The sequence below is a fragment of the Nycticebus coucang genome, chromosome 18, assembly GCF_027406575.1.
Source record: "Nycticebus coucang isolate mNycCou1 chromosome 18, mNycCou1.pri, whole genome shotgun sequence".
NCBI classification, from domain to species: domain Eukaryota; kingdom Metazoa; phylum Chordata; class Mammalia; order Primates; family Lorisidae; genus Nycticebus; species Nycticebus coucang.
The window spans coordinates 38955028-39026112 of NC_069797.1; the positions used below are offsets into that span (position 1 = coordinate 38955028).

At 47.8% G+C, this 71085-nt stretch overlaps 1 protein-coding gene across 11 annotated transcripts; it reads left to right on the plus strand.

Moving 5' to 3' along the window:
• Positions 1–1530: 1530 nt before the first annotated feature.
• HNF1B (HNF1 homeobox B) lies at positions 1531–57515 on the plus strand. Of its 11 annotated transcripts, none has more exons than XM_053568387.1 (9): positions 1531–1948; positions 6421–6620; positions 11842–12106; positions 13780–14015; positions 34337–34497; positions 38884–39019; positions 43282–43476; positions 47116–47234; positions 56560–57515. In XM_053568387.1, the coding sequence occupies exons 1-9, from the start codon at positions 1605–1607 to the stop codon at positions 56578–56580; spliced, it is 1677 nt and encodes a 558-aa protein (XP_053424362.1). In that variant the 5' UTR covers positions 1531–1604; the 3' UTR covers positions 56581–57515. The 11 variants fall into 11 exon arrangements, with proteins under 11 accessions (XP_053424362.1, XP_053424363.1, XP_053424364.1 ...); XM_053568388.1 differs by having other exon boundaries at positions 38887–39019; XM_053568389.1 differs by having other exon boundaries at positions 11920–12106.
• Positions 57516–71085: the final 13570 nt, after the last annotated feature.

A 71085-nucleotide genomic window follows, 5' to 3' on the forward strand; every position in this document is an offset into this window, starting at 1 on the left:
TCCCGAAAGAATGACAGTATTACCAAACCAAGAGGTTGCAGGTGGTCTCCAACTTAATGTGCACAACGCCCACCCCACCCCCCGCACTGTAGCTATCAGTCGCATCCCTGTTTTACAGGCGAGGAAACCGAGGTGCAGAGCGGGGAAGGAGTGTCCTCTGCCCCAGTAGCGATGTTGGTCAGAGATGAATCCTAAGAACTCTTTCTTGGTAGTTCAGGGCTCAGCCCATGGGTTTGCGTGTGGCTCCTTCCTTTCGTGCCCAGGGGAGATGGGAGTGAATCTCCAACAGTGCTGAAATGCCCATGGCTTTCTTCAAGATCCAGGCCAGAAGAGAAAAAAACTTCCTTCCATCATTGGCTTTGTCAGCACTTTCTCTGCTTAGAAATTGAGATTCCACCACTGCTGCCCCAACCGTATGCGGTGACCTGGCCCTGGCCCTTGGGACCGCGGATGTATTGGAACTGCGAATAAACCAGAAACGGGTGAGCCCGAGGGTCATGCACCTCCAACTGTCCATTCAGCCACAGACCGAGCTTTACTTTCACTGCTGGAAAGGAGGCCCTGCAAACCTTTCGCCCTCAACGCATAGGCACTTTGATATTCCGGTGTACACCGGGGCGAGTGGGTGGCTCAGGAGTCCAGCTCCCCCAGCGGCTCGGCCCGGCTGCGCGCTAGTGCAGCCCGGCTGGGGGAGCTCTACTTTGGCTACTCCCTCTAGCCATAAATTAGTCGGTACCTACTTGCAAAGGTCCTCCCGGCCTCCTTCACCCTTGCCTACGGTATCAGGGACTGCAGTCCTGCGAATCCAAACCGCCAAACCGGCCAGAGAGGGCCTGGAACCTGAAGAGTGGTAACTGAAGTAGAAATAAACTGGGCCTCTCCGACACACGCTCACTCCGCCTAACCCACCCCACTTTCCCCAGGCGACCCTTCCAGGTGGTCGCCTTCGCCTCCTCCCCGCTGGCTCTCCTGGCCCACCACCTGCGACTGTTGGGATGCATCGGAGGGTCTCTGCTCTTCACTTCCTTCTTTATCCCTTTCTTCCAAGAGCACCCCAACTTCCTCCAGCTCTCACCTGAACCCTGAAGCGTAGTGTCTTCTCTCGGGACTACAGCAAAAATCGTAACCGGTTGGAAAGGCCCCCGCGCCTAGGCTGCAAGCTACTTGCTTAATAAGTCCAAAGGTCGGTTAAAGTTTGGCCGATAAATAGAACCAGTGAGAAGGTCTTCAGCCCCCCAGCGTGAGTACGATGAACCCTGGCAAGCCCAGCTCCGGGACCGAGCCTCCTGCGCTCCACTTCTGCCCCTCAGGCTCTCCCTCTCTCGGTTTTCCCCCCTCCCCACCATCATTTGCATCCTGCCGAAAGCTGAGTCCTTCCCACTAATTTGCATATCTTATATGGCCTAATGGTGGCGATCATGGCAAGTTAGAAGTTCTCTGACTCCTCTCGGAGGAGACTCCGGGACCCCGGGGAGTAACAGGTGTCTGGAGGCTGAAGGGTGGAGGGGTTCCTGGATTTGGGGGTTGCTCGTGAAACTCCCCTCCACCCTCTCTGGCACCCACCCACCCACCCCCTTACCTCCTTCTTTTTCCGTCCTTGGAAAATGGTGTCCAAGCTCACGTCGCTCCAGCAAGAACTCCTGAGCGCCCTGCTGAGCTCTGGGGTCACCAAGGAGGTGCTGGTCCAGGCCTTGGAGGAGTTGTTGCCATCCCCGAACTTCGGGGTGAAGCTGGAGACGCTGCCTCTGTCCCCCGGGAGCGGGGCCGAGCCCGACACCAAGCCGGTCTTCCACACTCTCACCAACGGCCACGCCAAGGGCCGCTTGTCCGGGGACGAGGGCTCGGAGGACGGCGACGACTATGACACCCCTCCCATCCTCAAGGAGCTGCAGGCGCTCAACACCGAGGAGGCGGCGGAGCAGCGGGCGGAGGTGGACCGGATGCTCAGGTAGGCGCGGAGCTGGGTGGCGAGTACGCGCCGAGCCCCTGGAGCCCAGGGCCCCGCGCCTGCGTGACAGTGCGCCTGGCCCCTCTCGCCAAGCTTGTCTCCCACCAGAGAAGTCCCCGGGGGGTGCTCCGCACCTCTCCCAATACCTGGACCCTTCCCAAAGCCTCAGCCGGGCGGCCCTGGGGCCTGGGGCCCCGAGGCTCATCTCCCCGGCCCAGGCCAGGGTCGAGGACCTAAGGGCCTTCCCAGCGGGGCTGGGGCTCGGCCAGGGAGAACCAGAGCTTCGGAGCCCTTTGCCAGGAGGTTTGCCCGCACAGCTGAAGGTGCAAGTGGGTGCAGTGAAACAGCTACAGTTTTCCGGGAGCAGAGGGTTCGCAGCCCCGCAAGCCCCAGCCCACACGTTTCTCCTCCTTGCCGCCTCGGGTCGGGGAAGCCGCAGGTCGGCCTCGGGCACAGCGACCTGCCCTTCTTTGCCTGGGGACCGGCAGCACCCGAGCCGGGATGTGGGACGCGAGTTCTTTGGTGGCTGCTTTCATTAGCAGAGCCCATGGAGGGCCTGGGATCATCTTGAACCCCCCAAAGCTGGTGTAGATTTGCAAAAATGAATGTTTGCACTTAGGGCCTGGGTAGACCCGCGCAGGGCAAAACCAATCCTGAATTCTAAGCACGCGGGGGTGTTGTGGGGGCAAGTGCGACCAAGACCTCGGTTCGCAAAGGTTTTGGCTTCAGTCTGAGAAAAGAGGGCCTTTCTGGATCTCGCCACCTCCACCCCTGGGAATTCAGGCAGACCGGCCATCTACCCCAGGGCCAGGATCCTTCCGACAGGCCTAGGCTTTGACAGCTGGTTACTAATTATCCAAGGAGCTAAGCGGTTCCCTAAGACCTCACTTTGCTCCGGGGCCACTTGGCTTTAGGAAGGAAGGAGCCCCTCGCGTGGCCTCTTTCGCAAGCGCCACGGTTTCAAGGCTTTAGGGGCGAGGACTGAGCCTCCGCCCGCGATGGCAGTTTAAGGTGGGATATGACCTTGCATTTGATTTTGCGCTCCACAGATCTGGCGGTTTGCCCTCTAGCCAAGACAATCAGGGAGAATTCAGGACTTTTTTTTCCCCGAAAAAGTATTTTGCTGTAATCCTTAAGGTTCTTCCTTCGCCGTTTCCCCGCGTGGCTGCGATTTCTTCCCGGCTGGGGTTAGGACGCTGGCAGGGGGCTAAGAGGGGTCGAGATAGGAGCCCTTCCTTGCGGCTGGTGTGCCAGGGTGGCCGGGAAGTTGCCCAGGGTCTGGAGGACTGAGCCCGCTCCGGCCGCCGGCCGCCGGCCACCAGGGGCCCACAGGGCCTAGGCCCTTCCGCCCGGCTGCAGGAGCCCGCTTTCCAGAGAGGCGCTGGAAGGATCTGGGAAGCCCCGGGAGACCTGGGCGCCCCTCCGCACCCGGGCCCGCGCCGGGCGGGACGCAGCAGAGATGTAACATAAACTGCAGCACGTGGAGTTGGGGTGTTATTAATTTATTTCTATAAATCATCAACAGAAAGATACACAAAGAGCCGTGATTAGGTTGAAAAGAGAGGCGGGTTATTCATTGGTGAAGTTGTAAACTCAGCTTAGAGGGGGAAGGAAATCAAAACGTGGACGCGGGGCTACCGGCCGCTCCCAGCTCGCACACACCGCGCTGCGGGGCGCGTCCAGCCGGGCCCCCGCGCCGCCCTGGCGCCCAACCCGGGCTGCCCGCGGAGCCCTAGCAAGGGTCTCCAACACTCGCAGGCCCGGCCGACGGAGAGCCAAGCCCGGCCCGGTCCTCGAACCTCAGCCTTCTTCCTTCCAAGCCCCTGGGCTCCAGCCAGGCCGGGAGGTGGACGTGAGGGCCAGACACCCTTTCTGGAGTAGGGACGCGGGACAGACTTCAAGGCTTTCCTCCCTTTCCCAAGCGAATGCTGCCTTTACTCCCCCAGCCCTAGCAACATCGGACTTTACTAAAGTAATTTTTCAAAAAATTGCTTGTAGTTCCCGGGTCACTGCACAGTGGGCTCTTGAGGACAGGCTCATGAACTCCCTTTCTTTGCCCACCTTGCTCCCCTAAGGTAGAAAGAAAAGAGAAAGAAACGTTGTTCTCTGGTGTTCCAGGATGCCCTGTGTAGCTCCGAGAAAAGGCGAGAGAGGCAGGGCAGGGGACTGGGCGCTTCCCTGGTCGCCGGCGCCCGGCCGCAGCCCGCCCGGCAAGCGGCCTCGGGGCTGGCGCGGGGGGCGTTTGGAAAGCCGCCGCTTGAGGCTTCTTCGCCAAGCGACCGCGGACTGTGCTGGACTCCGGGGCTTCTGCTCGTGGGCAGCAAAGTCATAGTTGCAGAAGGAGCGTGCCGGTCGGTCCGGCGTTTGACACCTGTGCTCTGAACACAAGGGCCGCGCGCGCTTCTCGGGCTCCGTGTATTTATCGGGGTTAGGAACCCTGAACGTGAGCTGTATTTTCAAATAAAAAAAGTAACCAGCTCTCCTGGCTCTTCCTGGTGAATACACGTGAATTGGGGGGCCAGAGAGCTATCGAGGTATAACTGCGCCATTTTTCTCCCCACTCCGGTCTTTCAAATTCCGGGCTTAAATGTTTTGCCATAATTTATAAGGTTTTCATGAGCCTTTTTTTTTTTAACCTTCCCAATTATTAAGCTAATTCGCTCTTTCCACAGAACCACTCACACGGAGAGCATTACACTATTTCTCCAGGTTTCTTAGGCACACAAAATGAACACACTTAAGAAATTTAAACACAAGAAAAATGGCCAAAGAATGTTAAAGCAATATTAACTTTTAAAATGCAAATACTTTCCCCCTAACTTTTGAAGCTATTGTTCGTATCTGTTGAAAGTGGTTTCCCACCCTAAAAATACTTGTGGAAGTATTCGCCAGAAATAAGCTTTTAAATGATCTCTGATGTTTACAGAGGTATGTCTTAAATGTTTATTGCGTTATTTTTCTCTTACTCAATGTGAATTCTCCGCATTTGAAACTGCAACGAATTTTCTTACTTTTTGCTCTTGTTGCTTCCTTGTATTGTATTACTTGGAAATATAAATACTTCAAAAATGTGTTGACTGAAATATAATTAATCTGAAAAGTGTGCATTTCTCTAAATCTCTATCAAAGCTTGTGTTGTTACATATTGATAAAATAATCACAACTATCCAAATACTTACAAAATATCTGCTGGGTTACTGGATTTTTGTCCATTAAACAAAATTAATTTTATTTTATAGACATATGATAGGCACCACTTGAAAATAGTTCTTACATTGCCACACTGTATCTCTTTTGGCTTGTTTTTTAGGCTATTTTTTGCTTTCATCCGAAACTATGTTTTTCTTCATTTTTTACATGTTCTGTCCAGCTACATAAATATATTTACAGTGAGGGGATCTTGTTTTTGTAAGTTAATATGTAGCTGCATTCAATACATAGTATATATAGATATATTGCTTCTTTAATGCTTTTGTTCTGTACTGTGTATTATTTTCTTAATTTCTCACTTTAGATGACATCCCTCATTTGTAAGTACCTATTCAATACACAAGAAAAGATAAGGGCAAAGTTGAAAACGTTTTAGACACAATTCAAAGGCACAAATACTAACTTCTTGCACACCTGTGTTTATGAGAAGTGAAAAATGTAACCATGTTCCTATCCAAAGCTTGATATTTATCAGAAACATAAGAATACAGGAAAATAAGGCATTAGAGATTGTTAATAATTTCAAAAACTGAGATTATTTCTCCTTATTAAGTTTTGTTTGGGAGGCTGGGCTGTGGATAATTTTTTTTTTTTTTTTAGCATTACTTGCCTCACCTCACTGGTATGATTCTTCAGTCCCAGGAAGGACTGTCATTGGATTTTGGGAAACCTTTCTAAAACTCTGAAAACGGTTTGCTTTTTGGCTAGGAAGTTGTTGGTCCTTGCCTCTCAGGAAGTAGACATGTAGGTTTCATACCTATTTTAGAAGAAACTGAGACACTCACGCAGAAGAAAAATAATGTTGGAGGGGTTGAGGCTAAAATTAGGCAAATTTAGAAACTAATGCTACCCCTGTCATTATAGGACCAGTCAGCCCAGCCCCAAGTTAATGGCATCTTCACTTTCCAGGGGGTCTTTTGCTTTTTAAGTCTCTCACATTCCAGGAAAATGAAGGAAAGCAAAATAAAACAAGAGTTTTTCTTTTTTGCTTAAAGAGAGAGTAGTGGTAGTGCTTGTCCATTCCTGAAGATGGGGAGTCTTTCTCTGCTAGTTTCAGAAGCAAAGAGTAGTGTACCACACACCGGCCTTCACCCTCTCTTCTGTTTAGGTTCCATATGGGCCTCACATCTCTCCCAAAGTTGTAGCTCGGACAGGTGAAGAAATCAAAGTTTTGCATACAAGGTATAAAAACCCCTAGAAAGAGACCATTTCTCCCCAGACATCTCCCACTAGCGAGGCTAACAATCTGCTTATCTGTCTAGTGAGGACCCTTGGAGGGCTGCCAAAATGATCAAGGGTTACATGCAGCAACACAACATCCCCCAGAGGGAGGTGGTCGATGTCACCGGCCTGAACCAGTCGCACCTTTCCCAGCATCTCAACAAGGGCACTCCAATGAAGACCCAGAAACGCGCTGCCCTGTACACCTGGTATGTCAGAAAGCAACGGGAGATCCTTCGACGTAAGTGTTCTAATCCTGCCTCTGCCTCCACCTGAAGTAACCTTGCTCTAACTCTGATCCCTGGGGCCTGCCTCAGTTTCCCCTTCATCAAGAAGGCCTTCATGAGCACTTGGCAAATAGAAGGAAGCTGGCAGGTGGATTTGGCCTTCACAGTGGCAGGACACTGGCTGATACTGTTCTCTTCTCCCACAGTGCCTTGCTATGCAGCCCATTGCTTTGACAAACCCTTCAGTGTATGTGATATACCTGAACTTTTGGCCCTTCCTTCCAACATCCTTCTCTTTGCAACCAAGTAGGGAACAGAGTGGAATATCTCCCCCAAAGTAAGCCAACTATCTCCTCTTGCTACATGACCACCAGCCAGTTTCCAACAAAGACATTTCGTTGCAATCAGTCATATTGCTCACTATTACTGTTACGCCCTCCTCTCTGGAAAAAAAGTGTAAAAAAAGAGAGGGTGTTTGTATAAATAGTATATTTAGAACCTAAACTTGTTTGGGGAGGAGTAGGGGAGACAGAGTCCTGAAGCTATTTAAGGTTTACCGAAATTGGTACCGTTTGGGGGCCTCAACTGGTGACCTTGTCTAAAGAAGAAGCTGCCTCTGGCTAAGGCAGGGCATAGTAAAAGTGAACTCTGATCCGTCAACTCCTGTCATTCTGATTCCTACTCCCAAGTTTTCTTTCTGTCCCGAGATTCCTTCTACCCAATAACACTGAGAGATTTTCGTTTAGAAGCCTAGGGAACTTTGAACTGCTTTTGAAATACTAACAGTATGAATGATACACTTCTTTCATTTTAGGAAAGTATACTTTGACGTTACACTTTAATTATTTTGATCCAGCCATGTTCCCGGAAAAAAATTGTATCAGTTTTCACTCTCCCCACACACTATCCTCTCTGGGCCACAGGCTTGTCTGTCTTTGTCAAGCTGGTAGTTTCTGCCACTTTCTGGGTTGGGCTTTTTCTCTCTCAATGAACAGTCACTTTTAAAAATCACTCTTCTATATTGTTGTACACAGCTCCACGGTGATCGCTTTAGCCTTTATTGTCTCCATGTCTGTGGGCTGGTGAAAGGAGAGGTTTTAGGCATTCATCTTATATTGTGCTTGTCTGTGCTTTTGTTGGAAGACTTAAGTGGATAGATTAGAAGCAGAAGAGTGAGTTTGGTGCTGGGAAGGGGGGAGACTTTTAAAGCATGGCTTGACCTATCATCCTTGGTGACAAACTCTTTGAGAATTTGTGTTCCTAACATGAAGCAACTCTCTAGATTTCCTGGAAAGTCTTAAAAAGTTCTCAGAAGCCACACTCTCCAAATGCCCAAGAACCCCTGGTACCTGCCCAATCCAAGCTTTATGTGGCATCTTCAATTTGAGCTGCCTCACTGTGTTCAATGAGAGTTCCCTCAGGAAGGAGAGGGAGGCAGGAAAGGTTGACTGGAACCTTCTGAAAAGAAGTCCTAGAAAGTTTCTCAAGATGCCTGTGAAGGGACATTTTACAAAAATGCATGGCAGTCTCTGCAAGGGATTTTTTGTTGTCATTGTTACTGTTATTGTTTTAAAGTCAGATGAGAGGTAAAGCTTAAGAAACATTCCTTCGTTCTGTAGCTGTTGTACAAGCACCTATTATATGCCAAACACCATGCTAGGCTATGGAAATACACAAGGCATTTTCTCCAGGGATTTACAATCCAGTGAGGGAGGTGAGATGTTTGAGTAAATAATGACAGCCACCTTCTAAGAGCTATTATAAAGGTATACACAAGGGGCAGCCGAGGAACTGCTAAGTTGCCTGGAGTCATCATGGAGGGCTTCCTAGAAGAGGTGACGTTTGCGTTGAGTCTTGAAGGATGAATATAAGACACACAGCATAGGATAAAAATTAAGAAGCACGATGGATAAAAGAGGCACACAAGCGAATGAGGTGGGGAGAAGAAGAAAGAGAAGGGAAATAAAAAATGATACATAATTACACATTTTTTTGAAAAAATTAAAAACATTAAGTGGCAATATTCACAGGCTGATCTACACGTATAGAATCTCCTTGTCCAAGCCAGCCCCTGAGCCCTGTAAGGCTGCTAAAGCCAGATTCTCCAAGTTAAATTTTATGTGCAATAAACATTTTGTGCTCCCCACTCCTAATTAATCTGAAAGGAAGTGGAGGAGAGTTTGTGGTTACTGGTGGATAGGTGAGGTCTGATTCTTCAAAAATTGAGATAAGCTGGAGCTAAGACCCTGAGATCGGTGGAGCCTGGAGGTTCTGAGCACCTGCAGGCAAATCCGCTTGGCTAATTCGGGCCCACACGGGGCTCTGAACACTGTTCACGATGCTGTCGCCTTACAGAGCAGACGAGAGACTGAGGCGGACCCCGACACCAGGGAGCACCCATGAGTGTGTCTCACACCACAGACAGAGCTTCAGGAGTCAGTTTTGTTACCACCACATAAGTCAGATTTGAAGGCCTTGTGAGTATATAGTGTTTGGAGGGTCTGTACAGATGTTGTTTGGGTTTTGTTATTAGAGACAGGTGATTGTTCACAGGCCTTTGAACCATCAGGAGCCTTCACATCTATAGGCTGGGCTCCTGTCCCAGCTCTGCCCAAAGTCCACGTGACTTAACCAGTCTGAACCTCAGTTCCTCCATCCGTACAATAGAGATAACAATACTTCTCACATGAGAGGCTCTGCGAATTAGCTGCAAGGATACAGTTGGCGGACTTTGTGTAAAACCTCACCATAGGCAGGGGGTCAACAAATGTTAGCAGGTATTGCATCTGTTCACATCAAATGAACAATCTCAAATTGACCTCAGGTCCTTGGGATTATTCCAAGTAACTGGCTTTGGCTGTTACTCATGGTGACCGTGCAGGCCTCATGGGGAGGAGAACGGATGCTCAGTAGCCCCCACTGAGCAGGGAACTGCTTTCTCACACTTTGCTTCTCCCCCAAGTCACTGCACTCTGAACTGCACTGGGAGCTGCCATGATGACCAGACAATGTAAGAGGTGTGAAAACACATTTAAAAGTATGACCTCCAGAGGGATTGGGGTCAACATTGTCACTGTCCTGCCTGGGGTAGGTGTCCTAAAGGATGACTTTGCGCCTCTTCAGCTTTCAGCCAGTCCCATTCCACAGTGGGGGAGCAGAGCCACCAAGAAACCAAGCAGCTTGGCTGGGCCCCCACATTGTCCCCTGGAGGCAGTGACTTCCTGCTAGTAAGTTTGGCAGAGACTCAGGTCTCTAAAGGCCATGTTTGGCACCCGCGAGAATAGAGCCCTCAGGTGTCCTGAGAATCATCAAAGTGGATTAGACCCAAATCAAAGCCCCCAGTGACAAGTTCAGTACTCTTATTGGGAAGATAATATGTTCACTTAGCCAATCAGAGACTGGTTAAACAAAGCCTAGCACCGCCCATAGCTAGGATCCTAAGTTCCGACTGGCTGGGCACTTTAACATTTCTCGTGTTGACCAGAATGGACATGGAGCTTTAGAGAGGTAGTGAGTTCCCCATGCTGGAGGTGGATACACAAATGACCTCTCGGTAGGGTGCTGTAGAAGGGATCCAAACATTAAATAGGGATCTGACTTTTGAACCTTGAGGATGTTGGATCCAGCTATCCAAAGGAGCAAAAAGCCTTTACAAGTGATGGCACATCCAGACTCTTACCTCAGGGCTCATTTTGGCTGGAGGTTGTAGCCTTCGGCTCTCTAAAACCTGTGGTAGTGACTCTAGACACTAAGAAAGGAAAACGTCAAGGTCCAGGAGCTAGGAAATGAATTTGTTATGTGTCCTTGCTCAGCAGAGAGCTTGCTTCTATGTTTATTCATCTGTAAAATGGAATGAATCAACCCTGATGAAGCCTGCTTCACACAGATGTGAGGAAGAAGCCAGCAAAATGTTCTTCTTTAATAAAGTAAATACCAAATCTCATTGAAAACACATAGGCTCACCATTGGGCCAAGCTGCTGTCTTTCTGTCATTTATTCAATGAAAATGCATTGAGAGTTGAAAAATGCCTGGGCCCTGGGGATTGGACAGACAGGAGCATCATTCCATCTACATTTATCTACTCACTAAACCCCATGCCTAGAAAGGTCTATGTTTGCAGACCTGTCTACTTGCTGTCTTTCAGATGTGTGGAAAATCTGCAAGACTTTTTCCTCTTGGGCTGTCTCCCTCATAAATTGAGCCCTAGCCACAGACACATACACACACACATGCTCACACAAAACACTTCATTGCCTTCAAAATTACAGTAGAACCTCTGTAAGCTAATCATCTAAGGAACTATAGCAAACTAGTCAACATTCAGAGGTGGTCAACATAAGGAACTAGGCCTACTGTGCTGTTATGTACATGTGGTGCATGTCAGTCTATGTCCAATCTATGAAAATTAGGTCAACTTAAGGAGGTGGTCAACTATGGAGTTTCTACTGTATTTAAGATCTAAAGATCACCTTCTCTTTCCAATATTACAAAGCTCCACTTATAAAGAGTGGCCATAAAGTTCATGTGCAATTTAAATTAGTGACCTATTTAAAATTACACATGAACTTTATGGGTTCCCTATATTTATTTCAAAGCATTATTGAAAAGTTTTGGGTTGGGCGGCGCCTATGGCTCAGTGAGTAGGGCGCCAGCCCCATATGCCGAGGGTGGCGGGTTCAAACCCAGTCCCGGCCAAACTGCAACAAAAAAGAAAAAAAAGGAAAGTTTTGGGTTGTAGGTTTTTCTAGGAACCCAACATTGTAATATACATGCCCAGGATATATGAGGAGAGAAGAGGGGTAGGAGGAACCATTCGCAGCCTCTGAATATTTTATCTAGTATAAATTGTACCTTTGCACAATTTCTCCCTAGACCTGAGACCTGTTGAGCTCATCCAGTTGACATCCAAATATAAGAGTTCAGGGTGCAGAGTGTTGCTTCATGTCTGAGAGCCACTGAGCCAAAGGAAAAAAATTAATTTTCTTAAAACAATGGTTGGCTACATTTGAGCTCCTTCAAAGAAAGGAAAAGGGTGGCTGTGCTGGAACAACTAGGGTGGGCAGTAAGGGCCAGTGGTGAGGCCTCCCTGCCGTGGCCCCACATGCAGTAAGAGTAGATTACAAGGCTTACGGGAGAGGAAAAAAAGGTGTCTTTGTCCGTTGTCTGTCATCTGTCTGTCTGTCGGCTGAGTGAAGGCTACAGATCCTATCAAATCTACTCCTTTCTCTTTTCAGAATTCAACCAGACAGTCCAGAGTTCTGGGAATATGACAGACAAAAGCAGTCAGGATCAGCTGCTGTTTTTCTTTCCAGAGTTCAGTCAACAGAGCCAGGGGCCTGGGCAGTCCGATGATGCCTGCTCTGAGCCCACCAACAAGAAGATGCGCCGAAACCGGTTCAAATGGGGGCCCGCGTCCCAGCAAATCTTGTACCAGGCCTACGACCGGCAAAAGAACCCCAGCAAGGAAGAGAGAGAGGCCTTAGTGGAGGAATGCAACAGGTAACATCACTTGAAGATCAATCACGCAGGCAGGAAAGACCATGGACCCAAGATCGATCCCTCCCCGCCCCCCAGTCCTAGGATATTGAGTCACTGATTATCCAGATAAGTGTGGCTAAATCAGGGTTTCCCATAGAGTGTTCCATAGAACCCCAGTTTCAATTCACTAATAAATAAGTTTGAGAACCATCAGATAGATACTTCCTCTTAGAAAGTCATGACATAAGGCGGTACCTGTGGCTCAGTGAGTAGGGTGCCGGCCCCATATACCAAGGGTGGCGGCTTCAAACCCAGCCCCAGCCAAACTGCAACAAAAAAATAGCCGGGCGTTGTGGCAGGCGCCTGTAGTCCCAGCTACTCGGGAGGCTGAGGCATAAGAATCGCTTAAGCCCAAGAGCTAGAGGTTGCTGTGAGCTGTGATGCCATAACACTCTACTGAGAGCAACAGAGTGAGACTCTGTCTCTAAAAAAAGAAAAGAAAAGAAAAAGAAAGTCACAACATATATGTAATATTAATAGATTAAATGCTCTGAGAAGTCCTGCAGTCCAGAATCTCACTTAGCTTTGTTGAATTGGTTGTTAACCATGAAATCGTTCTTCGGTGGAATACTTACACTCCCATAAATCACTAATCTAGGGAAGACACTCTTTAGAATGTTGGCGTAAAATGTGCCAGTGAAGTAGAAATCATGTGTTTGACCTCCATACAGACCAGGACAAAACTATCCCTGAGTTTTACCCACAGGCTCTAGCTCTGGCCTCCACCAATTGTCATACACCAGGAAACTTGGCCAGAAAGTAAAAAATAGATCTGTTCAGTCCACTCTGCTCAACAGAGTGCTTTTTGTGTCTTAACAACTATGTACAATTTTTTAAAAAAAATTATTAGAAATCCTTGGGATGTCTTTTGGGTTCATTCCTGCCCTGTCCTCTCTGACTCCAATATCGATTTTCTAAAAATCTGGCTCTTTGCTCTGGCCGAGGCCTGTCTCTGGACTGGGCTGGCTTTGGCAGTGGCAGGATGCAGCCAGGGGAAGGTCAGACTGGGAGGCAGGGAGGCAGAATACTTGGCCACAGAGTCCTCGGGGCTGTGCTCTGTCTCCCTGCTAATGAGAAGCCCCACAGTACCCAGTGGTGTCTGAGAATCTCTGTCCTCCCTGGGCTTGGGGTTTAAACAGCACTGATAAAACGAGATACCAGCCATCTCTATGTCTTCCTTTATACTCCACCTACCCTGCCCGTTAGAGTGAATTCCTGAGGTGCGGATATGGAATCTGACTTTCTGACACCCTACCGGGGAGTCCCAACCCTGAAAGACCAGAAATCTCAGACTGCTTTAAACGGAGTCAGAGCCAGCAAAGGACTTTGCTTTTTGTGGCGGGGGAGGAATGCCCAAATAAGGAAATCTCAGGGGCCCCATCTGGACCTCCCTGAACTGCCTGCTCCGCTTTTAAGAGCTACATCAGAGGCCTAAGCCCCTGTGTTCCAGGGCAGCCAGCTTGCTGTGTCTGTGTGTTCAGGCCCACTCCAGCCATCTTCATCAGACAACTCCGCAGATTAGCCTTTTGTGGGGACAGGCTTCTCCCTAGACTTCCATTCTGCCCTCCGCTCCTCACACTCCTGACCAAGACCCGGCCACCCTCACTTGAAATCTCCCCTCCTTCCATCCCCAGGGCAGAATGTTTGCAACGAGGCGTGTCCCCCTCCAAAGCCCATGGCCTGGGCTCCAACTTGGTCACTGAGGTCCGTGTCTACAACTGGTTTGCAAACCGCAGGAAGGAGGAGGCATTCCGGCAGAAGCTGGCCATGGACGCCTATAGCTCCAACCAGACGCACAACCTGAACCCCCTGCTCTCCCACGGCTCCCCCCACCACCAGCCCAGTGCCTCTCCTCCAAACAAGCTGGCAGGTAAACCGGGGCTGGGCTGCACTGCCTCAGAAACCCAAACATCCTGGTTCTCCCAAGGGTCTCATCTGGTAGAAGAGTTTTCAGAGAAGCAAATGATTTGGAATGGTCTTAGAGCTGCTCTGCTCTCACTGCCAGAAACCATATTCTCTTGAAAATAGCCTGTGGCTCTGCTGAGGTTTCCTCCAGCTTCTCCTCAACTGGGGCTGTGTAAGGGATAGCTGGGCCTCGACCCTGTTTCCCTCCAGCTTCTTCTCCCTGTGTGGCTGCTGACTCAGCAGGTCAGTGAAGCCATCAGATCATATGCTGGGAAGGCTCCTTTCTTGGCATGTCAGATCCCACCTGCAGGCAGAGGGGTTGGGCTGGTGCACCATCCGTTGCTGGAATGAAGCTGGCTCTCTGGCCCCCTCATCCAGCCCTCCAGCTCTCTGTTCAGTTCCAGCAGAAGAAGCCCAGTGGCCTTTAGGGAAGAGCCGACTCTGTTGGCAGCCTCTGCTTGTTGACTTCTGTGCTCTGTCAGGGTTAGGGTGGGGTCAGTCACTTGAAATCTCTGTAGTGATGAGTTGGCCAAAATCGATTGAGTACCTACTTAATCATGCTGGATTGAGTGCTACTGTGTGCCAGGCCCTGGCCTGGATCAGAATGACTCTGCTGTAGGGTTTGACTTGGTCAGGGTGGAATCCTACATGCTTACTGGGGGAAAGCGTCCCTATGTGCCGAGCGCTGTGTCAGGCATAGGCTGAACTTGAGGGCTTCCTCTGGGCTTTGGTCCTTCCAAGAAAACTGGCTTTCCAGAATGAGTGTGCTTATTGGAGTCTGTTTGGTGCCTGTGTGGACAAAATATGGCACAGTCTCCTGCCAGCTCTGGGGAAGGGCTCGCAAAAGGAAAGCCAAGCACCATTTCTAATTTTGGGCTGGTTGCCCTTCTGATGGGAAAGGCCTGAGAGCTTGGAGCTAATCCAAATGTTGGGGGTGGGTGACCAAAACCACTAAGACAGGCTCAGAGCCACCAGCTGGGCAGTATACAAGGTTTGTCCCATGCCTGCCATGCCTTCCCATGGCACATCGTCTCCAAGAGTTTCTGGGAGCCTGACAGTGCCCAGCACAAAGCCTTGGTAAGGGCTAGGAGTTCACCAGGTCCTGCTCCATGGAAAAGAAGGGTTTAGCCACACTGGGAGAAAATTTGGGCTACTCTTGAGGGGCTGAGAAGCCCCCAGGCAAACTGTGGCCTGATGGCAGAGTAACTTAGCCCCTTTTCAGAAATTCAAAGCAGAGTTTAGAGGGCAGTGGCAAGTGGCATGTGGCTGGCACTGAGTGGGACCAGAACACTTGCCCATCACAGTGATCCACAGAGCTGGATCTGGGAGCCACAGGGGGCGTGGCTGGGGCAAGGGGCATTACTGAAAAGACAATGGCCATTGTGCTGGGACCTGTGATCTCCACACCAAAGTCAGGGAGCCTGCAAGCCAAACAAAGGCCCAGCAGCTTTCTGACAAGCTGGGGTTGTGCCGAGGTCACCATGGGGTCATTAGCTTAGGCTTTCTGTGTTCTGACAGGAGACACAGAGAGCTAGAGCTGGAGGGACGGGCAGCAGGTACTGGAACCTGGGCACAGTGGGCAGGAAACACAGCCCAGGGACGCCTCCGAGTGGAGTCTGAGGAAGGCATAATGCACTGGATGTGGTTCCCTGGAGTGCAGCAGAAGTCTGGACCTTTTTAAAAATCATAAAATGAGGGCGGCGCCTGTGGCTCAGTGAGTAGGGCGCCGGCCCCATATGCCGAGGGTGGCGGGTTCAAACCCAGCCCCAGCCAAACTGCAACAAAAAAGTAGTCGGGCCTTGTGGCGGGCGCCTGTAGTCCCAGGTGCTCGGGAGGCTGAGGCAAGAGAATCGCGTAAGCCCACAGCACTCTACCCGAGAGCGGTACAGTGAGACTCTGTCTCTACAAAAAAAAAAAAAAAAAAAAAAATCATAAAATGATAGAATTCAGAGTGACTCTGACAAAAGAAACAGAGGCCCAGAAAGAGGTGGTGTTTTACCAAGGTACACAGAGGGACAGTAGAAAACAAGGTCTAGAACTCAGATCTGCTGATTCCCGTGGCACAAATGTGCCTCCAGTGCTCACCAAGTCCTACCATTAGGCTAGTGGTGAATGAGACATGTCCCTGTCCTCCTGAAGTTTGTTGTCCAGCAGAGGATCAAGGTTGTCTTGGGGGCTCTGTGGGTCTTTCTAGGGAGGGAGAGAGCCTACCGTTCTCTGGAGCAGCTGTAACGGGCACTCGGTGTATGCTCAGGAGCTGCTTTCCCCTCTGCCTTAATTTTCACCCAGGGTTCCTCAAGTTGGTCCTTTCCCACGGATTGGCTTCTAACCAGCCAGGTTATACCTGGGCTAATTCATATAACTTCTCCGAGTCTGAGCTTCCTGTCTTTAAAATGGAGAAATAGTACCTACCCCACAGAGTAGACAGGAGGATTAGATGAGTGTGTGTAAACACCACCTTGCCCAATAACCCACACTATCATCATCATTGTTGCTCTTATTATTAAAGAGGGCTAAGCCAGTAGAAGTGGAAAGAATGGCAGGCAGCAGCAGAAGTCCATTCTCTTTTTTAGTGTCCCTCACTGGGACAGTAATCCTAAGAAGCAATGAGATGTGTCTTAGCTCTGGGCCGGAAGCAGAGGCTGCCACTATGCTGGTGTCCAGGGTGCAGGATACTGGGCTTGGAGCCTTGCGTGTGTATCTTGGGATCCCAGGAAGGTGCATGCGCCATGCTGGGGCCCCCAGGTAATGGGCCCAGGCAGACAGCAGGCTGAAGTCCAGCACAGAGAAAGCCACACAGAGCACTTCCCATCACTGCGCCAGCAGCCAAGGTGTGTTCTCTAACCAAACTGAAGATGTAACAGAAGGCAGCATGGACAACGAGCTCTGTGTTGCTGAAAAGAAACCAAAATCCAGAGTCAGCACTGCTGACTAAGGCCGAGCAGTGGGGGGAACAAGACCCGTCCCCAGCCTCTACCCGCTGCCCTCTCCACTCCCGGAGCTCCAGTGCCCGAGCCTGGAAGGCTGGCGGCACTTGCCCTCCAATCTCCCCCGAGAACCTTCCTCCTTGAGAGGCAGAGCCCATTTCTCCAACCAGCCCCTTCCCTCCCAGCCATGCTCACCACACTTTGGCCCACTTGCCCACGATGACCACAGTGTGACCCTGGTCCTGGAATGTCCGGCACAATAGGGGTGGCAGGAGGAGCACTTTGCCTCTGTCAGCGGCTGATTGGTTACAAGGTGCCCTACAAACACACTGTCAGCAGAATCAGCTGTTTTCTGCGTTGCCCCTCCTCGGCTTTACAATCACACACCAGCATGCAGCCAGGGGTTGTCATGGCTTTGTCCCCCTTATGCATGCTTAATTGACAATTAAGTTGGAGCTTTGAACCAGCCTGGCTGCGCTGATGGGCCTTCATCTTTGCAGTGAGTGTCACAGGGGCACCCTTTGTTTGCTCTTCTTGGGGGCCTGAAGTTACTGTAGCAGGCTGCAGGCAGCCATTTATCTTCAGCCTGGAAGGCCTTTATCTGCCCTCACCCCCCATTCCAGCTCCAGCCCACAGGAGCTGTCCCTTCTTATAGGCCCCATGACAGCCCATTCTAAGGCCATTGAGCAGGCCCGGAGTGATGGCCTGTACCTCCATTCTAGAGATGAATCAAGAGAAAGGCCCCCAAAAGGTCAGAGGGCAGGGCTGCAGCAAGGGAAAGGCCTGGTTGGAGGCTGGTGCCTATATTGATTGGCTGGGGGAGGAGGAGGAAGTGGCGTGGGATGGAAGCTAGGCTAGCCTTGGCCCAAGCGTGGTATCTGCTGATGATCTGCCGTGGCCTTGTTCCCTGTACCCTTTGCTCCAGTCTGGAGCAAACTCACCTGGCCACTGCTTGAGGAGGCAGAGGAGGGGCAAAAAGGTTTTCACTCTCCCACACACCATGTCCTCACTCTCGTATCACCTTTCGAGAAGGAAGTGGGGACTCATTTCTGGAAAGAAAGTGAGGCACAGAGAAGAGGCCTCTTCAGGAGGCCTTCGGGGATCCAGAACGCATCCTCTTCACCTAAGAGGACACGTTTATTTCTGCAGCTGCTACTCTTCCCTCCCTTTGAACTATGTTCCTTGCTGTCCAAGTCCAGCGGACTTGGCTTCCCTGATGGAGGTCAGAGCTTGAAAAACAGGATCCCACCTCCTGCCTTTTCTTCATCCCCTCCACACCTCAAGTTGTCTACAGGAACCTACCCTGGGCCTTAAACAAGCCCAACTCTGCGCCAGGATACCTGTGTGAATCTGCAGGAAGGAAATCTCAGAGGTCTCCAGAAGCAAGGTTGTGACTTCAGCAAGTGATGGTAACAGCTAGTGTTAATGGAGCACTCCCGGGTACCAGGCCCTCAGATGAGCACCTACATGCAACATGTTGCTTAATCTTCACAACAACCTTGCAGGCTAGAAGCCATCTGTATTGTTATCCTCCATTACAATCAAGGAAAGAGAGATATTTAGAACATAAGTCATTTGCCCAAGTTCATATAGCTAGTAAGCAATAGGGACAGCTTTTACTTGGGACATGTCTTTTTGCTTTATGTAGATGCTGAGAACTCCTCAGGCATGAAAACCAACACACAGAGTCCTGTCATAGTGTCTTCTTTTCCCATATTCCTGCTACTCCCCACTGAAGGACACAGAGGCTTTGGGAGACCATGGCCAAAGAGGTGTCAGTCTACCTAGTTTACTGCTTCCTCCTCGACCATTGCCCCTGACCAAGGTGGATTCTTTGCTCTGCCCAAGGAAGAAATCAAAGCCCCCTCTTTCAAGATCCCATCCCCATGTGTGTGGGGATTTGAACTGCCCTTGCAGTCGGCACTGTCTGGGGCACTAAATGCCTTAACAACTTAATGGGGCTTCTGAGACGGTGCAGGCACCTCAGCTCACCTCTGGGAGCTCCGCCCCTCCCTGGGCAGCAGACAAGGAGAGAGGGTTTATGAGGGCAGTCGTAAAAATATTCATCTCAGCAGCAAAGGTCCCCACAGTAAAGAAGCCCCATTGTCCCTAAGTAGCAGATTATTTCACTTCAGAAGAGAGACAAATCCTGCCTTGAAACATCTGCTGTTGTAGGAAGCACTTTCTTACTGACTTAGGGTTCAGTGGTGAGCATGGCTCCAGCGTTCTTTGAGTTAGAGACTTTATCAGACTGTCATTTTATCTCTTGAATTTGAAGGTCATTTTATCTTGGAAGTACCACCCATTGGCTGCCACTAGATTGGGGGAAGACAATCAGGATATTAATGAGATTAAGAGGCCCCACCTTCGAGGCTATTCTGTTGTGAGCCTCCCCCTGATAGGGGACCAACCCTGGTCTGCATACAAAGAATCTGGGCTGCTGGGCCAGTGGGGCTCCCAGACTCTGTACAAAGAGGCCTGGAGATACTGGAGTCCTATAATCTAAAGCAGCCCGCTGGTCATGCCTAATCCTCCTGAAGGATCCTTAGAGGATTCAAGGACTCCTTGCCGCCTCCAGTTAGCTCTGAGGAGGAAGGAAGCTGCTTGCAAGCACATAGCCCTGGCCTGCAGCTTATGGGAGAAGTGCTCTTGGAATCTGTTTGTTGAAGGTTTGATGGGAAGTGACAGGAACTTGGAGAGAATTAAGCACCAGAGGTGCAGAAAGAGGCAGCGATCTGCAAAAGGGCCTTTGAAGCTACCTGCTTAATGGAAAGGAACAAGATCTGGCCTTATGCCTTTACCTGCTTTTCAGGGGGGAAGTACAAACACAAATGAGGAAGAGAGAGAATATATAGCATATATGATATAAATATATATACTGTATATAAAAAGGAACATAGCTCGAAAATAAAGTCAAATGAAGCAGTTAATCATGGTTATCATCCCAGCTGTTCATAAATACTCTAGAACAGGGGTTGGTAAACTTTTTGTACAAAGAGCTGGATAGTAAGCGTTTTAAGTTTTTTGACACTTTGAGTTGCAGCTACTCAACTCTGCCTTTATAGCACAAAAGCAGCCAGAGACCATACAGAAATGAATGAACACACCTGCCTCCCAACAGAACTTTATTTATGGGGACTGAAGTATGAATTTCATATAATTTTCACATATCACAATATATCCTTTAAAAGTTTTTTTTCCAACTATTTAAAAATGTTAAACCGTTTTTAGCCTTGTGGGTCATATGAAAACAGGCTGCTTTGGCCAACAGACCACAGTTTGCTGACACCCCACCACCACCAGCACAATACTTCTTAAAGTTGGAGACACTTTAGAATCAGCTAGAGAGCTTCTAAAACTTCTGGAACCCAGGCTACACCCCAGAACTGTTAAGTCAGTCTCTGGGAACTGGGACCAAGCACCAGTGGTGGTTAAAACTTTCCAGATGATATCAATGTACAGCCAAGTTAGAGAATCAGCTCTAAGACAGAACGTCTCTAATGTTAAAGTGTGTGCTGATTACCTAGAGATACATCAGAATGCAGGTTCTGATTCTGTAGGTATGGGATGAGGCCTGAGTTTCTGTATTTTTAACAAGTTTCTAGGTGCTGTGGAAGAGGATAGTCCAGGGACCACAATAAGAGTAGTGGGGGTCTTGGAGCTAGTCGATGGAACAACTAATTCCCCTCGTCTCCCAACTTGCCTTGGCCTCACCATCACCAACCCTGACACTTAATGTGTTCTAAAGATACCCTGGGGAAATAACTCTCTTAAATCCAGTGGGCAGAGCAACGAAGTCATAAGCTATGGAGGCAGACCTGAATTCCAACCTCAGCGTGGTCACTTATTGCCATTATAAGTGACCGTTACTTATTGTGATCCTGAGCAAGTCTCGGCAATCTCTGAGCCTGGTTTTTTCAATGTGCGAGGACACCCATTCATGCAGATGCTGGGAGAATTAAATGAGGTAATACATATATGTAAAATACCTGGGATGTAACAGGCTCTCATAAATACTAGCTATTGTTGTAGCTTGCAGAGACTTGTTTTTTTTCCCCCTCTTTCCCTGTTTCTCTTGGAGGGTTCATTCAATCCTGATATTTAGAGAATTTGAGTATTTCCAACTAGATACTGACCTTGGTTTTTGCAGCAAACTCTGGCTGGCTTCTTGTAGCATATTGGGAAGAATTTCCCATTCTTCTTAGGACTGTTCTGTGACATCCGTAAGGTATATCAAGTGCCATAGGAAACAACGAGAAGAAGCTGGGACGTGTCATGGATTGGTAGTAGGGAGGTTCGTGACCATGTAGCCGGATGTCAGGTTCCTAAGATGACCATGAATTTCCTCCACTAATCGGGCATTTTCCTCCTTTAAAGAAAGGAGCTGTGAGTACCTGCTTGTGTGTATTGCTTGTTGGTAATTAGCCTTGGGGACCCGCCAGTTAGAGAGGGTGGGGAGGTGATCCTGATGGAGGCTGCATCTGAGAGTGTAATGGCCTTTGTTCTGAGAAGGGAAGGTCCCCTAAACTTCAGGCAAAAGAACAGTAAGAAGCATAGGGAAACCTCAGAAGCTCCTGAAGGACCTCCTGGAAGCCAGTTACCTCAACTCGTGAACCTATATCTGCTTAAGGTACTTTCGCATTAGCCTCTACTCTGCCTCCAGCATCCTCCACCATTGCACGCTTGTGTGAGTCGCCAGCAAGGGAGGGGCTCTATAATGTGAGCCAAGTTTCTCAAGACTTGTACTCTGCATGTTCTTCCCGTGGTCTTTAGCATTTGATGACTTTCCCAAGGGAAGTCTATAGACCCAAGGTAGAGATGGTAACAGACTCAGATGTCTGTGTCTGGATAACAAGGTGGAGTGCTCCATACCGGCTTGGTTTAAACTGGGGTTCTGGGGCCAGATGTGGTAGCTCACATCTGTAATCCTAGCACTCTGGGAGGCCAAGGCAGGTGGATTGCCTGAGTTCAGGAGTTTGAGACTGGCCTAAGCAAGAGTGAGATGCCATCTCTACTAAAACTAGAAAAAAACTAGCTAGGCATTGTAGCAGGAGCCTGTAGTCCCAGCTACTCCAGAGGCTGAGGCAAAAGGATTGCTTGAGTCCAGGAGTTTGAGGTTGCTGTGAGCTATGATGTCATGGCACTCTAGCCAGGGCAACAGAGTGAGACTCTATCTCAAACAAACAAACAAAAAAAATTGTGGTTCTGTCACTATCCACTGCGGCCTCAAACAAGTTATCAGCTTCTTTGTGCCTCAGTTTCTTCATCTATAAAGTACGGACTGCAATACTTATCTCCCAAGCAGCACAGTGCCTGATAAGGAAGGTTAGCTGCCATTGATTGCAGCGTTATCAGGTTGACTTGGAAACTTTCAGGGTATTGAGAGAGAGAAAGAGTTTTGGATCTCCCTTGGTTCTGACAAGGGTATGGCTTTGCAGTTTCACCTTGGAAGAATGTCCCTTTCCTTGAACCTTGCTGGCTATTTGAGACATCAGAAACAAAGAGCCCCAAGTATTGGCAAGAGATGTGATTCTCAAATAGCCCATTAAAAATAGACTTGTCTCTCCGTACCCTACCACCCTCACCTTTAGAATCAGGATTTCCAGAGTAGGGTGGGTGGAGGGAAGGGATCAGGGATGGGAAGTTTCAACAAAAGCCCGAAGAGATTTGGATTTAGAGCTCCTCCTCTATCTGGCCTAGACATCACTAGACCAGATAGAGCAGGTGAATTCTGAAGGGGTTGATGATAACCTCCCCTTTTTGTTTTGAGACAAAGTCTCACTCTGGCACCCTGGGTAGAGTGTCATGGCTTCATCCTAGCTCACAGCAACCTCAAACTCTTGGGCTCAAGTGATCCTCCTGCCTCAGCCTCCCAAGTAGCTGGGACTACAGGTGCCTATCACAACGCCCAGCTAGTTATTTTTCTATTTTTGGTAGAAATGGGGTCAATGAGACCACTCTTGCTCAGGCTGGTCTCCAACACCTGAGCTCAAGCAATCCACCTACCTCAGCCTCCCAGAGTGCTAGGATTACAGGCACGAGCCACAGTGCTCAGTAGTTGATAAACCCGATAGTCACTTGCTGAACCAGGAGAGGAGAGGCATCTGGGGTGAGGAGCCAGGCATGGGGATTCAAAAGACCAGAGCCACTAAGAAGCAAGGGTGACCTTGGGTAAATCATTTAACTTCTTGGGGATTCTGGCAGATGGAAGGTGTTGGATGAGGGCCTTTCAGCTCTGACACATTCGTGTTTAGAGATTGCGTGTTGTCTCCAGGCTCAGGGGCCAGGACTCTGCTGCATGAAGTGCAGAGGTAGGGTCTCCATTGTGATATTTTATTGTTAAGCTCATCATCTCTCTCTCTCCCTCTTTCTCTCCCTCAGTCCCTCGCTTCTTCCCCATTTCAGGAACTGTGTGCTGTTAGAAGCCTTCCGCCTTTATTAGGGATCATTAGAGCTTTATAGCACCAGCAGATTGGGTGGGGCCAGTCACAATAAACAGATTTATAATGGGTATAAACGAGACACCTATAACTGCTGGAGGTTAACACTTTCAGGGCCTTTGAATGGCATCCTGCATGCCCATGCCTTCTGACCCCGTCCACTGCAGAGGGCCTCTTCCTAATCAGCACCTGTTGGACTGGGCCGGCAATGAAGCCCAAGCGAGTTCAACCAGGGTGGAAAACCCCTAAACGACACGTCCTATTTGTATAGCATCAGTTTGCATGGTGAGCACACACTAAGTGCTTAATTTACCTTGTAAGTGTTTTACAAACAGAAACAGAAATGTTCTCCTTGTTATCTAGAACCCAGGTGAAATATCGAGTTCGAAATATCGAACCCAGCCTTACTCCCACTGGGAAGAAGGAGGTCCCTGAAGCCTTCGAACACCTGGCTCAGTGTGTATGTATCCTGAGTGCCAGAGTTTAGGCTAGACCGACATTGAGGAGTGAGCTGGATTTCTTCACCACTATGTCCCTGGCACATAGCCCTGAGATACTCCTTATATTTGTGAAATGAAGAGATCTATGACACAGGGCTTCTTGTCAAAGCGTAAGGCATAACTCCCCTGCTTTAGAAGTTTGATACCCAGTTTGGGAGTTAAACTGAACATGGAATTAGTACATAACATATATATATATACACATTATCATTTAAAGCATGTTTTCTCTTTCCTAGAAACAGTGCTATCCAGGTCGACTCCCATTCGTTAACTTGAGTTTAACTAGAGCATAATAAAAATAATGTCGGGGTGGTGCCTGTGCTCAAGGAATAGGGCGCTGGTCCCATATGCCAGAGGTGGCGAGTTCAAACCCAGCCCCGGCCAAAAACCACAAAAAATAATAATAATAATAATGATGTCGACGTGAAATGTTACCAGAAACTTTTCAAAGATGATGACTCTTCCTACTGTTCTACTAGTTTAGTTTCCTCTAGTTGACTGGTTTAGTCTGCTTATTTAGTTTAGTTCTACTATTTTGATGTTCTGCTGCTTTCATTGCTTTTATCAGCTCTTACCAATATCCCCAGGACAAGAACAGAGTGAGAACTCCTCCTGAGTTCCATTGAGCAAAGTGGCGTTTAGAAAAGGGATTGGACAGCTGAGCACAGTGGCTCATACCTGTAATCCTAGCACTCTGGGAGGCTGAGGTGGGCAGATCACCTGAGCTCACAGGTTCTAGACCAGCCTGAGCCAGAGAGAGACTTCACCTCTAAAATAGCCGGGCATTGTGGAGGGCACCTGTAGTCCCAGCTACTTGGGAGGCTGAGGCAAGAGAATCATTGAGCCCAGCAGTCTGAGATTGCTGTCAGCTGTGATGCCACAGCACTCAACTGGAGACGACAAAGTGAGACTCTGTCTCAAAAAAGAAAATTAAAAAAGAAAGAAAAGGGATTGGACTCACTGCAAATTGGAGTCTTGGAGAGACAGAAACAGGACTGCCCAGATCTGGGCAGCCATCAGTTCTCTGGGGATGCTCCCTGAGCATTTGACTGGTACTCTTGTTCTCCCAGCAGAATGGAAGCCAGTAATCATCCACCTTCCAAGGTCTCAGTCCCCAGCACCGGGTGGTCCTTGGGACCAGCATCCCTGGGCCTGCAGGGCGACTGTGGCCATCTGTCATGATGATGGTGATGGTGATGACGCTAATGATGCTGATGGAGAGGCCCTCAGCCACAGTGATGACGAGGTTGCCTAGCCAATCCCCCAAAATGAGGCAGCTCTGACACTTGCCAGGCCTCAAAGGACCTTCTTCTTGGGTTTCAGCTCCCAGTAGGGTCCTGCTTATGAATAGGCTGCAGTGGAAAACCTCTCTTCTCTAAGGCAATTTTATTAGCCCTTCAGTAACAATACAGATGTCTGTTTATAGGACCCTACTATTGTGTGCATGCCCAGTGGCTCAGTCTGCTGATGGCTTTACAGCCTTTCTCCCCATTGCCCAGACCCACTAGGAGTATCACCATTCTCCTTGTCAGCCAAGCCAAGGGGCCTTTCCTGCCGGCAAAGGCAGCCTCTCAGAAAAGACCAGACCCCAGGAGCCAGACTGCAGCCGGGCACTGTCTGTCCCCTCGGCCTTTAGCCCTAACCATGTCCACCATTAACCCTTCTTGGTTTTATCCTAGTTTCTTTGGAGAAAAGGGCATTTAAGTTACTTACGTTGCCACAGTAAATTCCCGTGAAACAACCCTTCTTCTCCTTATACCCAAATCAACGCAGTGGGCCCCAAACTGGGTTCTAACATTGGTGTGTCTGCATTTGGAGTTCTTACCTACTGCCTAAAACCTTTAGCAAAGGTCAGCCTGTGCCAATGGAAGTGCCTGCCCATCTCTCTTCAAAGCCCTAGGTAATGGGTATCGGATTTACACCTCAGGAAGGAGGGAATGGGTCATTCCCACGGCATCTCCTTGGCCATCTGTGCACAGACTGTCCCTGATCTTAGGATGGAGAGGAAGTCTTGTGGCTCCTCAGCGCACCCACCTTGCTTCATGCCTTTAAACCTGAAACTGGGGGGTGGGAGAGGAACGGTGGTTCACACTGTAATCCTAGCACTCTGGGAGGCAGTTGGATGGCTTGACCTCGGGAGTTCAAGACCAGCCAGTGCAAGAGTGAGACCCCTGTCTCTACTGAAAAGAGAAATACTAGCCAGGCATTGTGGCAGGCGCCTGTAGTCCCAGCTACTCCAGAGGCTGAAGCAAGAGGATTACTTGAGCCCAAGAATCTGAGGTTGCTGTGAGCTATGATGCCATGGCACTCTACCCAGGGCACAGAGTGAGATTCTGTCGCCAAAAAAACAACAACATGAAGTTGCCCAAATCTATCAATATTGTTTCTTCCATTTTGATTATATTTTAATATCTTTCCTTCTCTTTTACCATCCCGCTTCTGCCACCTTAAAAAGAATGCTTATCTTCCCCACCCCATAAAAAAAGAAGCAAGAGATTTAGGGCGGTGCCTGTGGCTCAAAGGAGTAGGGCACCAGCCCCATATGCCAGAGGTGGCGGGTTCAAACCCAGCCCTGGCCAAAAACTGCAAAAAAAAAAAAAAAAAACGATAAAATAATAAAAACTTTAAAAAGCAAAAGATTTAGAGAGTAGATTACATACCACCATTCACTTTCCCACCATTCAACTCAACAGACTAAAGGTGAAGTTAGAGTTGGAGCCCCCGGTCGGAGTTGGAGCGTAGCCACTTGTTCAGCTTTTACATCTTCAATTGATGTTTCCTGAGTGCCTAGCACCGGCTGGGCTCTGTGCAAGGGGCTGAGGAGATGATGGGGAAGACAAACTCAGTTCTGCCCCCATGGGGTTACATTCCACTGAGGGTTGCAGCACAGAAACACGTAAACAAACCATAAAATCATTTCAAACTATTAATGGGTCATGACGGGGAGGCTCAACATCCCTGGTGTAGACTTGGGGTTATGTAGAAAAGGGACAAGGATCTGCTGGGAGACTCCTAGGGAGAAGTAGTGAAAATGACCTCATCCTCTCTGAACCTCAGTTTTCCACTCTGTCGAATGGGCATCTGTGACACACTGAGAAGCAGATAGTACAAAATATATATATGTAAGGACTGCCCAGTCCTCAATGGCCAGGGTGGTTTCTTTTGCCTGCAGCAGCAGTCTTTAGGCTGAATAGTCTTTCACCTTTCAAACCACCTAATGTTTGCCCACAGAATCTAGCTCCCTGGTGAGGCCAGGCCGATGGGAGAGGCAGACTTTGTGGGGGAGAACACATGGATTCTGCTGCTCTTCTAGCCCCCACATGCCCGACTTTTTTTTTCAGATGCACTGTTCACATTAGCTTCTGTTCTCAGTCAAGTTGCTTTTGATGGAAGATTTCTTTTTTCTTTTCTTAGTTACATTTGCTTTGATTTTTATAAGAAAACCAGTTTGTGGGCTTCCCTGAAGTATCACTCAACTTTTACTCCTTGAGTCAAGAATGTTTACCATCCCTGCAGGCCTGTCTGTGTTTTTTTCCTCTTATGAATTGAGTTCCTAACTAAGCAACCTTAGGTAGAAAGGGCTCTGGAACTGAAACTAAATTGCTTTCATCTTGTATCAGATTTTCCTCCCAGACTTTCATATTTTTCAATCTCCTAAACTCTCCGCCAACAGGAATGTGTTTCCTTAGAGAGGAGGAACTATGAATAAGAACTCGCAAAAGTCTCGTCTTAGAAATGAGGAAACTGAGGCTGCAAGACTAACTCATTGGAAAGCTTTCATTTCTGAAATTTCCAGTTTCATGCTCGTTTGGAATAAAATTGTTCACACTCTTTTATTCCAAACGAGCATCTCAGAAGTTCACCAGACTGAAATAAGGAACTTGTATTCACGGGCAAGGTGGAGCTCTTAGGACACAGTACTGAGCCCATCAAGACTGGCCTAATCCCTTCCAGCCCTTTCCCCAACACACAGTTTTGGCGGCACAGGAAAGACAGCTCCATCTCCCCATAATGTATGGGCACAGTTATTTCCTTTTGGAAGAACTTTCTCCTTTGCATACTCCCTCCTGCCTGAGTTTAAATTCCCAGTTTCCAGACCCAACAGGGTTGGGCTGTGCTCTGCATGAGGTTAGGAACACAGGAGAAGAATGTGTATGACAGAGCCCTGGCCAGTTGAGTAATGTTTACTCTGTTGGTGGCTGGGACGCTCATTCGGGCTGGCAGAGGTCCACCAGCCAGAGGAACATTCCTGCATTATCAGGGATGGGAGGTTGGCTCTGAAATGTCAGGGGTGAAAGGCATCCCACCGGATTCTGGGTGCAAAGAAAGGAACCCCCAGGCTTCAGTGCCAAAGGAGAGCTTGGAGAGCAAGCAGAGACCCACATTACCCAGGAGTCCCCACTTCTCTTCTCTCTTCTTACTAAAAGAGCAATCTGGCTGTGCTTTGTAAATGACATTGCTCTTCTGTTTACCCAGCATTTTCTCTCCCAGCAGAACCCAGTGTTTTGTGGCATTATTTTAGTCATTCACCATTCTGCCTCCTGAAGAAGGGAGATCTGTACCCATTTCACAGACAAAAATGCCAAGGCCCAAAAATCACCTGGCCCAGAATCCTCAGAGTTAAAGCAGAGAGAGAGATATTTTGTTAAAATATGTAGAGGCTGGTGGCCTGTTAATCTCTGGCTTCGTGAAATTGGCGTCTCAGCTGGTTTTTGAAGCTCTTAGACCTAGATTACACTTCAAGGGCTGTAATTCTAAGCCCTACAAGCACAGGTTTACAAAAAGTCTCTGTGGTTAATGAAACTCTGAGCAGCTCCTCTCTGGAGTCCCTGCGTAAGGCAGTTGTGTCTGTCTTTGTACACACATACACAGTCAGCTTTGTCACCAATAAAAACCACAGGGCCTGTGGGAGAAACAGGGTTAAGGACACCACACTCAAAAACTTCCTCAGTGGCACATTTTAAAAAGATAAGGATCCAAAAGAAATATGGCCAGAGTTTTACACCCAAGTGGTTAAGAAATACATAAATGCTGTACATCAGTAAATATGGCACTTGAACTTGAAGTTTGCCTAAGGAAGCGGGCGTCAGAAGGGTTGTAGGTTGTGGGTTATAGGGAAGTGATGGAGGGAGGATTTTCTGAACTCAGAAGGACAGTCGTGCGTCTGTGTGTGCACGGCTTATAAGTGCATACAGTGAACTGAGGGAGCTGGCAGTGTTCGAGGGGCATGTGAGGGCGTAGAGGTGGCTCCACTCAACTGGGCACAGCTTTCTGCATTCACCTACTGTTTGTTAAATGTGAAATTCACATTTCAATCAAATGATTCCTTACCACATCAATAGTATTAGAAGAGCGTCACACTTTCTTTTTTTTTTTTTTCGTAGAGACAAAGTCTCACTTTATGGCCCTCAGTAGAGTGCCGTGGCATCACACAGCTCACAGCAACCTCCAATTCCTGGGCTTAAGCTATTCTCTTGCCTCAGCCTCCCGAGTAGCTGGGACCTACAGGGGGCGTCACACTTTCAATACAATAATAACTACAAAACTGACCAGGCTTTTTGTTTGGGGTGTGGATATTCAAAGCAGCTGAGATTTCATTCCTTCAGCCTCCACTAGGCTGTGAGGTTGCAACAATGTGTAAAATGTCATCTCTTCCTTTAAGAGGGAGAGAGAAATAAATGTATCAGCAGAGTACAGGGTGCCCCAAAGCTGTAAGTCTCCAGGGCAAGTAAAATACAAAGGACAGAGCAGCTGCTCTCCAGGATGAAGGACGGAGAGCTTCTCAGAGGAGGCCACAGTTAGTCCTCTTAAAGGATGTGGCACAAAGAAGGGAAGAGCTTTCCAGGCTGAAGAAATAGCCTGAGCAAACGCACAGAAGAAGGAGATGGCCAGGCCTCTGGAGAAACGGCAGGTGCTGGGATGGGGCTTATGGGAATGGTGAAGGATGATGCGAATAAGGTGGACCGGAGTCATAAAGGCCCGATTCGGCCCCCTCAGGTGTTGGGGCTCTTCCAGAAAGCAGTGAGGAGCCGTCAGAGGTTTCCAGGCAGGGCAGTGACATGGTGTGACTTAGTTTTTAAAAGAATCCCAGGTTGGGTGGCGCCTGTAGCTCAGTGAGTAGGGCCCCAGCCCCATATACTGAGGGTGGCGGGTTCAAACCCACCCCCGGCTGAACTGCAACCAAAAAATAGCCGGGCGTTGTGGCGGGCGCCTGTAGTCCCAGCTGCTTGGGAGGCTGAGGCAGGAGAATCGCAGAAGCCCAAGAGCTGGAGGTTGCTGTGAGTCCTGTGACGTCATGGCACTCTACCAAGGGCGGTAAAGTGAGATTCTGTCTCTACAAAAAAAAAAAAAGAAAGAAAGAATCCCAGGTTGCAGCAGTGTGAAGCACTCCTCGGACATGGTACTGGCACAGGAAGGGAGGGTCGGGTATGCTGGTTTCTCAAAACCATATGCTTCTTCCCTGCTTTTGACACTTCTGAGCATTCATATTGCGTAGAAGTCACATGATCTGTGACTATGTGTCCCATAGTAATTCAAAAATAATCCAGTGCCCATGATGCTGAGAGCTGGGAACAAGGGCCTCAGGGCCTCAGGGATGTCTCTAGACTCCACCCAAATGTCTTTTGCTGCTAAACATACTTGCTGTGGTTCATAGGGCCAAGGATGGGGACGGGGCCAATTAAGTGGCTTGAGCTAGGAAGTGAGTGGAAGAGGAATGACTGCCATCTGCCACTGTCGTTTCTCCTGTGGCTCCTCTGTGGTTATTAAACTGGCATCTTTGGCCAGTCAATATTAAACCTGAGCCCTTGTTACATATTCATTTTCAGGGCTTGCAAAGGTAAAGGAAGAAGGGAGATGCCAACCCACTTTTTTTTTTTTTTTGTAGAGACAGAGTCTCACTTTATGGCCCTCGGTAGAGTGCCGTGGCCTCACACAGCTCACAGCAACCTCCAACTCCTGGGCTTAAGCGATTCTCTTGCCTCAGTCTCCCGAGTAGCTGGGACTACAGGCGCCCGCCACAGCCAACCCACTTTTTAATGCAGACTCCCTAGCACAGGGCGTGGCATAGTATAGGTGCTCAATAAAGTTTTGTGATCTCAGACTTCCTAAAAATGTCTTTTAGATAAGGACAGTCCCAAAGTAGGAGCTCAGGGAGGTTAAGTAACTTCTCCAAGGCCACACAGCTATTACACGGGGGAGTCAAGATTTAAACCGCCGCACCTGGCTCCACAGCCTACACACTTTGCACTCCGTTTTTGTTCTCATTTCAAGTGCACTTCTGAGTTTGTGAAATATACAGAGGAGGGCTTGGCCTCTCCTTCCTCTAACAGAAGCACCTATTTTTGGTGTTTTGCCCACAGACACCTTGTGATGCACTCTCTGCCCCCCGCCCCTGACATCCTCCTATAAGGTGGCAGACTGATTATAGCAACCCTCCCAGGGACCAGAGATTGCCAGATTCCTGGTGGGAACAGCACCCATGGGAGAGCTTACAGGTGGACCTGGAGGACATGAGCAGCCTGGTGCCTCACTCCCACCACAATGCAGTGACAGTAGCCCCCTCCCCTCAGCAGGCAGTCCTCCTGCTTATAGAAAGGAAGCTGGAGCTCACCCAGTACATTGATAGCAGAGCTGAGATTAAAATGAGGATCCCCTAATTCCCAGCCAAGGCTCTATCGTTTAGCCAGAGGCTTTTCAAGGAACATTCGGAGGTCTAGGCCATCAGTCTTTCAACAGAGCAGTGCCATGCTACTGCTGCCCCGTTACATTTCTTACATAATAAAGTTCTGTTGGGGGAGAAAACAAAGTGTGAAAACCACAGCAGCCCGAGGCTATGCTGCCTGGATTCTGACAAGTGTCGCTTGCCTCTCTCCTGCCATGCTCCCTTGTAAAGAAGCCTTTTGTTTCCTGCGGATATCCTTGGTTAATTATTTTTAAATAAATAATTGGGTAGCCTGTGGTAGGGGAGAAGCCTCCCTGTGACCCATATTTGATCATCAGAGGGCTGGCCCTTTTCCTTCAGCCAAATTAAACAGGCTAAATCCAGAGACTATTTGACTTGAGACTGAATCGATGATGGGGACAGGCTGGGAGGTGAAAACACACCTGACTCCCAGCGTTATCACCACTCTCTCAGGAGCAGAGCATCTTGGGGAGGTAAATAGCTTGGTCAGGGAGTCAGAAAAAGCAGGAGAAAAACAGGGTGAAGTCCAATTCCTCCAAAAGGAAAGAGCAAGAGGACAGTGGCCAGGCCCCCCGCCCAACTTGCTTTCAGGGCAAAGCATCAGTGTAGGATTCTTCCAGTACTTGCCTTCTGCCCCCACTTGTCTATAATTTTAGAATCTCAGGGCATAATCTCATGGTATAAGAATCCATCCTTATGCCAGCTCCCTTCCCCACATCCCCACCCATAGTTGCCATTTGTTGGGCATTATGCTAGTAACTCTGCAGGTGTTATTTCTAATCCAAAAAGACTCCTGTTGAGGAAATACACTCTCCATTTTTCTAGAATAAACTAAGGCGCAGACTAAGGCTCCATGAGCATACACTGGGCAAAGTCAGGTTTGGAACCTGAGTTTGTCTACCTGCAGAGCCCTCCTTGCTGGAGAACTCTTCCTTTTATGTATTTGAAGTCTACCTCTTTTTCCTTGAGATTTCGCTCTGCCTTGGGAGCTCACACGGTTCAAACACTTGGAACTGTTGGAAGCATCCTGTTGGGAACTCAGTGGCAAATGTGAGTGAAGAAAAAGGACCTGATTTAATCCAGAAGGATGGCATGGAGGGCTGCAAATAGGTGCACGGGAAGATGAGGCTGTTGACTAGGAGAGATGGATGCTCTCTTTTTAACTTCATGGTCCCCATTCTTCCCCCGCAAAATGTAGGGCCCTCCCTAGACAATAACCACCAAATTCCAATACTGTCCCATGGCAGATGCCACCCCCACTGGCAGCCCCTTGAACCAAAGGATGAGGAAAACAGCCAGCAGAAAATGCCCATAGTGCAAACATTAGGCCGCTTCATAGTCAAACAAGTTGCTCTGGAAGGTTAGAACCCTGAGTTAGCATTTGCATGTTTTTCCCCAGCCCTGAGGTCATATTGGCCTTGGGTAATGTCCTTAAGCCAAGGAAAATTGGCTTATGTCTCTTGGTAAGCTGCATCTTAATGAATTAGAGGATGCTGGTTATGGCAGCTTGCTTGGCCCCTGGAGGAACGCTGTAGCGTACTCTGGAAGGTGGGGCTTTAGCTGGGGCTGGAGGCAGGGCAGAGGGGAAACGGCAACAGGATCGGTATACAGGAATGTTTCATCTCAGAAAACTGAGCAAAAGGAGAAGTGTAGCCAAAGAGTTGATCACTTCCATGCCCAGAGCATTTGGTCTCCCTCCCTTTTGTCAAATCCAAAGCAACAAACCACAGGGCTTAGGGTGAGATGCCCTCGAGTACCCCTAACTGTGTCCTTGACTATTTCATGGGCACATCGAGCAGGACTTGGGTCTGTAAACTGAACCCAGGTTCCCTGCTCTCCTTCAGCTTCCTTCAGCTATCTGATCTCTGTCCAGCACTTTCCTTTCCTGAGAGCAGACCTCTATTTTGGTTCCTAAGCAAGAGGGAGGGTCAGAGCAGTGAGGTTGTAAACATGCCTGGTTCTCCCCCTCCCTTGCAGACCAAACTGCAGTGGTTTACTAAGCATCCCGCCTGTGCATGCTGCCTGCCCCACCTCCCGGCAGATGGGCCTTTCCCTATGCCCTGGAAGTGAGCCAAATGGGACCCCATCAAAGGAATGTGAGTTCCAGAGCCAAAGCCTCCTAGCTGCAGCCCCATCCCTGTCCCACTCTGCCTGTGTTCCTTTGGCCTCTTGGGCTTGGCTAAAAATTGGTACACGAAGACTGATGCATAAGCTATGGCTCTTTCAAGGGTCACTGCACACGTGCCTCTTCTTTGTAAGATGGGCCTACTCATACTTTGCAGCACCACATGGCCAAGCGAGGCCAGGGAAACATTTCAAGAAGGCATTTTGGAAAAAAAAGATATACCCCAGCTGGTAAGAAAAGGCCAATCTCAGCCCTCAAATCCTAAAATAACTGTTCTGAAGCAGTAGTGGGTAGAATCTATTCAGTCTCTAATTCCTTCTTCATTATTGAGTGGCTTCCAAGTGCCAAGGCACTGGAAAGACACAAGTGAACAAAACAACAGCAAAAAATCTCTTGCCCTCATGGAGCATACATTCTAGAATTAAAGCAGAGGCCACGACACCTTTACCCTGGAGAAAGACTGCCAGTGTTTCTTGTGGATGGATAGGAGAGAATGCAACTCTGTGTTTTTTTTTTTTGGTCATCCACCCTTGAAAACAAGGGGAGCGCGTCATCGTTCCAGAGCCTTGGTGGCACTAATGTTCCCTGTTGGGTTTGTGTTGTTTTGCAGGAGTGCGCTACAGCCAGCAGGGAAACAATGAGGTCACTTCCTCCTCAACAATCAGTCACCATGGCAACAGCGCCATGGTGACCAGCCCATCAGTTTTACAGCAAGTCTCCCCAGCTAGCCTGGACCCAGGCCACAATCTCCTCTCACCTGATGTTAAAATGGTGAGTACACCTGGGCCATTGTAGCCCTGGAGCTGATAAGATAAGAGGCAAAACAAACACAACTTCTCACAAGGCCTGCCTCAAACAATGAACCATTGTAGCCTCTCAAGGGAAAATGGGGGCTGTCCGAGCTGGAAGGGAAAGGTAGTGCTGGTGACCCAGCCCCAGGCGCGTAGAAGGGGTGTTCGGTTTGAACCCAGCCAATAAATCTGACAGTGCTCTGCTCTCATTTTATTGATTGAATGCCTCATAAAGGAGCAAGCGGGTGGGACACTATTTGTTTAGGGGCTGCCAATGACATTTGCGTTGATAAAATGTCCATTCATCCTTCCCCTCCAAGGCCTCCGCAGCCAATTTTTTAACTCTGAGAGCACCTCTCTTTGAAACAAGCCCCCTTTTCCTCCTTACCACCCCCTTGGTACTGGCAAGGAGAGGCGTTATCAAGTCAGGATTTAGGCGATGGCGGGAGGCAGGGGAAGGGGGTGGTGGGGGGAGGATTCTTGACCTGGAATTCTGAAGGACTTTGGATGCCCTGTCAGTGAAGACTAGGGCACGAAATGGCAGGAGGGGTGGGGTGCTGCTTACAGAGGGAGAAGCACCGACTTTGAAGTCACAATTGCCCAGACTCAAATCCCAGCTCCAGTACTTCATAGCTGTGTGGCCTGGGCCGGTTACTGAACCACTTTAGACCTTTCTTCCTCATCTATAAAATGAGGATAATGACAATAGAGTTGCTGAGGGAATCGTGTGCTAACACATTCAAAACACTCTACACAGTGGTGGGCAGAGCAAATATCCACCTAATGGCCATGTCGTCGTCGTGTTAACATCAGTATCATTCTCATGAAACAGTTTTCTGTATCAGTAACCACAGCCCCATACCCAGATTGAGTTTAGCACACTTGGTGAGGAATGGACAATTTGAATTTGAATTTTCTTTTTTTTTTTTTGGTTTTTGGCCGGGGCTAGGTTTGAACCCGCCACCTCCAGCATATGGGACGGGCACCCTACTCCTTGAGCCACAGGCGCCACCCTGAATTTGAATTTTCTAATTCAAATTACATTCTGATTAGAATTAGGATCTAGCCCTCTAGGAACACAAGTGCAGGGGAGAGCAGCTTCTGAGGGAACAGAGGGATTGTGACACCAGCCAGGGTAGGAAATGGAAAACTTTATTCTTTGGGTCATGCTGTGTGTTTCAGGGGAGGGAGAAGCCGCGGTTCCCGACTTCCATGCTGAAGTGGGAGCTGCTTACATCCTCTCAAGGTGTCTGACCCAGAGGCAGGTGGAGGCCGGATGGGGGGAGGGCAACGGGGAGCAGATGCCATTTCAGACCTTGACGTGTGTGCTGTGTAGGCAACACACGGTGAGTCACAGGTGATCGAGTCCTCGGCTCCCTGGAGGAAAAACAAGTCTATTTTCTGAGGGGAGCATTGGCCCGGCCAGTTCTAGTTTCAGGGGACCTGAGCTGCAAACAAAAATGAAAGAGCACTTCTAGGGGAGGCATTTTGCAGCCCCCTTGCCCTCCCCCATCCCTTAAGAAAGATTTTTCTTCGTAAAGAACGATTTGTGTCACCTGCCTTGTGAGCGGCACAGACGAGGCTTTATGATTTCTCAAGAGTCAGGTTGAAACCCATGCAAGTTAGGGTGAAGGCTTACCCAGGCGTCCCTGGAGAAGGGGGCCTGGTGAAGAGGATTTGACTTCTCACGGAATAAAACTTCCCAAGTCTAAGTTCATGTTGCTTGAAGGGCCTTGGGCTTTCCCTCTGAGCTGCCGGCTCCTCCTCCTCAGAGGCAAACTGCCTCACCCAGGCTGGGTCTGCTCCAAATGCAGCCTGCAGACGTGGTTTTCCTTCCTGTTGGCAATGCCCTGCCTGGGCAGTGTATTATTGGATTGATGATTGACTAAGACTGCACACCTCAATGTTAGCAAACACCTGGGAGCTGGTTCGCAGGAGTTGGCTTTTCTCTTGTCTCCAACACCCTGTCTCATATGTGGTGTTCCCGGATGCCCAAATTCAAGAGTCTGTTCTCTGTTAACATATAACAAGGCCGTAAGGGGTCCAGCACAGCAAGAGTGGAATATGGTTAAAAAGGAACACAGGCAAGGGAACCAGGGTGCCCCAGCACTGGCTCTGTCATTCACCAGAGGCAAGGTGGATATATCGCTTAACCTCAGTTTCTTCATCTGTAAAATGGGTGAAATAATGGCTACACGTATGTCACAGGGTTGGTGTAAAGATCGTTTGCAGCTCTGTTGTTCTTTGGATAAGTCCTGTTCTAGGATTGACAGTCTATGTGCTGACTTTCAGGAGGACATGCCTTGGAAATCTTCTCCCGGGGACTGGATTAGATGCATTTGAGTGCTCTGTTGTCCTATCTACCGCCCATCCTCATGCCCAGGTGGTATGATTGACAAAAAGCTAGCCAGATTTAGGGTTGCAGTCTGTGTGTGTTGAACCACATGGTGGATACTTTCATAGTCTCAAGCAGTGTGGCCTAGTCTAGGGGTCAAAAGCTCGGGCCTGGGAAGCGGAGAGCCCTTTAACCCCAACTCTACCACTTGGGCACATCTCTTAACTTCTTTAAGCTTCAGTTTGTCTACCATGTAGGAAAAATAATACCCACCTCCTAGATTATAGGCACATGAAGCACTTAGCGTAGTGAAGGGACTGATGTGGCAGCATTAATATGATTCAGGCTTTCCCAGTTAGCATGTAAGGATTACCACCATTGATACCCTTAACAGCTCCCTGGCTTCCACCAGCCCTGGAGGCAAACAACACAATAGCTGCATTTCAGAATGGGAAGTAACCATTCTGACCAAGGCTACCCAAACTTAGTAAGGGATGGGATTTAAACTCCAGCAAAACTGGGTTTAAGTGCTGGCTTTCTCTCTAGTTAAGTGACACAGAGCTGGTCTTGACTCTCTGAAGATCAGTCTCTTTATCTGTAATACAGAGACAATAATAATAATAATAATAATGCCTGCCTTATTTGTGGGCAGTCAGTTAAAGCCCTGTCCAAACCCTAAAGCCGCACACATCCAAATTGTTTTTATCCTGGGCTTCCACATTTCTCTCGCACTATTAAAGCCAAGTGTTGAAATGGCAGAGTAATTACTGTCACTTCATTGAGTTTCTCCAAAGGACTCCATTACCCAAGGGATTTCATCCCAGGGCAGGTTACAGACTTTTTTTTTTTTTTTAATGACTCTGACATTTTGAAAAACAAGTCCAGCAAACAGGCTGGTTCTCTCTTGTTTGATGTGGTCAGAATTCTTTCTTGGTCATGTGACTCCTAACTCATTTCTTGATGCTCATTTTCAAAACACAAACAAACCTGGTTAGTTTTTTTCTTTCTTTCTTTTTAAAATTAACCTTGAAAGCGATGGGATTGACCAGAAGGGCAAGGCAGGAGATGGTGTCTTAGCTGGGTGCTGTTGTGAGAAATAGGGGCTGAAGAGCTCTGGGGAGCACAAGAGGAGGGGAGGGAAGTGGAGTTACGCAGACATCTGATGTGTCCTAACGCTAAACACCTCTTAGAGTTCCCGAGGCTCTTGAGAATGTCTGGGTTAGTTCAGAATGAGCATAATCCTTTCTTAATCATTAAAAAGTATATATTTTAAACTATAAATGGTAGACTAATTTAACATGAAAACAGTGTGTGTGTGCATAAAACGGATAGCTCCCTTATAATCATAATGGCAAAACATTGGAACCATTTCTGATAATATCAGAATCAAAACAAGCACATTGATTGAAGCAGTTATTGTGTAATATTATCTAGAAAGTTCTGACTAATAGGACATTTAGACGTTTTAGCAAGGAAGAGACCCTGTTAGTATCGTATGCTTATGATGCAATTGTACACTTGGAAAAATGGGGGGAAAAGACACTAGTAGGAATAAATAAGAGGATTCAGTGGAGCGGTCATGTTCAAAGTAAATACCAAAAAAAAAACGTAGCTTTCCCTTACTAATCTTTGGTGAAACAGAATGGGGGTGCCTGGAGCCAAAGCTTGTCTAGTAGCTTTGTCATTACAATATCAATTCCTTGACTTAATTAATCTGTGATGTATAGTGGAAATTTGGAAGGAGTAGAGTGATCCAGTAAGGGTGAATCTCCCCCAACCCTCCGTAATTTCTGAAGCAGACTAGTAATTCAGAAGCGCCATGCGGACAGGGATTGTTGTCTGTCTTACTTACTGCTCTGTCCTCAGCACCCAGAACAGTGTCTATTCTGGAGCAGGTGCTTAATAATTGCTATTGAGTGAATGAATGAATTTGTAACTAGCTGTGCCGAGGAACTGCTGAGCCATATCCCTCTGGAAACTGCTGTTTGTGCTTCCAGGCCCACTCATGCTGCTCTCGTTTCTTCTCTCTAGCAGATCTCAGTCTCGGGAGGAGGTTTGCCCCCCGTCAGCACCTTGACGAACATCCACAGCCTCTCCCACCATAATCCCCAGCAATCTCAAAACCTCATCATGACCCCGCTGTCTGGAGTCATGGCCATTGCACAAAGTAAGTTCTGTCCTTGGTCAGAAAGCTTGGGGACAGGGAGGAAGGGAATGGAAAGAGAGTCCACATAGAAGATCTCCTTCAAACGCACCCACAATTTCCAGACTCGATTTAACATCCTTAGCTTCTTATCTCTCTCCTCAAGAATATTTGGATTGTTTAGGGAAAAACAAGAGAAAATTATGGAATGGATTTGAATGTCGGTGACAGTGTCCCAGCTGTACGTCCTAGGTCAAATCATTGAACCTTGATGAGCTTCAGTTTCCTCATCTATAAAATGGGTTGTGAGGCGATCAGATTGGCGGCAGATATGGACATGCTTGTAAACCTATGAAGCATGGATGTGTTTCATGCCGTAGCTTATACTTTGTCTGTTTTCATTCCTATTCCAAGGTAGGTGGTCCATTTTAGGGCACGAGGAGCAGGCTGAAGCAGGCTGTGGCTGTGGATGTCTCCCTGAGAGTTGTAATGTTGATGAGCATTCAGCATATTTTCAGCTTCACCATGACAGCTCAGGCCAAGTCATTGTTTCTCAAAACCATGGGTGCAAGCCTTGGACGTATTCCTGAGATGTGTTGGGAGAGATTCAAGGCTCATCTTGACTTTGGTCACCTTTCTTTCAACATTGTATTCCCCTGTCGCCTTTCGACCTCCCTTGGGTCTAGTGCGCATGTTGGCCACCTCTTTGTTTTGTTCCTGACTTTTTCTTTCTTTCCCTCTTCTCTCCTTAAATCAGCTCTGTCCAGGGTAAGAACTCAGACTCCTAAAGAGAATGACTTATGCATCCTTGGAGGTCAGAACAGAGCTAGTACCCTAGGGGGCACAGAATGAGAATGTGTGGCTCTCACTTGATCCTTAGCAGCCTGGAAACTGATGCATGTTTATCTCTGCAGAAGGAAATATGGATAGGGAAGGCTTTAGGAGATTCACAACATAAAAACTTATTTTAAACCTGCTGCCTTTTCCCTGGGCGCTCTGGTATATGGAATATGGTAACCCTGCTAATACCAGAGTTTGGATTGAGCGTGAGATAGGATACTTAAAACCAGCTTGTTTGCCTTCTAGAAGATTTGATTCAAAGGCCCATGGGCAAGATACCTCACTTCCTTATTTCTACAACCAAAATGATACACAAACTTTCCCATCTACCTTCTTACTTCCTATGTCAAGCTTTGACTGACATACACAATTATGCATAGTTTTTCTCGCACTTGCTCGATTAAAATTTTCCCTAAGCCTATCATATTTTTCAGTTTTATTCCTTCTAATTTCCTGCACCCATACTGCTCCGCCTTCTCACAATGATCATGTTTATCTCTAACCACAAATGGGCAACATCAGAGTGCACACTGACCTTAGAGAAGTAGGTGTGTGTGAGCACGTCTGTGTGTGTGAGTGTGTGTGTGTGGGGGGGCATGTGTGTGTACACTCAGGATGGACAGAGCAGGAAGAACAATGAGGATCCTAGAACACTGCTGAGACACAGAGGTCCTCCCCTATGCAGTATGGGACATCCTCATTTAGATGTGTCAGTTTGTTTTTTGTTGTTTTTTTTTTGTAGAGACAGAGTCTCACCTTATTGCCCTCGGTAGAGTGCTGTGGTGTCACAGCTCACAGCAACCTCCAGCTCTTGGGCTTAGGCAATTCTCTTGCCTCAGCCTCCCGAGCCTGTAGCTGGGACTACAAGCGCCCACCACAACGCCCGGCTATTTTTTTGTTGTTGTTGCAGTTTGGCTGGGGCTGGGTTTGAACCCGCCACCCTCAGCATATGGGGCCAGCGCCCTACCCACTGATCCACAGGCACTGCCCGATATGTCATTTTTTTGTGGGGATTTTTTTTTTTTTTTTTTTTTTTGTAGAGACAGAGTCTCACTTTATGGCCCTCGGTAGAGTGCCGTGGCCTCACACAGCTCACAGCAACCTCTAACTCCTGGGCTTAAGCGATTCTCTTGCCTCAGCCTCCCGAGTAGCTGGGACTACAGGCGTCCACCACAACGCCCGGCTATTTTTTGGTTGCAGTTTGGCCGGGGCCGGGTTTGAACCCGCCACCCTCGGTATATGGGGCCAGCGCCTTACCGACTGAGCCACAGGCGCCGCCCTTGTGGGGATTTTTTTAAAGAGACTCTCACTCAGTCCCCCTCGGTAGAGTGCCGTGGCATGATAGCGCACAGCAACCTCAAACTCCTGGGCTCAAGCGTTCCTCTTGCCTCAGCCTCCCAAGTTACTGGGACTACAGGCGCCCTCCTTGACACTTGAGTAGTTTCTAGAGACAGGGTCTTGCTCTTACTCAGGCTGCTTTTGAACACCTGAGCCCAGGCGATTCACCTGCCCGGCCTCCCAGAGGGCTAGCACTACAGGCGTGCCCCCAGCCTGGTGTGTTGTTGAGCACGCAGGCCCTGCCTCAGGACTGCAGAAGCCCTTGGAGAATGTGGTAAATTACCCGGCAGGGGCAATTCCTCATTCTCATCTCTTCATCCTGCTCTCTTCCTCATCTCTACACAGGACAGGACAGCACGCTTCCCAAGAAGAAATCAGCGCTCAGAAGCCGATGAAAAGGGCAAGAACCACCCACTATGGGAGCTCTCAGTCCTAGAATTGAGGCACATCAGGGTCACAGACTGTGTTGAAAATGAGATTCCTGGGTTCCACCTTGGAAGGTTCTGACTCAGTCAGTCGTGGGTAGGGCCCAGGAATGTGCATTTCTTAAAGAGCTCTCCCAGATGATTCTAAAGCACAGGCAGGTCTCAGAACTATGCCCTCAAATGTCAGCTACTCTAGACAGGATAATTTTCTTTACTGGGCGGAGATTTCCCAAAAAGAGCAGCCAGCATTGGGCTCCTAGAAAAACAGCAAATCACGGGGCTTCCTAGGACAAGGAGACCATAATAAAAGGTAGGAAGGGAAACAGGATATCGGGGTATTCAGTGAGCTGAGAGCTTGAGGAGAAGCTGAGCTCCCTGGAGAACTGCAGACAATGTTACTCTGAGGGTATCAAAGGCTCCCATCCCCCAACCCCCACCCAGCAGAGCCCAGGGGGGATTCTTCCCCCTTCCTTTATGCTCAGGGGTCTCGCCTTTTGGGTTTTTGATAACAGTATCAGCTAAAGCTCTGAGCAGGCGATTGTTGAGGCCTTTGTGCTATCTCCACTGAGGACTTCCCATCAAGCTGCCTTTGAAACCCTCTCCGTTTCAGGGAAGGCTCGCTAGGTGGCCTTCCCATATCTACCTAAAACATATCTTTTTCTAAATTTCCTTCTTCATCTCATTCTACTTCCCAAAGAACTGGGAAAGATTGGATTCTCCAGGAAAGAGGCTGTATTTTCTCCAGACCCTCTTCTCCCCAGTCTGCCCTTGCCTCCCCAAGTGCCCTCCAGGGAGCAGACAGAGCATGGGTACCAAGCCTTGCAGGGATGGCCCAGGTTGTAAGGAGGCCTTAGGATCATTACCAAAAGGCAGAGGCCCTCATATCCCCCAAACAGAAAGATGGCGAGACCCACTATAACTACCAAGGGCCGACTTTGAACTTACTGCTTCCCCCATCTAAAATCTGGTTCTTTTGATGCCGCTAGCCCTGTGCTGTCAGATAAGATATGCCCACTTTAGACTAGAACAGCAGTTCTCAACCTGTGGGTTGCGACCCACTGGAACTGTGTTAAAGGGCTGCGGCATTAGGAAGGTTGAGAACCACTGGGCTAGAAGATTTCCAGTGTTTTCTCCCCTCTCTGCTAAGTCAGGAGAGTTGGCACCAGACTTTGTACTGTCTACTACATGAGGGTTTTCAGAATTCATACTTCCAGGACTACACAGGTTGTTTCATTTTCATCCAGCGGTGGGGCCGTGCACACTCCTGCCCTCTGCTGGACAGACAGATCTGGGCAATAATCCGTGTCTCGGAGCAGACACCTTTTAACCAAGGCGAGCCTCTCTCATATCCAGCATGGATGGAGGGGGCAAGTAGAGCCAGCTTTGCCAGGGCCCCAGTAAGTTTGGGAGGTCACAGAATGGGCTTTTGAGAGACTCTCAGACTTCATTCAGATCTGTTTAAAACCTGTTTGCAACCCACAACTCACTCTGGAATTTAAGCAAGTAAATTAATCTCTGCAAGTGTCAGTTTCTTCGTCTATAAAATCACTTCTGGCACAATCTCCTATCTAGGTAACAGGCTCAGCCCAGTGACTGGCATGTTGAGCAGAGGCAGATGACCGTTGCCATCCACCTCTCCTCATCCCTAAAGCCATCTCTGATCTTTCCCTCTTGCTCCCACAGGCCTCAACACCTCCCAAGCACAGAGCGTCCCTGTTATCAACAGCGTGGCCAGCAGCCTGGCAGCCCTGCAGCCCGTCCAGTTCTCCCAACAGCTGCACAGCCCTCACCAGCAGCCCCTCATGCAGCAGAGCCCGGGCAGCCACATGGGCCAGCAGCCCTTCATGGCCACTGTAACTCAGCTACAGAACTCACACAGTAAGGACGTGGGCACGTGTCGGGAGGGAGCCCTCCACAGCCTACTGCTTCCCTCTCTGGGTCTGAACCTTCTTGGAAGTTTACTGGTTTGGCCACTTTTCCCTGCTTATAATCAACCAAGACAACTTCTCAAGTATAACTCTTATGTGTTGCTGTGTCATTCCTAGTCCTCTACCATCAAGATTCCCAGGGAAAGGTTTGAAGAGGACAATGTAGGCCTAGAGAACACAAGCCACAATTTCCTGTTCTGGCATCCACGGAAAAGATCCCACCAACCAACCACCAGCACCTTTTCCCAGTGAGCCCCAACTTAGCCTTTTCGATCCAAGCAGCTATTACAAATGCTCAGAGCTGACAACTAATTTGCATCCTGTTTGCCTTCCCTGAAATGGAAGAACCCTCTAGAGCAGCAGTTCTCCACCTGTGGGTCGCAACCCCTTTGTAACAATGAAAATACATCCTGCATGTCAGACATTTACATTATAATTCATAACAGTAGCAAAATTACAGCCATGAAGTGGCAACAAAAATAATTTTATGGTTGGCGGTCACCACAACATGAGGAACTGTATTAAAGGGTCACGGCATTAGGAGGTATTAGGAAGGTTGAGAACCACTGCTCTAGAGTTCCCCATGCCCTCCAATTCATACACCCCAAACAACTCTAATCAAGAACCATGAACACAGGTGGAAAATACCACCAGCTCACCATCCCAGGCAAGGAGTATTAGAGTTTCTGCCCCATTCCACCCCGTGCCCCACCCCACCCCCCACAGAGGCTGTCTCTCACATCCAGTTTCTTTCTACACCTACCCCAAGTCTACTTTTCACCCATTTATTTCCCATCCACTCCCTGCCTTTGTTTCTCTACCATCCATCCTACACCACAGGCCTCTAGTTCTCTGGCCAGGTCTGGCGATAGCCCCAACCTGCAAATTGGGAAAGGATCATAGAAAGGATGGATGGTTTCCCTGCTTCAGGAACACCAGGGAAGTGTCCAGTGAGAGTGTTAGTCTTGGATCAGGCAGATGTGGATTTAAATCCTGGCTTCGACACTTACCAACTATGTAAGTGCCATTGGCGAGTTACTTAGCCACTCTGAGTTTCAATTTCTTCATCTGTAAAAGGGAAATTGTATGCATGCAGAGTAACTATAAAGATAAAATAGGGTTGGATTGCATTGGGTAAGCATAAACAGTTGTAGCAATACAAGTGATTATTTATTAAGGGACTCCTGGAAGGTGAGGATGGCAAAGGGGGTTTGCGTTTCTTCCTGGCTGCATCAGATAAAGCTGTGGGTCTGAAGGAGAAAAGCCAAGTTCAGCCTTCTGTCCTTGGGACTCGACCCCTACTCAGGCCAGCAGAGCTGGTTTTAGAGCACCATCTCACATTCCAATCACATTTACGTGGCTTCTAAAATCTGCCACAGCCTGTAGCAAATTCTGGGACCACATATCTCCCACTTCCCTTCCTCCCAGAGCCTGGCCTTATGCTGTCCAGGCCAGGCTTGCTCAGTGGCCAGGCCTCGGTGGGACAGTCAGAGCATGGTCACTACCAATCTGTGGACTGCTGAGGCCCAGCAGGCCTGGCCAGCCATGAAGAAAGAGCCCAGGGGGCCCCAAACAAGGAAATAACAGCCTCCCTGCACGGGAAGTGCAAGCTGAGGTGGCAATCAATGACCTTCACCCCCTTTCCTTACTGAAGAACTGTGTCATGCCTGTGTTCTGAGAATGGGCTGGTCCCTCCACACGGCCAAGCAGCCACGTGCTTTCATTACTTGATCATGTGACCTGGATTTGCACCAATCTTCTGGATAATGAACATGACTCAAAATGTTCCAGACTTCTTCACCTGACTAGCCTTCAAAAAAAAAACAAAAAAAAATTTATTTATTTTTTTTGAGACAGAGCCTCACTTTGTTGCCTTCGGTAGAGTGCCATGGTGTCATAGCACACAGCAACCTCAAACCCTTGGGCTCAAGCAGTCCTCTTGCCTCAGCCTCCCAAGTAGCTGGAACTACAGGCACCCACCACAATGCCCTGCTAGTTTTAGAGATGGGGATCTTGCTCTTGCTCAGGCTGGTCTCAAACTGCTGAGCTCAGTCGATCCACTTGCCTCAGCCTCCCAGAGTGCTAGGATTATAGACATGAACCACCATGCCCAGCCTAAAAACATTTTTTTTGTTTTTTTGGAGACAGAGCCTCAAGCTGTCCCCCTGGGTAGAGTGCTGTGGCATCACAGTTCACAGCAACCTCCAATTCCCAGGCTCAAGCGATTCTCCTGCCTCCGCCTCCCAAGTAGCTGGGACTACAGGCACCCACCACAAACACCCGGCTAGTTTTTGGTTGCAGCCGTCATTGTTGTTTGGTGGCCCCGGGCTGGATTCACACCCACCAGCTCAGGCATATGTGGCTGGCGCCTTAGCCACTTGAGCCACAGGCGCCAAGCCATAAAAACGTTTTTTAAAAAAGATTCCAGAGGCTCGGCACCTGTGGCTCAAACAGCTAAGGCTTCAGCCACATACGCCTGAGTGGTGGGTTCGAATCCAGCCCGGGCCCCCCAGACAACAATGACGGCTGCAACCAAAAAATAGCCAGGCATTGTGGCAGGCGCCTGTAGTCCCAGCTACTTGGGAGGTGGAGGCAGGAGAATTGCTTGAGCCTGGGAATTGGAGGTTGCTGTGAGCTGCGATGCCACGGTACTCTACCCAGGGTGACAGCTTGAGGCTCTGTCTAAAAAAAAAAAAAAAAAGAGGTTCCAGATTTGGTGGACAAGACAGGAAAAACCAAAAATTGAGTCACATGCTTTTGGAGGTCTTATTTGACTCTAGACTCCTTTTGTCTTTTATCTTTCATATTTCTGTGATGTAATAAGGCTATGATATTATTTTGATGAAATTATACAGGGTGTCTCAAAGTTCTGCATACATAAGAAAAATTAACAAACTCATATTTTATATATTTTTATATTTATATATCAACATATAGAGAAATACTTGTAAATATGTTATAAAATTTTGCAATGATTATTTTGTATAAAGGTACATTTAGCTACCATTTCCCATTTTCCCTGCGTATGAAATCGGACAATTAAGTTCGAAAACTCATCCTAAAAAAAGTGCTACAGACCTCATTACTGAATATCAGTACAATCACCTTCAAAGTATTTCCCTTGGCCAACTGGTGACCAGAGTAATATTGAGCAATGAAGTATGTCGCATTTTTTTCTAGCACAAGTTTATGAACTTAACTGTCCAGCCTTGTATACCTAAGAGTCACTTGTTGATGCCCAGGTATCTCGTATTTTATTGAAAGTTGGGGGAGCAGAAGTCCTCCCAAGTACCAGCACATACTAGGAGCTGTGCAAGGCTATTTATTCGGTACAAAGTACATTAAATATGATCTCTTCCAATCCTACAATAAACATCATCTGCATTTTGCAGATGAGGAAATTGAGGTTAAATCACTTGATTAAGGAGCCGGGCATTCTTTTAACCACATCCCACTGCCTTCCCAAACATAACCGCCACCCCCTTTTATCTCCCTGGGAAATGGAAGCTATGATGAAGGGTGGCGGGGTCTGTGGCTGTATATGTGCCTGCCCACACACCTTGACTTTGTCTTTATTCTGTCTCTCCAGTGTATGCACACAAGCAGGAACCCCCCCAGTATTCCCACACCTCCCGGTTTCCATCTGCAATGGTGGTCACAGATACCAGCAGCATCAGTACACTCACCAACATGTCCTCCAGTAAACAGGTAATGGCAGCAGGATGGAGGAGGGAGGAATGACTAAGGGTATTGATATGCAGAGGGTGTGGCAAGTATGGACTTGGCCATAGTTTGGCCCTTCCCAAGCTTCCCAGGTACTTTTCAAAGGAATCCCTGAGGTCCTGGTTGGGGGGGAGTGGGGGAGGAGGGAAGATGGGCCACAGGTAGAAGAGGTTTATTGCTCACCTAAATTCCCCAACAAGAGAAGAAAACAAGGAATGAAGTCTAATGTTGCTGGAGAGTATACAGAGCCCTTGAGCATTGAGATTGAGTATTCCCCAATGGAATGATCAATGCTCCATGGAAAAGATCTTCCCAAGTATGCTCATGAGGTCAGATCCTCTGTCGAGCTTCATGCTTTGCAAGAGGGATCCCTGAGGATCCAGAAGGTAGTCAGTGGAGAAAGTGAGTAGGGAGTCAGGGGTCCCGAAGCTAATTCTCCCAGCCCAGAGCCCACAATGGACCTGGAGTGCCCTAAGTGCCAGGGAATGGACCCAGTTCTCCCAGTCCATAGGGATTCCCTAGCTGACAACCTGGCTTTTCCAGGGGTCTGCAGTCACTTGGAGTTTTATCAAGAAACTTAGAATCAGCTTCCGGGCATGCTGAAAGCGGGGAATCCAGAGGCTTAGTCACTGTTTCAGTTGATGACTAATTCCTACCTCTGCATAGCAGTGGTGGAGTAGTAAAGACAGACAACCAATAGCCAGGCTCGTCGTTTAGCTGCCACTCTGACAGCTGGACTGCTACGGGACACCAGGACTTAGAAAACAGGACAAGCTGTCTGAGCATGGATGGCAATTCCAGAGAAACACAATAAGACCTTTTAGTAGCTGGGGTCTGGGCAGTGTGGGAACTGTTTGGCCTTTATTGATTACTAGATAAGCGACAACCTTGAACTTCACGTCAGAGGCTCTCAGCAGGATTTGGTCTTGTTGATGGTTTTTTTTCCTATCTGAGCTCTCCAGATCACACCTCCTCCATGGGCTTCCAAGCAGCTTCTTTCACAAGCTTTGGGGTTCTGTGTACTTTCCTTTATCCCCATCTCCTCCTGGGCCCTGTAGAGTGTAGGAGAGCAGGTAGGTTCTATTTCTGGTTCTACCATTTGATGACCTTGACCTCCCTTAGCCTTCATTTCTCCATCTTTAAAATGAGAGCTGTAACATCTACTTGTTCGGAAGATTCGGTGAGGTCATGTAGATTAAACCTGTGGTGTGTCTTGGCCATGGAAACACATACACGGCGCGGGCAGCCGGGCTCTGGGGCTGAGGGTGGAGGGAGAGGTGTGTGGGACTTGCCTTGCTGCTCTTCTCTCACCCAATAGAAGATGAAAGGAAAACCCCTGGTTGCCCTGCCCTTCGACTCCCGTGTGATTTCCCACTCTTTGTAGTGAGCAGGGAAAACATTTATCTGTGCTCACAAATCTCAATCAGGGGGGCAGCCAGGCGCAGCAGCCCTCCCTGGGAATACCTTCCCCTTTGAAAGGTTTATCAATCCATCTGCCACTTGGTCGGGCCTAGGCAGGACCGTGATTAATTATTCTTGTCTTTCCCAAGTTGACTTTGATGCTTGCTTGTTGAAACAAGTTCTCTGAATTCAGGAAATGATCTCTTCATCAAAATACTTCAAGATGCTCCTGAGATGCTGCACCAGCCCCCAAGTGCACTGGTCTCCTCTCCACTGGACAGAGTGGCCAGTTGACCTTGAAACTGCATGAGTGGCTCTCTAGAACTACTATAAAGCTGTCTCCCTGTCCCTGGACATTTCTGGAGTCTGGCAAATAGGCTCACTTCTGTGCCAATGAGGATAATTGGCTTAGGACCAAAAAAATACCCATATAGCACTTTACAATTTTTACTTCTCATGGACATCATCTGATTATTTTCTTTCTACTGCAATCTCCTAAGTACAAAGAAATAAACTGGAGCTCAGAGATGAAAAGTGACATGCCCAGGTTCACACAGATGATACATTCTAGAGCTGGACCTTCAGACTTTGGTCTTTGACGCCAACCCATAAGAACTGTTTGCTTTTTTTCAACTGTTTGTTTACCTTCCAATACCCATCTTTAAAATTCCCATGGTAGTTGCCACTACTCTTGTCTTAATGGTCAGTAACAAGAGCAGAAATTAAGCCCACATGCTCTATTCCGATCAGGAAACTTTCTTCTTGCAAGCTGAAGAAGGAATGAGAAAGGCAGAATGAAGTAAAGGGAGGTAAAGGTGCCCCCTCCTGACAGCAGAAGGTATCCACAGCCAAGAAAATTTATACACACTTTCTTAAGGCACAGGGTTAGAAGTGGGTTCTGAAAGAGACTCAGTAGCAATCTTGCCTTTTATTTTGTTTTGTTTTAAAGTATTATTTTGCAAAAAGGATTTCAAAACCATCGCTAGGTATCAGGGGCAGATGGGTGAGGGAAGAGGATTTCTTGGTCAAATATGTTGGGGGAACTGCTGGATTAGACAAAGCTAAGACAGCACCAGGCAGCGCTTCTCAGAACATTTCTCTCTGAAGTACGCACTGAACCGAGCAAGCAGAGTGCACCATGCTCTGGTCAAAAGGACAAGTCCTCATTTAGGGGCGTTGCTCAGTGCTAGGAAAAGCCAACAGACCTGAGCTAATCCCACCTCCATACCCATACCATCAGCCCCTGGTATGTGACCTTGGGCACACTGCGAGACTCAGTTTCTTCATCTATAAATGGGGAAAATCCCATCCCCATCTCACAAAATATTCTAACAGAGTGTCTGGGACATAGGTCAAGTATTCAAAGTGGTAGCTCCTTCCCCGATCCCTCTTCTGCCTGGTTCTTTAGCAGAAGGTTGTCTCCCCTTCTTGTGACTCCTTCAATATTTAACTTGGTGCTTGGTCTCCAGGGGGTCTCACTGTTGCTCAAGCTGGTCTCAAACTCCTGACCTCAAGTGATCCTCCCCCATAAGCCTCCCAGTGTGCTAGGATTACCGGCATGAGCCACCAGGCCCGGCCTTCAATATCCATTTTTAAACACCTATAATAATGATCTAAGGTTATACAGGTATAAGCCTTTAGCCAGGATTTGAACTTTCATCTGTCTGATCCCAGTACTTCCTGTTGTCAAGACAGACATGCTCCAGGGGCCTTGGGGACCACACGTCAGGCTTCTGGAGCTACTGCCATCTCTCCTTTGCAAAACATATCCCTCCCCAACTGCCTCAACTCTTGGGTACTAGCAATTTATCCTCTGAGTAGGTTTATGCCTGAATTCAACAATTCAGTCTGGGCAGTCTGGAAACAAGACCACAGCAAGCACCAACCTCAATTAGAACAAGTACGGGCAGGCTGTGAACTGACTCCTGTTTCCACAACATTCTCTACCAGCTGTTTAACTTCCTAGTTTATAGTGAGGTCAAGAGGGGGCTCCTAGAGCACTCACTAGTCACGGGTGTTGACAAGAAGGAGGTGGGCAGCCTTGTCATAAGTCCCCTGCAGCTGATCCCCCCCACACACCTTCTTGTACTGGGTGATGAGACAGAATGGTTTGATGGCAAGGAGGACCAACCTGGGAGTTAGGCAGAGCTGGGCTCCGGATTCTACACTTTTTAATTAAGTGACCTCAGGGAAATGTCTTAGCTTCTCTGAGCCTCAGTTTGCTCAGCTATAAAATAAGGATACTAATACGTCTTTTCATGGGATCAATGAAAGAACTAACTGCAAGAAGACTTATAAAAACACTTTGCTCGGTGCTTGGCTCAAAGGAAACACCCAGTCCCTGAAACTGGGTTGTATTTAGCTTTCCCTGCTGGCAAGCCTGAAAGTCTCTAGAATTTGGGGGAAATGGCAAAGGGCATTTAATTCCCTCTAGGAAGTGAGGAAGGTGAAGGTGATGAGTTGTTTCCTTTTTTCCCAGAGACAGGGTCTCACTCACTGTTGCTCAGACTGGAGCAGAGTGGCATGATCATAGCTCACTACAGCCTCCAACCCCTGGGCATAAGCCATCCTCCTACCTCAGCCTCCTGAGTAGCTTGAACTACAGGTGTTCATCACTTCACCTGGCTCATCTCTTCTCTCCCCTCCCATCCCCTTCCCTCGGACAGACATGCTCCAGGGGCCTTGGGGACCACACGTCAGGCTTCTGGACCTACTGCCCTCTCTCCTTTGCAAAACATATCCCTCCCCAACCTCCTCAACTCTTGGGTACTCTCTCTTTCTTTCTTTCCTTCCTTCCTTCTTTCCTCCCTCCCTCCCTTCCTTCTCTCTTTCCCTTCCCTTTCCTTCTTCCTTCCTTCCTTTTTTCCTTCCTCTCTTTCTGTCTTTCTTTTTCTGTATTTCTTGCTTTGCTTTCCCTCCCTCCCTCCCTCCCTCCCCTCCTTCCTTCCTTCCTCCCTCCCTTCCATAGGGTCTTTCTATGCTGCCCAGGCTGGTCACACCTGGCCATGGAGGTGAGCTTATTGGTTAAGAACCCAAGCTTTACTCTTTTTTTAAATTATTTTTTATTTTTAAAAGTATAATTCTTTTTTTTTTTTATCACCCTCAGTAGAGTGCTGTGGCATCACAGCTCACAGCAGCCTCCAGCTCTTGGGCTATGGTGATTCTCTTGCCTCAGCCTCCTGAGTACCTGGTACTACAGGTGCCTGCCACAACACCCGGCTATTTTTGTTGCAGTTGCTGTTTTAGCTGGCCGGGGCCGGGTTCAAACCCATCACCCTCAGTATATGGGGCTGGCGCCCTACCCACCGAGCCACAGGCGCTGCCCATAATTCTTTTTTTTTTTTTTTTTATTAAATCATAGCTGTGGGGCGGTGACTGTGGCTCGGTAAGCAGGGCACCAGCCCCATATACCGATGATGGTGGGTTCAAACCCAGCCCCGGCCAAACTGCAACAAAAAATAGCCGGGCGTTGTGGCGGGCACCTGTCGTCCCAGCTACTCGGGAAGCTGAGGCAAGAGAATCGCCTAAACCTAGGAGTTGGAGGTTGCTGTGAGCTGTGATGTCATAGCACTCTACCAAGGGTGATAAAGTGAGACTCTATCTCAAAAAAACAAATCATAGCTGTGTACATTAATGCTAAGCTTTACTCTTGTGAGACCTTAGCAAGTTACTCATAATCTCATTAGATCACCCTTCCCTCATCTGTAAAATTGGAATTATAATCATGATTTTTAATTAATGAAGCTATAATGAATCTCAAATAAGTTAATAATAACAGAAGTGAGTTATCTGATCTTGCTCTCTCTACTTCCTCACCCTTGGTTCTCTCTGGAAATTACTGCCGACTGGCTTTTGTCCTCACACCCACTGTGTCCAGTTTACTATCTCCTCCACGCTGCTAAATCCAACTTTTCAATCTCTATCTTCAACATAGTTGACAACACCCTCCATTTTCCTTTAGGATTTTAGGTAGCTACCATCCTGGTTCTCCCCCTAGGGCACTGGCCACTCCTTCTCATCTCCTTAGCCACAACTTATCTTTCCAACATTTATGGGCTCATCCCCTGGGCTCCTTGTCATCTGTGCTCACTCTTGAGTGATCTCTAGTCCCATGACTCTGGGTCACGTGCACACACTCATGGCTCCTATAATTCTGTCTCCAGTACAGTCCTCCCTGCTGAGTGCCCGTTCACAAATCTGGCACATCTTTGGCAGGGATCTCTGCCTATATTTATCTGATAAATGTCTCAAACTGAAGATGCCTGAATTAGGAATTCTTCATTTTGCCCTAATTTCTCCCTACCCAAATTGTTTCCTCCTTGGGCTTCTCCATTTCTCACAGTGGTACTGGTACTTGACTCTTTTTTCCAGACCCCACGTCCAGTCCATCAGTGAGTTCTCCTAGTGTGCCTTCAAAATACACCCCAAGTTTGATCTCTTTTCACCATTCCCATTAGTACTATCCTGGTCCAGAACCCCCTGGCTCTCACTGATCTCAAGTGGCCCTCACCTGTCTCCCACTTCCACCCATTCCCCACCGTGGTCTGTTTGCCACCCAGCCACCAGAGCCATCTCTTAAACAGAGAAATTAAGCATTCATTCCCTGTCACAACTCTCCAATAGCTCCCCTTTACAACCAGAACAAAACAGACCGACAAGGCCTGACACCACCATTCCACCCCTGGGGTCACCATTCTCACCTACCTGCTGCTTCTTGGTCACTCACTTGGCTTTGCCGGACCAGAACTGAAGTGATCTCACTTTAGGACTCGTGTGCTTCCATCTGCCTGCTGGAACACCTTCCACATGCATCATCTGTACGTGCCTGTGCCTTCATTTCATCCACGTCAGAGTGGCCTCTCCTGATCCCCCACCTAAATTATTTCGTTTTCCCTTAAGTTGAACTAACCCCTTGCCATGCTTGTCTTTCTGCAGAGTACCCATCTCCACCTAAAACTTTATTTTATATATATAGATACATGTGTACATAATACTAGTACATGTGTTTACTTGTTCATTGTTCAAAACCCTCACTAGGATGTAAGCAGAATCTTTTTTTTTTTTTTTTTGTGGGTTTTTTGGCCGGGGCTGGGTTTGAACCTGCCACCTTCGGCATATGGGACCGGCGCCCTACCACTTTGAGCCACAGGTGCCGCCCGTAAGCAGAATCTTGTTCACAGCCGCATCCCTACTGCCTAAAAAATGTGCTAGCACATAGTAGGCACTCAATCACATGAGAAATGAATATATGATAATCACCTACTTCAAAGGGTTGATGTAAGAATGAAATGCCTTGATGCTTCTAAAGCTCTTAGCATGGTGCTTGGCACACAGTAGGACTTTGATAAATGTTAGCACCGACCATGATGTAACAAATCCTCCTACATGAGGATGTCAGGAACATTCACCACAGCTTGCTCCTTTCAGCAAGGTCCGATTCTCAGCAAGGTCCTCGTGGGGTTGGCTGTCCTGGGTCTCCCGTTCTAAGGGACCACAGTGCACCCCTTATCAGATGTTTGTGTTTAGACTCTGAAGGGGGCAAATAACTCTAGTTCCTCTGACAACATTTAGGGCCCTGCCATCATTTTATTATGTGAGCAAACATTTGATAGCTGGGAAGCCCGTCCCTAATGACAGGTCATAGAATCTCACTGGCGTCTCCTTATCTGCCCTCCTTGTTTGCTCTTCTATTGAAACCTGCAAGGTCACAAGCCATTTTCTCTCTCCTCCACCTGAAATCTGAAAATTGGGAAAAAGGCTGATAATGGGAAGTAAAGAGACTCCAGAGTCGGGGTGGGCGGAGGGAGGAAGAGGAAGCAAAAGCTATCAGAGGACTCTGACCAAGGGATCAAAAATGCAGGAGGGCCAGAGACATGGGTCCTCACATGGGTGCACAGCTCAGTGCCATTGTTCCGAGCACTCAAGCACAGGCTGAAGGACCCTGTGAGGCACAGTGTTATTATAACAGCTGTGCCAAGCATCCTTCTTAGAATTTCATATGCATCTACTTACCTAACACAACAATCTGGGAGGCACCTGTGGCTCAGTGAGTAGGGCACCAGCCCCATATACAGAGGGTGGTGGGTTCAAATCCGGCCCCGGCCAAACTGCAACAAAAAAATAGCTGGGCGTTGTGGCGGGCGCCTATAATCCTACCTGCTTGGGAGGCTGAGGCAAGAGACTCTCCTAAGCCCAAGATCTGGAGGTTGCTGTGAGCTATGATGCCACGGCCCTCTATCAAGTGCAACAAAGTGAGACTCTGGCTCTAAAAAAAACACAACAACCCCCATTTGATAGGGGAAGAAACTGAGACACAGAGAGAATAACTTGACCAAGCCACAAAGCTTCGTTAGAAGGCTCCTAACTTCCGAGGATAACAGAACATACACTGAGTGGTCACCTACAACTAGTTTGAATCTCTGGCTCCATGCCCTCCTCGTTCTAAAAGCTTAGACAATTCACTGACTCTCTTTGAGCCTTGTTTTCCTAAGCTATGAAATGGACACAATGGTAACCTCCTCTATGGGAGCACCAATCCAATAAGGTAACAGTGAAATTATAGGCCATTAGGAGATTGATGGTGGGGGTGTGTGTGTGTGTATGTTTGAGGGGGAGTCTTGAGAGAATAACCACCCAGTCAAAGGCAAAACCTTAAATGCCGAAAAAAAGCAAAAGAGAAGGAGGGGGCAGAGGAAAACAAACAAACAAAAAAAGAAACTCCCCAGAGGTGAAAAAGAGAGTAAGGATGTTCCATGGTAGTTAAAAATGAATGAGGCCCAGGGTCCTGGAGGGAGAGGCGTCCTGGAGATGGGTAAGGTGGCTCTTCTCAGAGGGCTTCTCCGGCCATCCTGGGGTCTCTTGCTCACCCCAAGAATGGCTTCAGAGGCCTTCAGCCCTTGGACCCTTTCTATGGTCCCCTGAATTTCTTTTCCCCAAAATAACAAACCTGTGGAAAGCACTTTATTTTCAAATCTGCATCCCTGATGGGTAGTTTGAGTCAGTGGTAATTTTCTCATATTTTTATGGCCTTGCTGCTCTAAGTAGATGTGTGCGTTCGCATAACCTGGGAGCGTAACAGAAATGAAGACTTTTGGCTGGGTGCAGTGGTTCATACCTGTAATCCTGACACTCTAGGAGGCTGAGGTGGATGGATTGCTTAAGCTGAGGAGTTCAAGACTAGCCTGAGCAAGAGTGAGACTCTATCTCTACTAAAAATAGAAAAACTAGACAGGTATTGTGGCAGGCACCTGTAGTCCCGGCTACTCGGGAGGCTGAGGCAAGAGGATCTCTTTAGCCCAAGAGTTTGAGATTGCTGTGAGGTATGACGCCACGGCACTCTACCCACAGTGACAAAGTGAGACTCTGTCTCACAAAGAAAAAAAAGAAAAAGCAATGAAGACTTTTAGGCCCACCCCCAGGACTAAGAATCAGAATTAAATCAGAATCTACATTTTAATAGAATCTCTGGTACTTGTAGGTTTATTAAAGTTTGGGAAGCAGTATAAAAGACCACTGCTCTTAGAGGTCTCCAAAAGAGACCCTTACTTCCATGAGAGACCCCATCCAGCTGCCTTTTCATCCACACTGAGTGTTCTATAAATACCAGTCTCACAGAAAGAGGAGTCCACCGTCAGGATTAAGGCCAGCAAGTTATGACTATTTCAAGGTCCCCAGCAACTCACTTCTCTTTTTTCTGAAGTGGCCAGGAAAGCTGGTTCCCAGGTTTTTCTAAAGGAAATGTGCCTCAGGACCAGCACTGCTGAACTGAGCTGACACTAGGTCCCCAGTTTCCACTCCCAGCTCTTTGCTAGTTGAGGTAGGTGTCAGCTCCCTTGAAGAAGGCAAACTAATGGCCCTTATTGCTGCCAAATGCACACAGCTGAACTCTCCTTTCTCTCTCTCTCTGCAGTGTCCTCTGCAAGCCTGGTGATACCCACACATCACTTACTTGGTGCACAGCAACAAGGACCCTATTTTCCACACCATCACCTTCTGGGCAGCTGTCACAGATAAGCCCAGTGACCTGACAAGCACCTCTGAGAGGTCCCTGCTTACCCGACGTCCTGCTGGTGCCTCGGACAATCCGCTCTCAGGAGGTGCAGGCTGAAGCCCAGCTTCCCTTCTATGCAGTATTGTCATGCTGCCTCTCCCAAGATGTCAAGTTCTCCCATCCGTCCTAGAGGTGGGAGGCAAGAAACCACGGAACAGGGAGAGAGAAAGCGATAGTGTCTATGTTGTGATCCTTCATCGAACAAACTGATGCGAAAACTTGAATCTGTTACTGAAACAAGGAGAGGGGGATGCATGCTATTGAACTGAGCCAAACACACTGTAAATATCCACGAACTCCCTCCCCCATCCCCATCCCAGATGATCTTGAGATTTCTTTTAAAGAAGTAAATTCGTCCAATGGGTGTAAACTATAAACTACTGTAATTAAGTGCAATTTCCCCTCTGTGTCTTCTCCCCTCTGCCCTGTGTATAATACTAAATTGTCTATTAGTTTTCTTTGTAAAAGTCAGAGTTGAAATTTCAAAGTGATCTGTCCGTCTCTCTTCCCTCATGGAGAAACGTCCTAATGGGAAGGGAAGCCCCTTGCCCTGTCCTTCAGGGCTGACACTCACAGGAATGGCATACTTTGGACTAACTGCCAGCTAACTCCAATCTCCCGATGTTCAGACACACTTCTGGATCCCTGGAGGGGCTGAACACAGAGGCAGTATCAGCCTAGCTTCCTGTGGGCCTAAGGGGTTCAGCTGGTGCACCTCCAAAAAAACCTCACGGCAGGGAAACTGGCTGTTTGATAGCAAGAGAAAAAGTTGCAGCCTCAGAAAGCCTCCCATTAAAACAACTTATTTTATCATGGCCCAGAGTCTCATATGTCTGTCTCTGACCCTCTCTCTACCATGGTTCCTCTAAGACCCTCTAGACTCCTTGGAATTTTCTAAGTATTGCACTGGGATCTTTAAGGTGTCGTCTGATGCTATAGAGAGATGGATGGCCTTCACTTACCATCACATTCCCAGTGTCTTCATGTAGGTCTTAGTGCTAATCAAGGTAAGGAGGGCTGATTTCCCCAGCTAGACTCCACAAGTCCCACAGAGAGGTTCTGGCCAGAGCAAGAGCCAGCGCCCTTTTCTTCCCTGCAACTTACAAAGTTAAAGTCATGGAGCCGATGCTTGGTGACTTGTTGTCATAGAAACAGATAAAAATCAAGAAGAATGAAAACCCGATAGGTAAATTTTTTTAGCCTCATGTCAAGCATAAATTCCAGCCTTTCCTTCTACCTTCTTTTTCTTGCTTAGGGCTTTCAGCCCCTAAGAGAAGGGGCTCTTGCAAGTGTCACCTCCTGCCCAGGATTCTCTCTCTAGAGGGGATGCTGATAAATACAAATAGTCCCAAAGGTAAAAAGCCAAAGGCCTAGAGCCTCCACCAGCAGGGACTTTGTCACACATAATCCAATACTGACTCTGGGTGGAAGGAAGACGGACCTGTCCTCTTCACCGTTTCCTCTTTTGCACCCACATGGGCTCACTACTGATCTGTGGTCTAGACTATTTCTCAGGGAAAGCATGAGCAAGGATTGTGCTGACCATGCCCCAAGAGATGTTTTTTTTCAAAATCCCAGTGCAGTGGAAGATGCAATTCTCAGTGACCTGGGCAAATTTACTGAGTACCTACTATGTGCCCAGAGCACAAATGGATAGATATGGAAATGATGGATTCTGCTGCTTTCTGGCTCCTCCCGACAATGTAATTTTGGCTGTAGTCCAGAGAAAATTCATGGTTGGGTCAAGAAGGGCTGAGCACAAAGTCGAGGACTACATATGGAGAGAGCTCAAGGCCCCCTTTCACTAGCCAAGACGTCCAGCTGGATTGCACCTGGGAGTTCAAGAAAGAAAGAAGAAAGGAATATAGGCCTCAAGCTCCAGCCTCAGTTGCAGCCCTGTGTCTAGATTCATGTCATTTATAGAACAGCGAGTATTTGCGTTTGATAGATTTTGGATCTTGCATTGTTGGAATAATCCAGAGAACCCAGGTCTTATTGATCTCAGAGGTTATCTGGGCAGAGGTGGAGATGAAGGGGAGGGAGAGAGTGGGTGGGTTGGGGACAGTCTCTAGGGTCTTTTCCTAGCCAAACCCTATTTGAATCAAGACATGTAGAGAAGTGAATCTGGCAACTGAGAGCCCCAAGATGGTTAGCACCTTCGTTCTACTTCAAACAGGAACCCTGTCCACCAGCTATAAGAGGGGCAGGGGATGGGTGGCGCCTGTGGCTCAAGGAGTAGGGCGCCGGTCCCATATGCCGGAGGTGGCGAGTTCAAACCCAGCCCTAGCCAAAAACCAAAAAAAAAAAAAAAAAAAAAGAGGGGCAAGGGAAATCACCTGCTCTGAGATTCATTTCCCACCAAAAACTTCTATACCTTCCTCCCAGAACCTTATGGACCACCAGTTCCTAGGGTTTCTCTTTACATCCTGATACCAGGCCCCATTTTTGCCAACCTGCTGTCACTTTCTAGGGTGAGTGTTGGGGAAGGCAGATTTCACTTTAACAATCCATGGATGGGCAATAAAATCAGTAATGAAAATATGCCTCAAACCATGTTAAATTTTTCCATGCCAGCAGTTATAGGGCATTCCCTCCAAAGGCACAGAAAATGCAGTGTTAGCTGCTGAATTCAAGTAGATAAGAAAGAATACAATGCAGATGGTCAAGGAATCTGAGCTCTTGCCCCACAGTTGGGAGCAAGTCTTTGAATTGTTTCTGGAGCCAGAATGCCTTGATTAAACTCCAACTCCATCTCCACCATTTAACCTCTCTGGGCCTCAGGGTCCTCCCAGGTGAAATCTGATGATAATAATAGTACCTACTTTATAAGGTTGTTTCAGGAGTAAAAGGGTTAGATGCCTACAACTGTTGTAGAGTTGTCTTCTCCGGTAATGCTACAGCTGCAGAGTGCCTTCTCCGGTAATGCTCTGGGCTTGGTTGAAATTTCCAGATAATTTCATCACCAATTCGATGCTTGGTAAAGAAAACTGCCAATAATTGGTAAAATGTTTTTGTCCATTTCTATGGTATGTGGCAAATCCCCGTGGTAACCAAAGCTGAGTCAGGAAGGGGACACCTAAGGATATGGAAAAGGCTCAACTGGGGAGAGTCTTTGTCTTCCCTAGAAGAAGAAAGGAGATGAAATGAAGACTGGGCAGCTGGGACTAGAACGAGCTTCCTGTTCCTGAAAAGGAGGGTGGGGTCATGGAGGAGGAGCCTGGGGAGCAAAAGAGGATGTGGGTCAGGAAGAGGCAGGAGCCAACTCCTGTCCCAAGAAAATCAGGGCCCCTGTGTCCCCTCTGAATTAGGAATTGATTCAAACAAATACTATGGAAACGGCTCTGGAAAATGAGATCTGACATAGCTGTCTTAAGGCTTCAAGTATGTCCCATCTGCATCACACAGGCTGAATGTGAGATATCGCAATCAGCTGAACCAAATGCCTATAAGGTCCTTCCTCCTTGGCTGCAGAGGTCATTCCTGCTAGGAATACCGGGTTGTCTGCTGAGATTTATAACATGATGATTTTTAGAAATGAATCTCTGGTGTGTGCAGGATTTTGCACGTGGCTGGAGGAACACTGCTTTTTCCAGGATGCTTGTCTATAGAGGATACACTTTCTAAGGGACAGCACACAAAGCAAACACGAGGAAGATGATATTCAAAGCAGGAATCACCGAAGCAGGTTTCACATAGTCTACGTATGTATGTTTATGTCAACAGACCACACAACACAAATACACAAATACAAGCTGTTTCTTCTCTGTATCTTTTATTTTCTCACCAGATATATACTGTTGGGCTCCCAAAAGGAAAATTTCTTTCCCACGTGCTCTTGTCTTGACATCCTTAATAAACAGGGTACAAGGACAGGATGATTTTTTTCCCAATTATGAAAATGGTAAACAGATAAAGCTAATTTTTTAAAAAGACAAAAAGAATAGAAGAAAAGCTTCTCTGATTTCCTGAGCCATTATAAGAAATTCTTTGTATACTTTGCTTTCAGACACATCTAAAATAATCTTTCCCCTTCATTTATCCAAGAAACATTTACTAACGCCCACTGCAAGCCAAGCACCGTTGTTGTAGACATTGAGGCTATCAGTGAACCAAACTAGAAAACTACCTTCATGAAGCTCACATTCCAGTCAGGGAGATGGGTAGTTAATAAATGTGTGAATATATGTGTGTCCGATGACAAAAGAAAAATCTATGAAAACCACAGCAGACAAGGGATGCTGAGGATGGGGGTAGGAAGGCCAAGGAAGAAGAGAGTGACCACTGATAAAGTGACATCCAAAAGCTGCTGGTTGCCAAGTGAGCCACGTGGGTACCTGGGAGGAGAGCCCTCCAGGCAGAGGGGCAGCAAGTGCAAAGGCCCTGAGGCAGGAACAGAAAAGCAGAGCAGTAGAGCTGAGTGAGAGGGAAAAGTAAACAGGGTACGAGGACATGATGACAAATGGTACAGAGCCATGTGGCCATTTGCAAGGAATTCTGCCAGCTGCTTGTGAGGACTTTGGCTTTTATTCTGCATGAGCAGGGAGTCATTAGAGAATTTTCAGAAGTGTGGGGACAAGATATGACTTCTGTTTTAAAAGGATCCCTCTGACTGCTGAGCTTTTCCAGGGCGGGTGAAGGGGGATTACCAAGCATGACAGCAAAAGATCATCAGGAAGCTGCTGCCATGATCCAAGCATGAGACCAGAGGGTGGCGGTGGAGGTGATTGGAGGCCATCTGATTGTGTATGTGTCTCGAAAGTAGAGGATTTGAAGATACCAGCATCTCCTGATGGTTTAGGTGTGGACTGTGAGAAAGCGAGGGATATAATTCCAATGTTTGGGGCTTAAACCCAGTAGGAAATAGAAATTAGCGTTGTAGGAAATGAGAAACAATGTTATGTAGACTCTATCGGGGTCATTCTTTAAAGTGGTACCTTCGGAGCATCTGGGTAGTATGTTATGCTGTGATGTCTGATATTGTCACATCTCTAACGTGTGATGTCAAGCTCTCCAGGAACATGACATTCATTCATCCAACAAATATTTATTGAGTGCTTACTATATGCTAGATACTCTTCTAGTCGTGGGGAGAAAAACAGTTTGAAAAAGTTTACTTCCCCGTGAAGTTGACATTCAATGGCGGCTCCTCCTCTAGGAGTCTATGAGTTTCCCCTTGCTGCTGCAAAGAATTACCCAAACTGTGGTGCCTTAAAATGACAGGAATTTCTTTTCTTGTAGTTCTGAAGTCCAGAAGTCCAAAATCAGTGTGTTAGCAGGGTCACGCTCCCTCTAGGGGCTGTAAATTCAGAAGAATCTTTCCTTGACTCTTCCAGCTTCTGGGGACTGCCAGCATTTTTTAACTTGTGACTCCCGGGTCCACTGCCTTCTTTTCTTCCTCCCTCTCATAAGAATAAATGTGATTGCATTTAGAACCCCCCCTATTACTTAGGCTAATCTTCCTTTTTTTTTTTTTTTTTTGGCTGAGGCTGGGTTTGAACCTACCACCTCCAGCATATGGGGCTGGTGCCCTACTCCGTTGAGCCACATGCACCGCCCAGGCTAATCTTCCTTAATCACATCTACAAAAGCCCCTTTTCCTTTTAATTTACATGTTCCAACATTAGGACCTGATACTTTTGGGAGTCCCCTTATTCAGCCTAATTCAGAGACTTTAAAACCAGAAACTCAAATTCAGAAAAGAGATCTTACAGTGACAATTTCTTTTGTACAACTTTTTACATTATAATTCATCCTTATTTTTATAAAATAGGTTGTCTTGTCTAAGAAACATGGATCCTAAAAGGAAAGATGCTTATTTCTTAATCATTATAAAACCTAATTTCAGAGCCATACGTTGGGGCAGCTTGAATCAGTAAGCAATGAAAATTTAAACATGTTGCTCATGTTTGTATTAGGGAGACAAAACAACAGTTTTCACTGTAGTTAGGGTTAACCATTCCTCTACTCATTTGTTCGTCCGGTAAATATTTACTGCTGCTGTATGGAGTTGTGGTAAAGAGTTCAAGCTCAGGAGTCATTCAAATCTTTAAATCCTAGCTTTAAATCATTCCAAGTCATTCAAAACTTTAAATCCTAGCTCTCCCACTTACTAGCTGTGAGGTCTTTGGAAGGCTGCCTAACCTTTCCTGTTTCCTTATCTGAAAATGGGGCTGTCTGGGTATTAAATAAAATATGTGATGCATAAAGCCCTTTGCCTGGTATATAAGAAAATACTTAATAAATGTTATTAGCACTCAGTTCTGCTAGGGGTACAACACGAGATAGTACAATGAGCCCCATCCCCACCATTGCTGAGTATCTTCCTCTCACTGGAATACAAGTTTTATGACAGGAGGGATGTGATGTTTTGTTTAATGGTTTGTCCTCAGCGTCTGGTACCCAGCACATCTTGGCACTCAATAATTTTTGAATGAATGAATGTGTGTATGCATATCATGGAGTTTACTAGTTTTGTGTTTGGAACATGACCCACATACACATCTACCACCACCACTATCACCACCGTGCTCTGGGGCCTCTCAAGAGTCAAAGTCATTAGCGTGACTTTCATAGATGGAGATAAGGAGAAAGGAAAGCGATAAAAATAGCAGTCCTGGGGCGGCGCCTGTGGCTCAGTCGGTAAGGCTCCGGCCCCATATACCGAGGGTGGCGGGTTCAAACCCGGCCCCGGCCAAACTGCAACGAAAAAATAGCTGGGCGTTGTGGCGGGCGCCTGTAGTCCCAGCTACTCGGGAGGCTGAGGCAAGAGAATCGCTTAGGCCCGGGAGTTGGAGGTTGCTGTGAGCTGTGTGACGCCACGGCACTCTACGGAGGGCCATAAAGTGAGACTCTGTCTCTACAAAAAAAAAAAAAAAAAGCAGTCCTAGGTGGTGCTTCAAGGCTAGTGTCGTATTGTGGCTAGTCAGAACCGTGGCTTAGTTACTACTATCTTAAAAGTGAAAGTGAAAAGAATTGAGAGAGCTAAAGAAAAAACAGGCTACAATAAACATTCTGGTGCAAATATCTTTGTTGTAATGTGATTTTTGGTCTTCTGGGTATATACCTAGTAGAGGAATTATAGGATTGAATGGCAGGTCTATTTTTAGATCTCTAAGTGTTCTCCAAACATCTTTCCAGAAAACCAGTGTGATGAAAAAGTGTCAAACTCTTTATAAAACCAATGTATGGTGCCCCATGATCGCATTAATGTACACAGCTATGATTTATTATTAATAAAATAAAAAGAATAAGAAAAGAAAAAACAGGCTACCTCTCAAGCCCATTTCAGCTTTCAAGCAGGCACTCAAAGCGGGAGAGAAAACCAACACTTACGCCTGTCCATGGGTCCAATCTCTATACCCCATCTACAAATATCCCCACTATTCATAGAATGATAATCAGATGGCAAACTTTTTAAGGACAGAGACCCTATGTTATGCCTTGTTTTACCAGCCTAGCACAACTCTTCATTCCTTTAACTATATTCTTTGTACATTTTCAAGATGCAAAGTACTTAATTGTGGTGGGGAGACATGTGGTAGGTTCTCATTCCCTCATTCATCCAACAAATCTCTTTTGTACATAGACTTTGAGTTAGGCACTGCGGTCAGTGCTGGGGATTCTAAGATGCCCTAAAGGGAGTTCCCAGCCTGGCTGGGGAGACAGACAAGTTGGCAAGTGATTTCAACAAGGTGTGTAGGGGTTAGAAGTATAGTAACAGGACAACAGAGGAAATTCTGCTTGGGTGTAAATTCGTTTCCTTGGTAGACACATAACTGTGTTGTGAAGAAGGAGTGGCAGTTCACCAGGCAGTTGGGGGGCGGGAGACAGGTGGAGGGGACATTCTGCAAAATGCAAAATGAATGTCTAAATCAATGAGTTTCTGGCACTGTTTCAGCCCAAATCTTCCATCCTCATCGATTCCCCCAGCCCAGCTCTGTATGCTTGGGACTCCTGCCTGAACTTCTCTTGCCCTGACTCTGTAAATCATGATCTGACACAGTGAAATGTATTCTCTGGGCTGTCGGGTCCTCAGGTCAAGGTAATGGGTCACTAGCCAGCTGGTGCTTCAGCAGAGTGAACCAGGGCCTGAGAATCAAATATGTGGGCCCCACATCTCAGATGAGCAGAGGTAAGGCATGGGGTAAATCATGTGATGTTTACGTTCAGAAACTGCAAAGCCACTAGCTTGCAAAGTGTCATTACGTCTGCAGGTGGAGGGTAATTTTCCTGTTACTCAAGGACTCCTGATCGGGCTCTGATTGGTTTCTGGGGAATTGTTTTATGACCCAGAGCCAGGCAGCAATAGATAGGAGATGTGGTTTGGTGGGCAGAAGTTTACAAGGCAGGAAATTGCTTCACTGGGCACAGCCATTCATAAGAAACACCTCTGGGAAAAAGAGACCCAGGCTCCCAGCAGGTCTGCCACTGGCCATCTGTTTACATCAGCAACAACCCATGTTCCTGGTTACACAATGTGGCAGCGTCACTTTGAGTGGGGGATCTTTGCCCCTTGGAAGAATAAACACATTCCTCACTCACAATGGAATTAGCAGACCTTACAGACTTCTCAGTGACTCTCCTGGAGACCTTAATGTCATAGGAAGGCGACTCTAAATGTGATTAGCTGGACAACCTAACTCATTCCAAATTCAGGCGAATTTTCCTTTTGGCAGTAAGGATAGTAAGGGCTTGGAAGATACTCCGAAATTAAAGGGTGGGAAAGAGTGACAATCCTTTGTCAAGCAGTTGCCAAAGCCATGGCAGGTTTTTTAGGAACAATGTAGCCTCTGGTTTAGGGATCACTGCTCAGTCTGGTGAGGTGGGGATAGGGTTGTTTGGATGCATTACAAAGCCCAGTTTCCACTGTGCTACCAGCTCTGGGATTCCTTAGCTGAGTTCTAGCATATACAGAGTTTTAACCCCAAGAGCCATCAAATCTGCACATGCCATGGGGAGGAAAGGTCAGAAAGGGGCAGAGGCCAGAGTCTCCAAAACCTGTCTGTCTAGACAGTCGTTGGCAGCCTCCAGCCCAACACAATGGGCTGGAGGAAACAGAATCACACCCTGGACCTTCCTCCTCCCCAACCTATTTGTAAACTCATCTCAGTCCCATCCTGGCCAACTAAGCCTCAGCAGGCCACCTCACCTCTCCAAGTTCTCAGGTTCTGTATCTGTGAAATGGGGAGAATTATGGCCATGTAACTTCACAGCTTAATGTGAGAATCAGATGAAATAGTGAATTTCCTTAAACTCAAGTGTGTTTGCACATATAGGGTTTGGTGTGTTGTCTCTGGGACAGTTGGGCAGGTGGAGGGGCTTGGAGGGGAATTTCATTTTATGCTGTTTTTATGTCGTGTGAGGAAGTGTAGATAATTCATCATTATCCCTGACTTAGTGCAGCACCTAGTAATTGTGTACATAGGCTACTGGACAGAAACAGTCAGCAGGAGAAAGCCCTGGGTGTGCCCGTCTGAGTTTGTCTTGTCTGCTTCCATGGAGACCCCCTTGCAAGTTCTACGGGATCACAGACTATGCCATTCTAGTTCACCACTGCATCTCCAATACCTCATACAGTACCTGCTAAATAGTTAAGTTATCTATAACAAAGACTTTTTTTTTTTTGACATAGAATCTCACTTCATCACCATAGGTAGAGTGCCATGGTATCATAGCTCACAGCAACCTTTAACTCTCGGGCTCAAGCAATCCTCTTGTCTCAGCCTCCCAAGTCGCTGGGAATACAGGCATCCTCCACAATGCCCTAATTTTTCTATGTCTAGTAGAGATGGGGATGTCACTCTTGCTCAGGCTGGTTTTGAACTCCTGAGCTCAGGCAATCCACCCATCTTGGCCTCCCAGAGTGCTGGATTATAAGTATGAGCCACCATGCCTGGCCCCATAATAAAGACTTTTGAATGAATAAGCGAATTGAATCCATCCATGCATGAGTGAATAAATGAATGGATTGCACTGCTTTTAAAATATGAAATACATTTACCAGTATATAGTGAATCCATGGCACACCTACTATGGACTTCATTCGACCTTTATATCAGCAGATAAACAGGCACTCTTGATTCCTAGTTTCCTCATATAGATAAGGCACTTGCGTCAGGGAAAGTGAAGCAGGGGATGGTGCTAAAGCCTACCCAATGCCGGTTCAAGGACAGTCCCTAGCCCAGGATGCTTTAGATAATTTTAGTTCATTAAGTAGTCACTTAGCTGTTAGTTGTTTTCAAGCCCCCTCAACATCCCATGGTCACCGCTGCCCATTCCCTGCTCATTCTCAGGGAAGGAGACTGCAAGAAGGTTTGAGAGCCACTGCTCCAAACATTTGAGAAGCAGGGTTACTGGCCACCCGATATCCAAACCCTGCTGAAGGGATCAGGACAAGTCCAGAAAGGGAGGGATGGTCCTCATGGAAGGTGGTGTCATGGTGTCAGACTGAGTGTGTGGCCAGGCCAGCACAGGAAAAATCCAGAGGAGTGTTTCAGGATCAAGAGCACAGGCCGTGAGGGTGTGTTAGAGGTCTGCTTTGGGGTGGTCCCTTTGAATGTGGCACATGGATCTTGGCCAGATATCCTGAAAGGCAAGCTTCTCAAACTGGGATATGGGGCCGTGAGCCAGCGGTTACAAGAAGCCACAGCAAAGAAGGCCCATCTTCTAGAACAGGGGTCCTCAAACTACGGCCTGCGGGTCACATGCAGCGGTGTGATTGTATTTGTTCCTGTTTTGTTTTTTTTTTACTTCAAAATAAGATATGTGCAGTGTGCATAGGAATTTGTTCATAGTTCAGCCCTCCAATGGTCTGAGGGACAGTGAACTGGCCCCCTGTTTAAAAAGTTTGAGGACCCCTGTATCTAGAGCATCAATTTTATTCAGAGAGAAGTACATGTTAACTGCATTTTTATATAAAATTAAATTGGTAAACTATGGTAGGAAATACAAAATTTAAATGCCTTTTTAAAATAAACTATGGAGTAAATTCACTCTTCTCTGCCACCCATGGTACTTCATGTGAAAAGTTTTCGAAGCACTGGCTGAAAAGAGCCACAGAGAAAATAGCTCCCATGGACACTACATCACACTGTCCACACATGCGGCCAGGTCCCTTCCGCGAAACAATGGCATTGGTGTTGCAACAGCCCCTCACATCAATGGGGGCTCTCAGAAATGCTAAGGCCCCGTCTAAGAGGAGTTACCCTCTCTGTGTTATTTCCTCTATTCCCAGTGGCCAGCACAGCTCCTGGCACAGAGGAGGCACTCAATTAATGTGTATCGGAATACAATGAGCCAGACAGATGCCTCCTCCAGAGTGGAGATGGCTCTGGCCTCAAATTCACAAAGAGCCCAAACTGAACGGCATGGGGCCCCGCTAACAAGTGCAGCTCCTGCTGGAGATCTGAGTGGGCAGGCCTCACTTCTCTCCTTCCCAGGGACAAAGGGTTGGCAACCTCTTTCCTAGTGGAGACAGTAGAAACTACTTTTACTCACATTTTTGAGAGGAGGAAACTGAAATCACATAGGCAAAAGCTAGAGCTACAGTTAGTTGGTGAGTTAGCAGCTCCACCGGGGATATACTGAGGTCCGTGGAGAATGAGTATGTGAGTCTCCGGTGTCCACAGGAGGTTCGCTCTGGGCAAATTTGCCCAAGACCTTAGGTCTCTGCTTATCAGAACAGACTCCCTTGAGTCTCCAGCTCCAGGTTCTCCTCTGAACTCCAGGCAAGCGAAGCTTTATCGGGTCTCCCAGACTTCAACATATGCCCCTGAGGATGGGAACGGTGCATAATTAATCTTTGTATCCCTACCGCTTAGCAGAGTCACTGCACGTAAGACGCCCTCCGTAAATATTTGTTGGTCCTGAGAATGACACCACTCACTTGGTCATTTAACAAATATCTATGTTCAGTGCAGTCTGCTGGACATAGGGGTGATGAATGAGAAATAATCTCTTCCCTCAAGAGGCCCATGGTGTAGTAGGGAAAGCTAATACAGAAAATGCCGATTGCAATGTGGCATAAATATCATGTACAAAAGGAAGAGGCAGCGCCAGGCCCCTCCAGACAGTGCAAGAGCTGTCTGCTCTCTAGCCAGTGGACTCAGTAAAGTGGGGACTTCTGAGGCCATTGTGGTGGGTTCAGTCTCCCATAGCTGAAGACCTGGGGAAGCAAAGGGAGGGTCGTGTTCAAAAGGTGGGCTTTCCACAATCACAGGAATGCCCATTGTGGGTGGGCCAGAGGGTGACCTCCTCATCACCCTGTAGGAAAGTGAGGCCCAGCTAACACCTGTTGGGACAGGTAACTCCCGTTTGCCCATTGTCCTGTGTTTGCAGAGGAGGAGCAGGGAACTCCAGCGAGCGAGAAGGAATGGGTCACAACAAGGTGAACCTCCTTTGGCACCACAAGCATTAGCACAGAGATAGGGTGGTCGTCCTGGGCAGGATTTATAACTCCAGATTTCAAGGTCTTATCATAAACAAGCTCTTTCTCAATCGCAACATGTCAGGGGAAGGGGGAGCAGGCAGACAGGGACAGACTGGAGAGGATGTTGGGGGTGGGGGAGAGAATCTTGCAGTTACATGCATGTCAAGATGTGGCAGATAGGGAAATTTAGAAGACAGGAAGAGAGAAAGAAAGAGGGAAAAAGAGGCAGAACTGTTCATGGCTAATTTGTATGGAAGATAGAACTGTTTCATAACCATGCTCTACTTCTCATCTCATTCCCATGGCCCAGCCGGAAAGGTAATAAACATGCTTTGGAACATAGTGAAATCCTGGGGCACCCCCAGAGGGCCAGCCTAGTGAGAGGATTGTCTAACCTAGGCTCCTGCTCTCTAGAAGTTTCTCTCCCTCCACAGACTCCTTACAAGTACATTTTTTAAAAATTTATTTTTTGAGACAGAGTCTTGCTCTGTCATGCTAGGTGGAGTGCCATGGTGTCACTGCAGCTCACAGCAACCTCAAACGCTTGGTCCCGCTCAGACCTCAACTCCAGGCACCTGCCATGACATCCAGCTAGTTTTTCTATTTTTAGTAGAGACAGGGTCTCCCTTTCACTCAAGCTGGTCTCTAACTCCTGAACTCAGGTTATCCGCCTGTCTTGGCCTCCCAGAGATCTAGGATTACAGGCGTGAGCACCCGGCCAAGTGCATTTTATTTTATTTTTATTTATTATTATTACTATTATTTTAATTGAGACAGAGTCTTTCTTTGTCACCTTCTGTAGAGTGCTGTAGCATCACAGCTCACAGCAACCTCAAACTCTTGGGCTCAAGCGATTCTCTTGCCTCAGCCTCCCAAGTAGCTGGGACTACAGGTGCCCACCAGAACATCCGGCTATTTTTTTTGTTCTTCTTGTTGTCATTGTTGTTTAGCAGACCCAAGCCAGGTTTGAACCCACCAGCCCTGATGCATGTGGCCAGCACCCCAACCACTGAGCTACGAACGCTGAGCCAAGTGCATTTTATTGATTCTGGGAAGGGAGCAAGTGTACAGTGTCTCTGATCATTACCTAAAAAAACTTCTTAATTAGCAATACAGTAGAGCGATCCTTGGAAAATGGCAAATTGCCTAAACATGCTGCTTTGGTGGAGAGAAGGGTGGGGCGTGGTACAGGAGTCGGGAGGCAAACGGTGGTGAGTAAGAGGGGGTGGAAGTGGGGACCTCAAGGCAAAGTACATATTCCTGCCAATGGCGCCCAAAGGCACCAGTACTGCCTTTGCACGCCTCTTCCTTCCTTTCCATCTTCCTTTGACTTTCATTTTCACTGGATGCCGAGTGGATAAAAACAGTGCCCCAGGGAAGCAGCCCACTGTGCAATTTGTGCTGAACCACACCCCTGCAAACTGCCCTGAAGGGAAGGACTAGCCGTCCCTTCTGTTGCAGGCCTGTCACCAGCCCTTCTGGACTCAGGCCTGCTCTGCCTTTTGTTCAGACCAGGAGGGACTGTAGGCTCAGTAGGCATTGAAAGAGGTCCTTAAGAGGACCCCTGAAGTGTGCCTCCCTCCTCCTGCTTCTCCGGAGACATCAAGCACACCAGGCCCGGGCAGATAGGCAGAGTTAACAAACACAGCTAGGCTTGGGGGAGGCTCACAGGCTTCTCCGTCCACCACCCCTGCTGCAACTTCAAAGCCAGTGGCTTGTTTGCCTGGCCACAGGGCAGCAACAAAGCTTTCTCTTTTGACCTAAGGAAGCATCCTTGGCATCATTGCTAGAGGACTGCTGGTGAGAGGGTCGACCTAAAGTGTGGAGCCCTGCTTAGGGGCTCTGAGGTTGGCATTCCTGCCAGCCCTCTCTGCTGATTCAAGACCAGGGGAACGTGCGGGACAGGCCTGACAGCAACTGCATCCCTATATCTCTGGGAAGTGAGCCCCTGTCAGGAC

Coding starts and splice junctions, on each gene's coding strand:
- HNF1B (XM_053568382.1), top strand. CDS start 1,605: ATGGTGTCCAAGCTCACGTCGCTCCAGCAAGAACTCCTGAGCGCCCTG. Junction 39,020..43,281: donor AGTCATGGCCATTGCACAAA/GTAAGTTCTGTC, acceptor TTGCTCCCACAG/GCCTCAACACCTCCCAAGCA. Junction 43,477..47,115: donor TCAGCTACAGAACTCACACA/GTAAGGACGTGG, acceptor CTGTCTCTCCAG/TGTATGCACACAAGCAGGAA.